The sequence below is a fragment of the Trichosurus vulpecula genome, chromosome 5 (assembly GCF_011100635.1).
Source record: "Trichosurus vulpecula isolate mTriVul1 chromosome 5, mTriVul1.pri, whole genome shotgun sequence".
NCBI classification, from domain to species: Eukaryota; Metazoa; Chordata; class Mammalia; order Diprotodontia; family Phalangeridae; genus Trichosurus; species Trichosurus vulpecula.
In genome coordinates this window covers 272,146,676-272,210,282 of record NC_050577.1, presented here as the reverse complement: position 1 = coordinate 272,210,282, position 63,607 = coordinate 272,146,676, and the positions used below count along the sequence as shown (strand labels likewise).

Here is a 63,607-nt window from a genome sequence, read left to right as displayed (position 1 = left end):
CTTTGAGTTTAATTGTCTTGATTGTTGGTGTGATTTTTACCCCTGAGCTGGTCCTCCAATTCTGAGCCCGAGTCAAAGTCACCACGAAGGCCTTCTCTTCCCCTTTTGCCATATCCTTCTCTCCAACTAGAGCTGGCCATGGCTGTTGGAAAAGAATGAAATTGTCTCATTTCTTTTCCACCTCCATTTTCTTACTCAGAGCAGTCTGGAACCTCAGCCTGACCCCATCTCACCTTGGCTCAGAAATCCACAGGCGTTTCCTCTTCCCTCCTAAATACACACTACCTAGAATGGACTTCAAGAAGCCCACTTGTCAAAAAAAAAAAAAAAGAAGCCCACTTGTCACTTCCTCTTCTTTCTCACTTCCTTCTCATCCAATGACTCCCTAGCCCTGAATTCCCAAGTGAATCTTTTCCCAAGTCCATCATTTTTCTCCTGCCCTGAGCTCCTCCCTTTCACACAAGCTTCTCTCCTCCTTTCTCCTAGCCTATTGGGGTTATCTAGAAAATCCCCCTCCCAACCCTAGCACTACTTCCTGAATTCCATCCTCCACCCCATGCCTCACTCTCTTCTATAGCTAAAACTTTCCCATAAGCTGCCAACCTTACTAACAGGAAAAGATCCCCCTGCCTCTCCCCTCCTTCCCAACTGTTCCATAAGAGCAAAAAATACTTGCTCCAGGAAATCCTCCTTGACTAAGCTCCCTGGTTCTGTATCCTGAAGCCCTTCCCATTGTCCCCTACCCAGATGTCTAGAACTCTGTCCAACCACTCCTGGTTCTGATCCTGTCTCTGGGTCTGGGCCTCTGTCCTGAATGTGTATCCTCTCTTCTCTGCCAAATTAGTAGCTCAGTACAGGTGGGATCTACAGCTCATCTCTCTGAATCTTTTTCCACACCCACTTTAATCACCCCACCCCCATTGCCCAGAGCAGGGTTCCGAGAAGAAAATGGATGGTGCGTAGCAGAGCCTAGACTGAAACCTAGATCCTCTGGGACAACCATATTTCAGTAGGTTGGGTAAATTTCCAGAATGCCAGGATCCTGGCTAGAGTTTGAAAATGAAGGGGCGGGGTGTGGTGATGAGAACTTGAGAATTGTTGAGAGATGGTTCCATAGTTCTTGCCCACTAGACTGTAAGCATCAGGAGGGCAGGGTTTTGTTTTGAGTTTGTTGTGTTGGGTTTTTGTTGCTGTTCTTTCCTAAACTTAACATCTCCCTCAGCACCTAACGCAGTGTTCTGAACATAGTAAGTGCTTAATAAATGTTTGTTTAGGGAGCTTCATAGGGTTAAAATTGGAGGAACCTTAAAGGTCATCTAGTCCAGCTCCTTCATTTTACAGATAAGGAAATTAAGACCCAAAAGGTTTAAGTGACTTGTCCAGAGTCACACAGAAAGGAACTGAATTGAATTGAACTGGTAACATCTAAATAGGGGCTATTTGCTGCACTATTTGAACTAAAGGTTCTCTGTATGAGGTCAAGGAATTTTAAAATGAAGAGATTTAATCAGTCCCACCCCACTCCCTTTTCATTTCCCACAAATGCCAAATGTGGGACCACATGATAACTCAAAGTCAGCGCAGAGAAGAAGAAAAGAGAAAACCCATGCACAAGACTTATGTTATAGAAGATGTATTAGAGGATATTTTCAATAGCCAGCTGACATAGAAGGAGGGATACTGCAGTCATCCAGATCTGCATCCACATTAGAGCTGTGGTGTAGTAGTTTCCAAGGGTTCTTTTTGTCCCATTTTCTGCTGTGTATTAGAAGTGCTCCCTCCTTTTCAGGGATTCCAGGAGGGTGATTAGTGAGGAAACAGGTGTTATCTATTACCTCTAATCCTCTATCTATGTCTTTAAATCTTTGATTGAAGTAATTGATTGAGGGGTATAAGAATATGATATGAGTGTTTCTACATTTGCCCAAGGTTGTCTGACAAGGGAGTCATGCAGGATCTTCTCAGTGATCCCAAGAGCTATCTGGACCCAGATGGACACTTATTTATGAAGTTATACTTAGGGAAACAGGAGGAGAATACAACAGAATTTTTAAAAAGAAAACAAGTAATGATTATCTTGCCAGTGCCACAAAAGGATGACTTCAAGTTGTTTTCAGAGCATGAGGATCAAAAGTGCTGATAATTTTCCCCATTGGGATTTGACTGGTAATCAGATGGGGGTGGTTGGAGCCAGGGGAAAGAGGATGGAATGCCTCAATATACAAACATTCTAAGGAGGGTAGGTCTCAATTATTAATATAGCCATATATGTATGTATTTTCTAGGAAACAGTAGCAATCCCTTTACATTCCCCAGAGAAAGGGTAGCTCTTTCAGTTACAAAATTCAAATATCTCCTTAATACACAGAACAAGAAGGTCATCAGGAACCACAAAGCACACTGTGAAATTGAAATGAATCACAGAAGTCACCAGTTACATCTTATGTGAGGTCACTGGAGAGGATGGAGCTTAGTCTTCAGAAACTGCTGCCTTCCCCCCACCCCAGTAAAGGGAGAAGGCTTCTACAGAAGCCAGACAAATTCCCAAATGCCCTCTGCATTATAAGAATTGTGGGAGGCTATGCCACCCAAACAGGAGATGATTCCATTTCACTGATATCCATCCCCTGGCTTCTCTTTTGGCCCACTGCCTGATCTTCTTCAGCCCTCCTTTGCTAGACTAGACTCGGTAAGCTCTGGCAGAATCCACCCAGTGAAAGCATTCTTACATTTTGGAGCTCAGCCTTATCAGGCCAGGAGCAGTCCCCTCAGTGGCCCTCCCTGTGACTAAGGTGCCTAACAGGTGTGGAGGCCTACCCTGCCTTGACCTCCAGCAGCTCCCTATGGGTGGTGACCTCAATGCCCAAGGCCACCTCGAAGCTCAGAGGGTGCTCGTCTTTATTTTTACCTCTCTAAGCCTTGGTTTTCTCACCTGAAAAAAAAATGAAAGGACCGAACCAGAGGTTCTCTAAAGGTTCGTTCCAGCTCTAAAATCCTATGATCCCATGGAGATGCCAGGAAGCCTTTTCTAAACGATTCCTCCACACCCTTCTGTAAGTTTGCTCCCTCCCCTCCACACTTCCTCATTTTCCTCCCCATCCTCCTTCCACCTTCCCCCCCAAAAAATGCCCAGTGTCCTGTCCAGCTGTTCTGTGTCTGTGTTGGACTGTGGGCCCTATCTTCCCATTAGACTGGGAACTCCCTGAGGCCAGAGACCCGGTCTTCCTTCTCTTCTCTGTGTCTCCCACACCCACGCTCACCCACACCATTGCCCAGGGCAGGGCATTGAACATGGGAAAGAAGTGCTGGGTGTGGGTGGTATGTAGCAACAACAATAACAACCCCAACCTCTATATATTTTCAAGGTGTTGGAAGCACTTTCCACACAACACCTTGTAAGGGAAGTTGTGCAGATACGTGGTCTAGGTTCAGAGAAGGGAGGAGGGAAAGAATAAGCATTTATTAAGCATCTGCTGCATGCCGGTCACCATGCTAAGCACTTTTCTCATTTCATCTTCACAACAATTTTAAAAGATAGAGGCTATTATTATCCCCATTTTACAGTTTAGGAAACTGAGGCAAACATCAGTGAATTGACTTGCTCAGGGTCACGCTAGAAAGTGTTTCGGGCTGGATTTGAACTCATGTTTTCCTGATGCCAGGCTCCACTGTCTGTGCTCTATGGCACCTCCTAGCTGCCAAGAAGGAAAATGACCTACTAAGTCACACAGCTAGGAAGTATCAGAGCCAGGATTCAAACCCATGTCTTTTGACTCCATGTCCAATACTCTCTAACTTATTATTTGTCTTTCATTCTTGAAGAGGACCAATGACATCATGATGTTTTTCACTATTGGTCCCATTATAGTTCGCATATTCAGACACATCTTCCTTTCTGGGAGAAAGAAGAAATGCTATGATAAAGTGTGAAAACCCAATGAGATAATTCATAGAATGTATTACTGGAAAGGATTTTTAGAGATCATTGAATTCAGCCTCTTCCCCCATTTTACAGATGAGGAAGCTGAGACCCAGAGAAATTAAATGATTTGCCTAGAATCACACAGGTCATAAAAAGCAGATACAACACTGGAATCCAGGACTTTGGGCTCAAAATCTATTCATTGTTAAGTTGTAGAGTACTTTGAAGCCATTTTGTGAAGGTGAGGGAGCAGCGAGCCAGAGCTGGAGCTCCAGGACATCATGATGTTGGGGTCAAAGTATAATGTGTTTGATTGTGGCTAATCAGTCCAATATGAGATCAGAAGGCTCTGTGACAGGTCAAGCACAATGACCTTGAAAAGTCCCTGTGATGCTACAGCCTCCCCTGGGAAAACTACAATAGAGGAGAAGGAAGCTGGAAGGACATCATGAAAACTAGAACTGAAATGTCTTAAACAATGCAGTTTATTGAGGAGGAATAACAGCACGTTTCCCCTAGGCCAGTATCATTCAACAGGAAATCAAAGCATCCGGATAAAGTAGAGACCAAAGGATCCCCCAAGAGTTAGAGTCACTAGGTTGAGGTTCTTCCATAGGACACAGGGCCTTCTGGGACAGGCCCTAGACATTTCCCAAGGGCCTCATATCCCAGGCATAGGCCCAACTGATACTTTCCAACACATTGCAAATCTTCTAACTTCCATGGCTGTGGTCTCAACAGCTGAAGGATGCCAGGGCGAGGGGTAGAAGCAAGAAAAGGACTGGAAGCTATGTAGGGGTGAGGATAGCATAATGCAGAGTTTGGTTAGCCTGAGCTTGTAAGGGGCACAGATAAGCAGAATTGGGCTTTTGATGGTTTATTCATGTGTAGTTTAAAATTTGTTGTTGGACCTCTGGCTCCGGGTAGAGCTCTGTGAGACTTGGATAGAGCTGCTACCACCCCCACTGAGAACCCCAGAGCCTCCAGATTGGCTAGAGTACCCACCTCCAACACTACAGCTCCCGCCAGAGCTCAAGCCTCCACTGGAACTGCCACCATGGCCCCCACTGCCCATTCCCTTGTTGCCTATCCCCCCACTACCATAACTGCCCCCGCTGCCCATCCCCTTGTTGCCCGTCCCCCCACGGCCATAACTGCCCCCACTGGTGCTACTTCGGCCACGTCCATCAGCTCCTCCTCCCATGGAGACGCCACTACTGCTGCTGCTGCTATGGACCATTTCTAAAGGAAAAATACACATACATACAAGATCAGGAACCTGGTCATGGCTTTCCACTAACCTCCTCAATCACTCATCTACACACACACACACACACACACACACACACACACACACACACACACACCAGAGCTATAACTAGAAATCTTGGTGCTGAGAGCAAGCAGCCCTTAAATCAATTTTACAATTTATGGTGTGAAAATAATCCAAGTAACTTAAGATAAATTCAATTGAGTGGAAGAGGACTTAGTCATGTTACTGCCTTTTACCTGCTGAAGACATTCATGTATTAAATTTCCACACTCCCCAAATGTAGATGCCCTGGGTCAAAGTCCTGATCACCTTGTCCTAGTTATGGATCTGCCCTAAAACAATCCCTCTAGTTTCAAATTCACTATGTGATCTTGGGAGGTTAATTCTATTTCTTTATACCTCATGTATAAAATGAGGACTTGGACTAGAAGGTTTCTAACTCTAACACTGCAAGAGTCATCAATACCCACATTTCATCTTGTAGGCACTACACCAATAGATGCCCTGGAAACTTCTATGACAGATAGTTGAATGTCATGTTAGACACGGTATCAAAATTTCTAATCAGACATGGGTTGGAGTAGGTGGCTTCCAAATCGGAGACTCTAGGATTATATAGTGGAAAGCACACCAGACTTGGAGGCAACAGACCTGGGTTCAAATCCTGGCTTTGTTACTAACTAGTTAAATGACCTTGAGCAAATAATTTGTATCTCTGGATCTCAGTTTCCTTATCTGTAAAATGAAGCAGTTGGAATGGGGGTGGATGGGGTGGGAGGGAGGGAGGGAGGGAATTTGGAACTCAAAGTTTTAAAAACAAATGTTAAAATTGTTTTTACATGCAACTGGGAAATGAGACATACGGGCAATGGGGTAGAGAAATCTATCTTGCCCTACAAGAAAATAGAGGGGAGCAGGGATAAGAGAAGGGGGGTAATAGAAGGGAGGGCATATTGTGGAAAGGAGTAATCAGAATACATGCCATCTTGGGTGGGGGGAAGGGAGAGATAGGGAGAAAATTTGGAACTCAAAATCTTATGAAAGTGAGTGTTGAAAACTAAAAATAAATTAATTAATAGAAAAAGTGAAGCAGTTGGACTAAATGATCTATAATATCCTGCAGCTCTGGGACCATATGTTTTTTTGGGAAAGAAAAAATACAGATTCCAGGAAATGTATTGGAGGGCACTTGTATCTGTAGTCTACACAGTGACTGCTGAGCCCTGATCTCTCAGGGAAGAGAGTGGGCAGCCATGTCAAGCCCAGGAAAAGGGAGGAGGCCAACCATTCCTGTTGCCGTAGCTTGTGGGTCACTGCCAACACCAAATCTGGCTTGGCTCTCCATAGTTCTGACCACAGTCTCTTTTGTCTTCTTGTCCTTCCCAAGTTATAGTTTAAGAATCAACATCCTAACACTTTCCCTTTCCCAAAGGAACTCCCCAAAGAAGTTGGGGAATTCCCCAAAGTAACAAACCAATACTTACCAATGCTCACAGTGTTCGGGCACTCTCCAGACATCCTGTCAAAGAAAAACCTCCAGCTGTACATTACTGATCCCAAGCTTGGATTTTTCCTTATGTCTCCCCTGGGCCATCTTTGGTTCAATGAAGACCTTTCCCTAAATGTCACCTTCCTTCTGGCTGAATTAGTTAAGGCCTAAATTCTCTACCTTCCCATGACTCCCTTCTTTCTTAGGAAGAAGGAATTCTACATAGACTAGAAGAACCCTTCTGTAGGCAGAATTAGATCTCCCTTTCCATAAATGTTCTCAGAGCAGCACAGAGCAACCTCTCTTGGGACTATGCTTGGTGCTTCTGAGTCCTTAAAAATAGAATGTTCTTTCTGGTCTTCTAGCCTAATTCTTCCCCCTGGAGTTTTTGAGTTGTTTAGCCTCAAGAGGAGGAAACAAGAAAAACAGCCTTCAGATATTAGAAGGCCTGTGACATGGAAAAAGGATTAAATTTATACTACTTTACTCCCCAGAAGAATAAAGATCAGTGGAGGGAAATTGCACACAGAGGCTGATATGAAATTAATGACAATTGGAACTGTCAAAAAATTGGAATAGCTGACTCAAGGTGTAGCGAGTTTCCTGTCACTGGAGGTTAATAAGAGGAGGTAAGATGTCTTTTTGACAGGGATGTTGTTTAAGGGACTCGTGTCTTGGGTAGGAGGTTGGTCTAGATGGTACTCTAAATGCATGCCAAAATTCACCGTCTCCTCTACCCCCAATTCCCGCAAACTCAAGGACTTAAAAATCTCCTTCTGGCCCATCTCTCCTGGGACCAAGTCAGGCTCCACTTCTAACTGTGACCCCACCTGCATTCCTCTCCCTCCAGCAGCTTCCTGTAGGTGGCAATCTCCATGTCCAGGGCTAGTTTGACTGTCATGAGCTCCTGATAATCGCGAAGTAGTCGGGCCAGGTCATCCTTGGCCTGCTGCAGGGCAGCCTTTAGTTCCACCACCTTGGCATTGGCATCTTTGAGAGCCATCTCCCCACGCTGCTCAGCATCGGCAATAGCTGCTTGAAGGTTGGCGTTCTGATTGGGAAAGCACGGGAATGGCAGTGAGGGAGTAAAGGACAGAGAAGGAAAATAATGACGTCAGCAGCATCCCATTCTCAGATGGATACTTCTCACGTCTGGAAAAGGATGACTGGAGAGTGACCAGTTTATGTTTATATGTCCATTTATGGTTTACAAAGCACAGTCCTCATAGCAGCTCTGTGAAGTAAATAGTGAATATATATATATATACATATATATATATAGAAGTAAATGAGAAGTAAATCTTATTCTTCCTATTTTCCATCTATATTTTCCATATTACTAATTAACATCAGATCTATTGATCCTAGGGTATAATATTCTTTCTACCACTGAAAGGCTGTCTCTGTCAAGAAGCTTGCCTGGATTAATGAAAAAAATGACTGAAAGTTTCTTCCCAGCCTCCACCCACCTACCTAATCCAGTAGCTGTCCCCCCCAACACACATACGTGCATCTCGGCTTTGCTATCGAAATGTCTGTGTGATTGTTTATATGTTGGTGATGTTTCTGACATTAGCCCGCTTCAGGCTTCCATAGGGCAAGGCCTGAGTGTGGTCACTGTCCTGGTGAAGCTCCCAGGACAGGATCACACACAATTGGATGGGTGGTGGAGGGGCACTGATCAATAAATCAGTCAGTAAGCATTTATTGAATCCTTATGAACCAAGAGCTTCCCACACAGATAATTAGGCCTTGCATTTTCACTTTTGATAACCATGTTTTATGCTTTAAGCTTAAGCCATAATAATAACTATTACTATAAGAGTTGACACCGAAAGTTTACAAAGTTTTTTACATACATTAACTCATTTGGATCTTCCCATTTTAAAGATGAGGAAAACGAGGCTCAGAGAAGAGAAATAATTTGCTCAGAGTCACACAGTGTCAGAGGCTAGACTTGAACCTGAGTCTAGACCCCAAGTCTAGCCTCAATCGCCTCTCCCTCCACGGACCCACCTGCTTCTTGACATTCTCAATTTCAGCTCGAAGCCTCTGGATCATCCTGTTGAGCTCAGAGATCTCACTCTTGATGTTTTTCAGGTCATCCCCATGCCTGCCAGCTGTGTTTTCCAGCTCTCCCAGCTAATAGTCAGAAAATAAATGCATAGTCAGAGCACCAGAAGGAATCTTAGAGGTCTTCTAGTCTAATCCTCATTCCCATTCTACAGATACAGAAACTGAGGCCTAAAGAGGGGAGGTGACTTGCCAAAGTTCCATAGCACCCCTTGAAACCCATGCACCCTTGCTCTCACAACAATTTATCATTGCCACTTTTTGAAGGACAGCACCACAATCTGACGGTTCCAGAACCCAGAACCTGACTCAATTTCAGGTTGATGCAACCACCCAAGATGGGGGATTTCTGACTATTCTGGTGTGACCAACCGGGGAGAATCTATGTGGAGCTCTTTGGGCCAACAGAGAAGGTCTATGTTCACCCCATTTCCCCTGGCTGCATAATAGAGAGGGCATTTTGTATTCTGCACCAAGAGCAGACGCTAAGGGAAGTGTGCTTGGGATTCCATAAGGACTTGGGCTGGACCACTTTTTTGTGATGAACCTCTTTGGCAGTCTGGGGAAGCCCCCCCCCTTCTCAGACTAATTCTTTTAAGTGTATAAAATAAAATATAGAGGATTATGGAAACCAATTATAATGAAATAGTTTTTAAAACATGTTTAGAGAAAGAAGGAAGAGGGAAAAAGAAGGAGGAGGAGGAGGAGGAGGAGAGAGAGAGAGAGAGAGAGATTGATTCATGGACCTCAGATTAAGATCTCCTGGGTTAGAGAGAAGGTTTCTGTTTTCTACTTAGCAATGATCAGGAAAAGAATTCCATGATAGCTAGAGTAGGCAACTGAGAGGAATGGTAAAACCTTTCCCCCTAAGAGATTATGAAAAATAACTCCAACTCTCATTAATAAAACTTCAGGTTTGCAAATCACTTTCCTTGCCCTATAAGGAAGGTCACACAAGTATTAATCTCCCCATTTGGAAGATGGAGAATCGGCCTCAGAGAGATGGGGGCTATCCATGGTAACACAACTAGAAAGTGGCTAACCTGGAGTTCAAACCCAGGTTTTCTGACTCTCAGAAAGAATATATGAGCTCTAATATATGGTAAGCCTGGACTGTCAGAAGCAGGAGTCTGCTCTTAACAATTCCTTGCCCCAGCTCTAGTGTCCTAGGACCCAGTAAGTTTTCCCAAACTAATGAACCAGCATGACTTACTTTACTCTGGTACAGGGCCACAGTCTCAGCTTTGCTCCTCTGGGCGATCTCTTCATATTGTGCTTGGACTTCAGCAATGATGCTATCCAGGTCCAGGCATCGGTTGTTGTCCATGGACAGGACCACAGAGGTGTCGCTGGTGTCTGACTGCATCTGGGACAGCTCCTGCAAACCCACACAGATACACTCACTCTCAGGCATGGTCTATGGGCACTGAAAACCATCAGAGGAGGGGGAGGAGAAGAAGAAGGAGGAGGAGGAGGAGAACGAGGAGGAGGAGGGAAGAAAAGCTCACTAAGGTTGGTCATCGTTGGCTTAGGAGAACAGATTCGAGCAGGATTCTTGAGATGGAGTCTCTCTGAAAGAAGAAGCCAGAAGGCAAGTAGGTAACAAGGATAGGAAGGGAGGAGAGAACTCACTGCATCGTACAAGGCCTTTAGGAAGTTAATCTCATCCAGCAGGTTGTTGTCTCTGGCCTCCAGCTCCACTTTGTTCATGTAGGCAGCATCTACATCCTGTCAAAGAATTCAGTTGGTCTGAATTGTGCTCTGGGTGACCCACCACGTAGGGAATGAGAGGTTCAGAGAGAAGAGGATTGCAGATCCAGTGCCAGAAGGACCCCTAGAGTCCAAATCCAGCCCCAGACACTCACGAGCTGTTTGACTCTGGGCAAGTCACTTACCTCTGTTTGCCTAGTTTTCTCATCTGTAAAATAAGCTGGAAAAGGAAAAGGCAAACTACTCCAAACCCCTGTGCTAAGGAAACCCCGAATGGAATCACGAAGAGTCAGACGTGGCTAATTGACTAAACAACAACGAATCTCGAAGCCCTTTCCACACATCTCGCGTGATCTTCACAACAACCCCCACTCTACGGATGAGGAAACTGAGGCTCAGAGATTAAGTGGTTGCCCAGCTGTCCTTTATATCAAAATTAATCCCTCCTGACTCCGTATCTAGGCTCTGACTACATCATGCTGCTTCTCCAAGAATGGTACAGTGGCCTTTAAAGCCGAGTGAGGAATCACGTCCTGGGGAGTTTAAGATGAACTAAAAGCAATTTTAACTCTCCAAGGGAGGCTGTCCTTCAGACTGTTGCAGTCCTTTAAACTCACAGACCAAGACAAGAACATTGACAATCAGTAATAATACTGCTACTAATCTCTCCCATTTCTCTAGCACCCAAGATTTACAAAGTACTTTCCTTACTACGATCCAGTAGGAAAGGAAGTACAAGTAATGGTATTTTTTTAGATAAATAAACTGAGTTTCAGGTGAAGTAACATACTCATAGTTATACAGCTAGTAAACATCAGACTTTTTCTCTTCGCCCATTTTGCTGGCATAACTTAAAACCCAATCATATCTGAAAATTCAATAAAGCCACCAGGGAGGGATAACCCGGAGAGGAAGCTTGGTACTTCATTCGTTTTTCCCAAGGGATGGAGAGAGTAAAGAAATAGCTTTACCCTAAATACTGGACACTCTACCTTATGGTAGGGCCTTTTCAGGAGGACTCCTACCTGCCCAGGAAGCAAATATCTCCCCAGATCCTGATTCCTCACAAATGTTTCCCCAGCTCTCCAGATTCAAAGTGAGACGTGGAATGATGATAAGGTATAAAGCAGAGCTTCTTAACCTAGAGCCCACAAACTTTTTTTTAAATATTTGGATAATGTGTTGCAATAGAATTTGTTTTCCTTATATTCATACGCTTTTTTAAAAAAAATCCATGCATTTAAAAGAACTATTCTGAGGAGTCCATAGGATTCACCTCACTGGGGCCCATCACACATACACGCGCACGCGCACGCGCGCACACACACGCAAGCTAAGAACCCCCGGTATAGAGGAAAGAACCCCAGGGCGAAACCTGGAAGACTTGGTTTCTAGTATCCACTTTGCTAGTTATTAACCATGTGACCTTAGGTAAGTCACTTCATCTCTGGCCCTCAGTTACTTCATCGATAGGTTGAAGGGATTGGACTAGCTAGATGAATCCTGCATTCCCTTCCAGCTATAACATTGCAAGAGTCTGATATCTACTAATGTTTCTTCCTGTCTTTCCAATTCCAAAGTTCCTCTCCCTCCACCTCCCAGGCACACACACCACTGTGAGGTCCCCAGGGACAGGGAGTGGAAGTGGGGAACCTCACCTTCTTAAGAATCACAAAGTCATTCTCAGCAGCAGTGCGTTTGTTGATTTCATCTTCATACCTGTGGAGAAAAAAGACATTTCAAGTCGAACTTTCCTGGAACCCTGAGTTGGTCCTCATAATGATCAGGAAAACCAGGCTGACCCACAGCACCTGGTCTCTACTTACAAGAAATGGGGTTTGGGTTGGACTAAAGGAAAAATATCCAAATGGTGATGAATTAACTATTGCACACTCTCCTAAAGTCTTCCTCTCCAAAGAAATCTTTCCTGGATTGATCAGCAAAGAACTCTATGTCGCCTGGAATTAATATCACTTCCCTATCCTGTACTTCCCTTCTTTTTTTCCTCCCAAATTAGGTTTACCCTAATTTGCTTACCCTGAGCTCACCCTATGTGATATTAATACTTTCATGTCCAGTCTATGCCTGTTGTTTTTATTTTGTCATTCAGTTCAATTCCATCTTTCTAGCTGTCTTTTCCCCGAGAATAGAGACTACATAAGTGTATCCTCTCTATCTCTCCACATTTTGATAGGAAAGTTTTTTGAAAGGTTACATCCTTCTACCAGCTGCAGTGTAAATCATACTGACCAGGGACCCTACCTACTTATGTATCCAAGGCCAGAAAGAACCATGGGAGCATTAAACCAATACAGGCATCCAGTATTCTGATCATAGACCACTCAAGAGCTGTAGGCATGGGAGATGAGGATAAATACAAAATTTAGGGAAAGATGAGGCCTTGAGAGAACAAAATACACGCAAAGCCTAGGAAAGCCTCCTGGATTAGGAGTTATTTAAAAGATGAGGATTAGGAGTTATTCAAATGATGAGAAAGAAATTGCCTTATAGACAGGTGATGGGGGTGGAGGGAAGGATGGAAGGGGAGATTGGTTGGAGAAAACATTGGATAGAAAGTCAGAAGGGACTATTTAGGAGTCCGCTCACCTCAGTCTAGAGGAGAGAAAGCAGACTCAGAGAGGAGGATATCACAGAGCCAGGAATTAGCAAAACAGGACCAACCCCCAGGTCTTCCCTGAGTCTCAGTCCAGAGCTCTACCTGCTTTACCACAGTATCTTCACTTTAAATCCAAGGGAAGCCATTGTGGGAGGCAGGATGGTCATATTGGGATCCTTCCAAAGAGTATAGGACACAGGGCAGAGCACCTAAGACTCAGGCCAAAGCCAGGACTAGAACTCTGACCACCTGACCTTCAGTCTAGTATCTTTTCCTCCACACAAAGGGCAAGTCACTAATTTCTCAGGGCCTCAGTTTCTCTCATCTGTAAAATGAGGGAGTTGGATGACATACCCTCTAATGTCCCTTCTGGATCTAAATCTATGACCCACCCACCCAGATGTCTGCTAAGCTACAGCTGAGAATGAAACTCACTTCTTCTTGAAGTCCTCAACCAGCTCCTCCATGCTGCACAACTCCCCATTCAGCTTGTTTTTCTCATTAACCAGCCCATCCAGGTGGGACCTGAGGCTGCTGATGTAATTCTCAAAGAAGGGATCCAGGTTCTGGGTGTTGGAGCTAGAGGCGGAGCCGTGGTCCTGCAGCAGCTGCCACTTGGTCTCTAGGACTTGGTTCTGTTGTTCCAGGAACCGGACCTGTGGACCAAAAAGGAGAGACTGTCAGTATCCTCCTGGACTCTTTCAGCGCACTACTGGCCAAGATCCATCCCCCAGAAAACTCGGTGATTTGTTACTATAGTCCAAGGAGTCGGAAGACCTAGGGTCCAGTCCTGGCTTGACCAGGTACCTTATAAGTGTCTAACTTCAGTCATTTAATTACACTGAGCCTCAGTCTTCTCATCAGTAAAACGGGGATAATCATACTGGAACTAATGAATATGCCAACTATTGCAGAATCAAATGAGGAAACAAATATAAAAGTACTTTGTAACCAAAATACAACTCAATGACTATGAGAGGTGTATATTATATTATATTATATTATATTATATTATATTATATTATATTATATTATATTATATTATATTATATTATATTACATTACATTACATTGTATTGTATTGTATCGTATTGTATTGTATTATAGTATAGTATAGTATATTGCATTATGTTGTATTGCATTGCATTGGGTTATGTTATGTAATACTGTATCATATTATACTATACTCTACTATATTATATTACAGTATAGTATATTTATTATATTATGCTATACTATGTTATATTATGCTATACTATACTCTATCATATTATACTATGCTATATTCTATCATACTACGCTACTGTGCTATCTTATGTTATAACATTTTAATATTATATCATATTTATTATGTTGCATGCCATATGAAACACATCATATTAAGGAAATGGTAAACTGCTCCAGCATCTTTGCCGATAAAATCCCAACAAACCCTTAGCAGTCTCTTCCGCAAATGTGAACGATGCCTGCTCTTAACAGCTCCTCCCGCCCCCCCGCTCTAGGTTTAGATAAATATATGTGAATACACTGAAGAAGCATTTACGGTGTGCATTCTTCTGAGCAGAATAAGCTAGCCCGTGCCTTACGGAAGATCAAACACAGTGCCTCCCAGTACGATTGAAGGGATGCTGAGAAGACCCTACACCCTCAAATTGTTTCCCCGTTCCTATGTAAGGTCTTACCAATAGAGAGTGAAACCTTTGTCCTAAAGCAATCCTCTCCCTTCAGCTATCTTGTACACTAACATCAGGTTGTCCTCCCGGGAAGAGGGGAGTGGGAGGGAACAAGCATTTATGAAGCACCTACTATGTGCCAGGTAGAATGCTAAGCACTTTTTGAATATTATCTCACTTGATCCTCACAACAACCCTGGGAGGCGGGTGCGCTACTATTATCCCAATTTTACAGTCGAGAAAACTGAGGCAGACAGAGGTTAAGTGACTTGCCCAGGGTCGCACAGCCAGTAAGTATCTTGGGCTGGATTTGAACTCAGGTCTTCCTGATTTCAGGTCCAGCACTGTATCTACTATCCTACCTAGCTGTGCAAGAATGGGTTTTTCCAGGCAACCTGAGAAAGAGGTAACAAAAAAGACAGAAATATCTGAATATTAGAGCCAGAAAGCAATTTAGAGTCCAGCCAATCAGTCCATTTTATAGAGATGGAAAGTGACCATCCAGAAATTGGCCCAAGAACACAGATTTTATTAGTGCTAAATCTAGAATTCTCTCTACTCCTCCTTGAAGCAGAGATTGCCAAATGAGGTTTGGGATTTGGTTTGGGTGTTTTATGGGGAAGAAGAGGAGAGACGAGTAGGAAATGAGAACAAATTTCTACTTGACAGTCATGCCTGAGGCCAGCTCTACTAAATTGCATGTGCCCCCTAAAGGTTTTTCTATCCCTCTTTTTACTTTATCATCATAACAGTGATGGCTCACATTTCTATACATTTTGAAGTTCTATCTCATTTGATATACTCATAAAAAACCCTTATAAGGTAGGCAGTACAAGTATTATTCGTGCCCATTTTGCAGATGACAAACTGAGGCTCAGAGAGATAAAGTGACTTTCAGAAGGTCACAGGGCCAGTTGTCTGAGAGCCGGGTTTCAAACGGCATAATGCTACTTGGGGGCACTAGGCATTTCTCCCCAGCTGTATACTAATAAGCCCTCCTTCCTCAGCCCGAGGAATAAATGTGTGGCCAACACAGCTTCCAATAATTAGTAAATTTGTTATCTGCTTGATCATTTACCTCAAAATTACAGAAACAACCACATTTTTATCAGACTTCCCAAATCATTTCTCTTTGGCCTTGGAGATTTTTTTTTCCTCCTCAAATGTGCCAGGAATTTGGGTCACTATCAACCCTTCACAACAAATAGTGGTGTTGGCCAGTGAGAACTTGTCTTCGAAGGAATTCTACTGGAAAAAAAAAGTTTGCTCTTTGAGTCAAAAAAAATCTGGGTTTAAGTTCCACCCCTAATACCTCTTAGCCCAGAGACCCTGGGTAAGTCACTAAGTCTCTGAGCCTCAGTCTCCTCACCTGTAAAAGTTAAATAATCCTTTGCATTACCTTTTTTTGTACAAGACTTGTGAAGAAGCGCTTTGTAGATGGCAAAGGATTCTAGAAATAGGGGCCATTACTGTCTATCTATCTTTGCCATCGTGGTCCCAGCTCTACCTCTTTCTCTTCCCATAGCCTAGGGACAGAAAGCATCACCTCTCTGGCTGAGGCAAAGACCAGTTTTAACAGAGTTGTTCTTTCTCTTCCTAAGCTGACTAGATCACATCTACCTGAGCATAGACAGGAAAACTAAAGAGCTTTAGTCTCAAAGACCTTCTTCTCCCCAAGGAAACCTGCTGAGCTGAGCCGGTACTATGGACAAAGGATGTGAGCCGAGTGGCCGTGTTAATGAGGAAAACAAAATTTGCCACTGATGGGAGTTATGTGTTCACTGAGAAATTCCTGGAAGTTGCAGCTAAGCTAAGTTAGTTTGCTTTCTCAAGATAGCCATAGAATAATAAAATTTTCCAGTTGGATAGGACCTTAGCAATTTTCTAGGCAAATTACCACATTTTACACATGAAGTGACTGAGGCAAGCAAAAGTCAGGGATCTTTAGATCTGGGCCCTTTAGATCCAAATGGATCCTGATCCTTTCGATCTGGAAGGGACCTTAGAAGTCCTCGGGTCCAACAGTTTCATCTTACAGATGAGGAGTTGAAGCACAGAAGTGACTGACCTGACCACTACATAGATGGTAGATAACAGAGCCAACATTTGAACCTGCCTCCTGAGTCCAAGTCAAGCACATTTTACATCATAGAACACAATCTGCGCAGACGCTGTGGTACCAGGTTTCCTTGTTACCCCATTATTTCGGGTTGACTCACCTTGTCAATAAAGGCAGCAAATTTGTTGTTGAGGGTTTTGATTTGCTCCTTCTCCTGGGTCTTCACCTGCCCAATTTGGGGGTCAATCTCCACATTGAGGGGCTTTAGGAGACTCTGGTTGACAGTCACTTCATGGATGCCACCAGGGAAACCACCAGGACCACTGGAGCCACCAAAACCACCAGGGCCACCAAAGCCACCAGGGCCACCAAACCCACCAACTCCTCCTCCAAAGCCACCAGCTCCCCCTCTAAAACCACCAGCTCCCCCTCCAAAGCCACCAGCTCCCCCTCCAAAGCCACCAGCTCCCCCTCTAAAACCACCAGCTCCCCCTCCAAAGCTACCAGCTCCCCCTCCAAAGCCACCAGCTCCAAACCCACTCCCCCCAAAGCCGCAACTTCGGCCACCACCAAAGCCCCCAGCCTGGTAGCTACCCCCAGCTACACTATACGAGATCTTCTTGTTCCCCCCAAGGGAGTACAGGCTTCTGCTGCCAAAACCCAAGCCCCTCATGGCACAGGCTGAGGAGCCACCACTGCCACCACCTCCTCCACATCGGGAGGCGGATGTCGACTTGCCAGAGCTGATTCGGCTCTTGCTGGAGACCACAGCAGATCGGCCGCTGAATCCCTGGCGCTGCCCTCCGCTGGAAGTCCTACAAGATTGTTGGCTATAACTGACTTGGCGGCTCATGGTGATATACTCCAAAAGAAAGATGAACTTGGAGCACTGGGAGGAGGAAAGCTGGAGGATACTCAGAAACCTTCTGAAGCTCAGGGCCCAGGATGGCTGCTTATATGAGGCCAGGGAGCTTGGCTAGCTACTTCTGAGCCAGCGACCTAATTGAGGGAATTAACGGGTTGGGTTTGCCTGGCAGCAACATATGGAGTCCAAAACTAGCAACACACCTTGATAATCACTCAAAATTCCCAAATTGCTTTGTGTTACTGGGGTTACTCAATGAAAATAAGCTTGTGTTGGAAAGGGGGCCTTCCTGCAGGGGCTGACACAGCCCCAAATCCCCAAAGTACCTCACATTCAGGTTTTGAGGATTTAGAGGTCAGCATTTCTCCAGTCCCCCTAATCCTTCATGGTGATCCTACCTGTTCATCTCATTAATCACAGAACATACATGTAATGCATCCACTTTAGGAGATCATCTATGTAGGACCACAGAACTAGGGGCTCAGAAGACCTAGATTCTTAGTCTAAGATCTGCAAATCACCTCTCCTTTCTGGGCTTCCTCATCTGAAAAAAATAAAAGACTAGTTTCAGCCATTGACCTTAACTGTTTTCAAGGCACTAAAGGGGTAAGTGGAGGGTGGGAGAGCAGGAGAGAGGTGGGAGGTTTTGTGGAGCTATGTCCCATATCAAAAGGGATTGATTTTTTATTTTTTTAATTTCTCTTCTCTGTCAAATACCCTGCACACTTTCTTTTTTAATTTATTTTTTATTTTTAGTTTGCAACACTCAGTTCCACAAGTTTTTGAGTTCTAAATTTTCTCTACCTCCCTCTCCTCCTCCCCCCAAGATAGCATGTAATATACCTTCACATTAAACTTATTTACATAATAGTCAAGTTGTAAAAAAGAATTATAACCAATGGAATGAATCATGGGATTGATATTTTAAAGGAAATTAAATGCACAGTAAAAAATGGGGTATGATAGATGAAGTCCACATATTATCTGCCTGAGCAGACCAAGTGGGAAGTCCAACCTCCTAGGAAACTTAGTCTTCATGGACAGTCCAGTCATTCTCAGAACTTATTTTCCTCCCAATTGAATTCTTTCCTTGGTGCCTCCAAGAAATTGTCTCAGTTCTCTTCTTCCTTTTGCCTTGCCTACACCCCCACCTGCACCTCCACCCCACATCTAAAGACAGTTTTCTATTTGGCTCTAAGGACATACCCACACAAAGACATTGCCCCAACCCCTAAAAACCTTTTTTACTTCTGGCCAGGATTCATATTCTATGAGATCTCACTTTTTAAAAAAATTGTCCCTAGGGGCAGCTAAATGGTGCAGTGAGTAGAGTACTGGCCCTGGAGTCAGGAGGACCTCAGACACTTGACACATGGGCAAGTCACTTAACCCCTGCCCTTCCAAAAAAAGAAAAACAAAAACAAAAAAAAAACTGTCCCTAACTATTAAACACTTATACCTCGTGTCTTGCTACCCTCATCCCTTCATTCAGCAGGTTCCTCTGGTAAGCCCAGACTCACAAATGCCCCAGTACATGTACTATTAAGCTTTCACCTGGTGTAATCCATTTGATGACACTCTCTCCATAAAAGAGGGAATAAACATTTGTATAGTGCCTGTACGTGCCAGGCACTGTGCTAAGAGCTCTATAAATATGATCTCATTTGATCATGAGCGTCTCAAATTGAGAGACACCTGGTCCCCTCTCTTTCCTCCTCCCACCCCACACTCCCTAGCAGGCTTCTTCACTCTCACCACCTTAAACTGGTGGCTTACCCTCTCCCATAAGCTTTGGCCTCCCTGCTTAGAACGTCCTGCCTTCATCTCTCTGGGCCCCCACCATCCCCATCTCACTCACCTGCTGAAGTCAATCCAAAACCTTCACTCTGTCCGGAATCTTTCCCCATTTAACCTCACTTTTCCTCTGTCGGCTCTCAATTTGCACAGTCAGTAGTAATTCCAACATTGACGACGTTTCACAGTTTATAATTTTTTTCACAACAATCCTATGAGACGAGCACTTCAAGCATTAATGTCACTATTTACATATGCGAAAACTAAGAGTCGAGATTAATTGGCTTTCCTAGTCCCGTAGCTAGTACAAGTGTCTGAGCAGGGTCTCAAAGCCAAATCCTCAAAACTCCAAATCCAGCGTTCATTCCACAATTTGAGCTAACTTGGGGAAAAAACCTAGGAGTCTATAATTGCTTAAGAGTTTGCATTATAAAGAAATGTAGTCCTGTTACTTTCAAATAGTCAGACTAATTCGTAGTACAGTAGAGATTTCTAAAGTGCTGCCAACTTTCTTTCCCCGTGCTGTGCCCTCCCACCCTCACCCCCAACATACTCAGGCAGTCCTTCAAATGGATCATGGCCAAGACAGCATCCCTCTAGGGCTGCTTCCTCACACCCCATCAAAAATTACCAGTCCTAGGGCAGATAGGTGGCACAGTGAGTAGAGCACCGGCCCTGGAGTCAGGAGGATCTGAGTTCAAATCCAGCCGCATGCACCCAGAACATGCACCATGGCTCTGGCATGCTAGCAAAACTGGGTCTTATGATAACACTATATGGTTGCAAATCTCTTTCATTCCTCTCAACTAATTCCTCTCAACATTCCTCTCAACCCTGTGAAGGAAATGAGAAATGGAACGAGCATTTATTAAGCACCTACTATATGCCAGGTGTTGTGCTAAGTGCTTCATAAATATTATCTCATTTGATCTTTGTAACAACCGGGAGAGGTGGATGTGCTGTTATCCTCATTTTACGGGAGCCTGAGGCAGACAAAGGTTAAGTGGCTTGCCCAGAGTCACACAGCTGGTAAGTGTCTAAGGCTGGATTTGAACTCAGGTCCTCTTGACTCTATGCCCAGTGCTCTAACCACCTAGCAACCAGTTGCCTTCATGAAGTAGGTAATCACTCTATGTCCTTAAGCAAATCACGTCTTTTCTCTAGGCCTCCAAGGTTTTCTTATCTTTAAAATGAAAGAGCTGTACTAAATGACATCCCTTGTGGCTATAAGATGACAATGAAGAGTCCATTCAAGATCACAGCAGGGAATCTGGGAACTGACACTAAGTGGCTGTGTGACTTTGGATAAGACTCTTTCCCTCTCTAGACCTCAAAACTTTTGTTCTATAAAATGAAGGGGCTGGTCGAGATAATCTTTAAGATCCATCCATCGCTCTAAAGACTTAAATTCCAACAGACAACCAAATTCAACTGGAGAAATCTGTCTCTCTTGGAAGAGTCAAGAATGTGATTAGTTAGAAGGATTGCTTTTTGGTGCCTTTTAAAAGTCATACCACATCGACCATTGGCCATTCTGACTTTAAGCGAGACCCATCTTTTCAGTTAAATCTGCAGGTTCTTTGGGTCCCAAGAAGGACTCTTCGCAGCTTGACAGTTATCCATTGAAATATAGAAACAAAGTGGTATGATTTGGGCAAATTCATTCATGGCAGATGACTTGTAGAGGACAGCACTTCCATCCATCCCACGAGGATTGCCAGGGACCTCACCCTGCTTGAGTTGGCCAAGAAGGAAGTCTTTATTTTAATCATCAAGAATGAATTTCAAAGAGTTTGGGGTGGAAGTTTGGGACTATAATGAGGGCCCTTCCCAAATCCCTGCTTCTTGCCAAGGTTAGCAGCTAATCTCCTCCAGGGGCAGAGAATAAAAGCTTGATGCTTCCCCCTTTCCCAGCCATTTCTACAAACCAGCAAAGACATAAACGTGAAAAGAGAAAGACAGTGCCACCGAACCACTAAGCTAATGACCTGGAACAGAGAATGGCATCCTGGGTTGGTCTATTCCAGATGGCAATTGACTGGAGATCTCATGGGATAACCTGCATCTTCTGCCCATTTCTAGGGGATGATGAAGAATTTAATGAAACATTCATTGACCCCTAACTATGTGCAGAGCACTGCACTAGGCAACTGGGACACATACAAAATGAATAAGACTTGGCCCATCCTCACATGGAATTTTCTATCTATGCAGCTGCCTTATCACCTGGCAAAATGGAGATGTGCCCATTGTGACTTGGAGAAGCCATACCACTCTCACTAAAGGCATGAGAGCCGATGTCACGTATCCCATGGGGAACAGAGCCCTGTCCTTGGTATCTAGGAGAACCAAAGAAGGAAGGAGCTATGGTTTCTGTCTCCCAAGAGTTATCATCCTGAGGACACAGATGCCAACTGGGACACAAAGAACCCAAGACAGAACTAGCATCAGCCGAACAGTGGAGGAGGAAAAAGATCAGGCAATAAAAAGGGATTGGAGAGAATGAGACAACCAAAAGAGAGAGCATTAGTCTAGGAAGCTCTTCTGCATGAGAAAAAGTATGGGACAGTGATGGAAAGTCAGGGAAGGCCAAGTGGAGCAGCTGATTCCATGGTCCATAGCAGGAAAAGATACTGGCCTTTCTGAAGAAACCTGTCCTCCAGCTCCAGGGTAAGCTCAGAGAACCAGTCTGGACCTGACAGGGTACCAGGGAGCTAGAGGGAACAAAATAGACCCTGACATAGTAGGATGAGATCTTGAACAGATATCGTCCCTCTAAAATGAGGAGGCTTTGATTGAGGGGTATAACCCCATCAAAGGAATCCAGGTAGCCTAGTGCCCCAGTAACATCCCTGTATTAAGAGTAAAAAAATCCAAGGTTTATTCTTGTCTCTGCTTCTTATTGGTAGTGAGACCTTGGGCAATTCACCTAACTCTTCTGGCTCTCAATTTCTCCATCTGTAGAACGGAGAACATAATGCCTGTCCTGTGTAACTAAACAGGATTGTTGTGAAACTCAGATGAAAGCATTAAATCCAACAAACATTTGTTAGGAGAGCTGTCAAATGGAGAAGTTGGAAGGAGTATAACTCGGTATGTTTGAGAACTGTTTGAAAAATAAAACTGATTTTAAAGAATGATTTTAAATGTTCCTGTAATATACCAAAATCATGGGTTCCCTGAATGAAATTCAGTGTTGGAATTATAGGAATATATGTTCACCCAGTAGAGCAAACACCACAGGCTCTTCCATATGCAGAAAACTGCCCACGAGTACTCACTGACCCTCAGCTGGCCACCCATTTTGAGTCATTTTTCACACCATTGAGAAGTGTTTGTGCCCATCCTCTCTTCTCAGTTGCAACTCTGACTATAACCCACTTGTGACCAAAGATATGTGTTTGTAGGACAATTGGTCAGGGTTAGAGATACAGACTATAGCCATGGGACAGAGTGGGCTAACCAGCTCTCATGGACTTCTGCCCCATGACTTTGCCTCAGCCCCATACTCATCTAAGCAATTCCCCAATATGAACCCTCTGGTCCAGTCTAGCCCCTCCCCTCACTGTTTCCTATACTGGCCTTACTCCTTTCTACGTCCCTGATTTTGCTTATGTCATTTCCTTCAGAGCTTAAAATGCTCTTCTCCCTAGACCAGGAGTTCTTAACCTTTGGGGAGTTCTAGACCCCTTAGTCAACCTGGCAAAGTCTGTGAACCCCCTCTCAGAATCATGTTTCTAAATGCATAAAATAAAATGCACAGGATTACGAAGAAAACTAATTCTTTTGAAATAGTTATCAAAAAAAATTTTTTAAGTTTACGGATCCCAGGTTAAGAATCCCTACTTCAAAATCGTAGATTTTAAACCAAGAAATCATTTGGTTTATGGGATTATTTTCCTCACTTTACAGATGAAGCAATTGTGGCCTTTGAGAAATTAAGGATTTTGTCCCAATTCACATAGTTGCTGGTAAGTGGTATAAGGGGATTAGAACTCAGATCCTAGGCTTCTTCTAGGGTAGCATTCTTCCACTTGTTCTTGATGCCCATCTCTCGCTCTCAAGTCACCCAAATCCCAGCCATTCTTCAGAGTCAGCACCTTACACACAAAAATATGATGAATAGAAGTCCAGTCACCTCCATGAGGCCCTCCCTGGCTTCTCCAGCCTGTAACCTGCCTCGGGGCACTCTGCCATTCACCATCGATGCCGCTCATCTGATCACCATAATCTGTCACCAGTTGCAACTATCTCAATCTAGGGTGGTCTCAAGAGGGTGAATCGTATTTCCCCAACTAGACTCTAAGACCTCTTTCAGGGAGGAGACTGTGTCTTATCTGCCCCAGTGGTAGAGCATAATTAAGAGTTTTTGCACTTAGACCAATGACATAGCAAGGCCTGGCTTTGACCTCACCCTAGTCACAGTTCTTGCCTTGTATATATAAAATACTCTGTGAATTCTCCTTAAAATAAATTGAGTTGAACTGAGCATACCAGCTCCAGGCACACAAACATACATGCAAAAATATAAGAGGATCTTGCACGAAGATTCTGCTTTCCTTCTGATCTTGGCTACATTTGTTTTATTTAGGATTGACATTTTTCGAAGATCATTCGTGCATCCTAACTCATCCCCAACAATTCTCTCTGACTCTTTTCTCTACCTCCTTTAACAGTTTCATCTCCCTCTGCTCTAACCCTGCAATAGACCCCTATGACCTTCCAGGTGAAGTTCAAATTACTTATCCTGGCATTCAAAGCCCTCCCAAATCTGGCATCACTCTATCTTTCCAGCCTCATCTTATACTGTTGCTGTTGTTTAGTCATCAGTCATGTCTCTCCACGAGCCCGATTGGGTTTTCTTGGCAAAGATACTAGAGTGGTTTGCCATTTCCTTCTCCAGTGAATTAAGGCAAACAGAAGTTAAGTGACTTGCCCAGGGTCACACAGCTAGTATGTATCTGAGGCTGTATTTGAACTCAGGTCTTCCTGACTCCAAGCCCAGCATTCTATCCACTGAGCCACCTAAATCTTATATTAACCCCCTCCATATAGTCTACACAGAAACCAGAGTACTCACTGTCTCCTGTACATAACCCTCTGCTTTGCTCCCTGTGCCTGGAATGTCTGTCCTAACTTAAGCTGAATTCTTACCCATCCTTTAAAGGCAAGCTTGAATCAGCTCTTCCACAATCAGCCCTTCCTTGTATGCCTGATCTGGAATGCGCTCCTCAATCCCACATGTCCCAAAAATCTTAGTGCAGTTGTAAACCATAACAAGACTTTTGGAACACTCCACTCAATGATAAAGAATGGCTCTTACCAAACTCAAAGTTTTCCCCTAGGGACACTGCAAGGTGGAAATAATAATTATGGCTCCCATGACCGGGACTCTGTTCAAAGACGCCATACCTTGGAGGGCACCTATGGCGCTCCTGATCCTTTGGCAATGGAGAAACGAATGAGCAGAACACCTCGTTAATAAGAATAATTAATTAAAAGAATAAGATTCAGGAGCTTCTGTTCCCATGTCCATGCCCCAAGTCAGCTCCTCTCCATCTTACCCCACCTCCAACTCCTCTTGGTATGAGGTAGAATAATTTTGGCTATAGAATTTTGCAATAGAATAGAATAATATATAGAACACAGTACGATACGATATGATATGATACAATACAATATAGTATCATAATATAACATTATATTACATAATATAACATTACATAATATATTGTATAATACATGTAATATATAATACAATATACAGCTTATTAGCATTACATATAGACTAGAAAATGGTATATTGCTGTAGAATAATTGCTATTGTTTATGCTCAATAATTCCGTATTCCATTGAGGAAGGTCTTCCCTGAGCAGATGTAGCCTCCAGCCTTCTCCCCACCACACTAGATGACATCGGGAGTCGATGTGCGTGTTTTTTTAATCTTCCCCTGGAGGCCAACCGTCTGGCGATGAGCCTCTCTGAATTTAGTCCTTCCTCAGACAACAGACGATCCAGCCCATCACTGGGACCATATTCAAAAACCTTTCCTGTTTTCACTCTGTTGGCGTGAGAACCCAACACAGCAGGTGGTCAAAGAGAACATTAGTGGATGATTATTCAGAAGACAGACTCTACAGAGGACTTCAGAAATGCAATGTTAGTAATCACCTGGCATTTTTAAGTTTACCTGAAATCTGGTCTCTTTAGTCAGAGGTGAGAACTTTGGGAGTTTCAGATGGAAAAAGAGATTGAAAAGTGCACTTTGAGAAGAGGAGCCACAGGCACGAGGAAAGGGATGTGTCAGGCTTGGGATTTCTGAGGCAAGAAGGATAGATCAGGGTCTGTCTTTCATATCTGTCTTTGTATCTCCAAAACCCAGCACAGGGTCTCGCAGACAGCAGGCTGCTTCACAGATTCTTGCTGAGTAAGTGAATAAAGGAATGAATGAGTCATCACAAATTTCCACACCAAAGGAACACGAAGACAGCACCCGACACTCACTCCTTCCACAAATTCTCAAACCCTATTCTATATGCCCAGCACTCTGCAAGTCTTTTGGAGTTGTCTTAGATCCTTGCATTGCTGAGAACAGCTAAGTCTATAATATAATACAGTAACAGTGATAGCTGGAATTTATTGAAGACTTTACCTACATTCTTTCCTTTCATATTCCCAACAACCCCATAAGGAATCAGTGTCATACTCACTTAACACCTGAGCAAAGTGAGACTCAGAGAGATTGTGACTTGTCCACGATCATACAGCTAATAAGTAGAAAAGCCAAGATTTGACCCTGGGTCTCCTTGACTCCTAATCCAGTGTTATTTCTAGTCTCCTTGTCCAAGAAGACACATAAGTTTCACAGAAGACATGTAAGACCTCAGTCTTGCCCTCCAGGTGGTAATAATAGATTTATAGCTTTGCAGCCTTCCCCTACCTTTTTTTACGAAGAAGGAAACTCACACTCAAAGCCTATTTAGGGAGATGACATAGAGAGATGAAAAGTTAGGTAGCAGTGAAGTGGGATGGCATGCAAAGGAGATATGGAACGATTGGGGCCAGATCACTGGAGAAGACCTGGTCTTCCAGGAGGCGGGGATTGAATTTGACTTTGAAGGATGGGAAGGCTCTGGGTGAGCTAAGGCCTAAAGCAGAGGGTCAGCTCTCCCCGTCTCCACTGATAATACTATTGTTGTTCAGCCATTCTTTCAGTCATGTCTTTCTCTTCATGACCCCACAGACCATACTGTCCATGGAGTTTTCTTGGCAAAAAATACTGGAATGGTTTGCCATTTGCTTCTACAGCAGATTAAAGCAAACAGAAGTTAAGTGACTTGCCCAGGGTCACACAGGGAGTATCTGATATCAAATTTGAACTCAGGTCTTCCTCACTCCAAGCTCAGTGCTCTATCCACTGACCCACCTAGCTATCTGCACTTACAATATTATCAGTAAAAAATTGAGCTATTTTCTTCAGGGCTCCCTTTAGTATCAGATGAGAATAAAATTAAAAGCTGACTATAATCCAGCTTAAAAATTGCTTCCCCTAATGGCTGAACAAGTTGTGGTGTATGAATGTAAGGGAATACTACTGTGCTATAAGAAATGATGAGCAGGAGGACTTCAGAAAAACCTAGAAAGACACATGAACTGATGCTGAGTGAAGTGAGCAGAACCGGGAGAACATTGTACACAGTCACAGCCACATTGTGTGATGACCGACTTTGACAGACTTAGCTCTTCCCAGCAATGCAAGGATCTAAGACAACTCCACAAGACTCATGATGGAAAATGCTGTCCACATCCAGAGAAAGAACTCTGGAGTCTGAATGCGGATGGAAGCAGACTATTTGCTCTCCTTTCCTTTTGTTGTTTTGTCTTGTTTCTTCTTCCTCGAGGTTCCTCCCTTTAGTTCTAATTCTTCTTTACATCATGGCCAGTGTGAAAATATGTTTAATATGAATGCATAAGCAGAGCCTATATCGGATTGCATGCCATCTTGGCGGGGGGGGGGAGGGAAGAGAGGGGGAGAAATTTTAAAACTCAAAATCTTATGGAAGTGAATGTTGAAAACTAAAATTAAATGAATTAATTTTAAAGAATTTGCTTCCCCTTACATTATTACCTTTAATCTTCATATTAACTATGGTTGTAGAAGCATTATCTCCCACTTTTATATAGTAATAGCTGCATTTATTTAGTGCTTTAAGATTTGCAAAGCGCTTAACAAATATCATCTCGTTCTGTCCTAGCGACAACCCTGGAAGGTCGTCGCTATCATCATTTCTGTTTTTCAGATGAAGAAACTGAATTAGGCAGAAGTGAAGTTACTTGCCCAGAACAGTAAGTGATTATTTATCTCGTTTAGGGCAGCTAGGTATAAAAGTGGATGGAGGGCCAGGCCTGCAGTCAGAAAGACCCAAGTTCAAATCCGGCCTCCAACACTAGCTGTGTGACCCTGGGCAAGTCACTTCACCCTGCTTGCCTCAGTTTCCTCATCTGTAAAATGAGTTGGAGAAGGAAATGGCAGAACCGCTCCAGTATTTTTGCCAAGAAAACTCCAGATGGGGTCACAAAGAGTCAGACATGACTGAAAAATGACTCAACGACAACAACCAATTTCCTAGCTTGCTCAGTAGGTAAGTGCCTGAGGTCTTCCTGACTCCAGATCCATTGCTCTGCTGTACGCTGCACCAACTGCAGGAAACGGAGGGCCAATCGAGTTAAACAATTTGCGCAAGGTCGCAAGGCCAGTGAAGCGTAACAGCCAAGGCTGACACCGGGCCTCCTGATTCCTCCCACTCTGCTACAACGGCTAAATAAAGGCCAAGGCAAAGCTGAGCCATTACTTGCGTCAGAAATAATGACTCATTTCTGCACAAGAGTTAACAATACGCTCATAGCCAAGAATCCATTGTAAGCTGGATTTATACCAGCGATGCGTGAAGAGTTCATCATTAGGAAAACAATTAATATAATTAATGATTTTCAAAACAAAAACACTGAAAAACCACATGGCTACATCAAAGATATAGAAAAAACCTTTGGCAAAGTATAACACTCATTTATGCTTTAAAAAAAAACCACAAAGCCTAGGTATGATTAAAAAAAATTTTAAGGTGTATGTCTAATACCAAAAGCTAGCAGCATTATATGCAAGCTAGGTAGTTCCATGCAGAAAGTGCCAGGCCTGGAGTCAGGAAGACCTGAGTCCAAATCACACTTCTAATACTTACAAGCCGTGCAACCTGGGAAAGTCTCTGAAACTGCTTTTATCTTAAGTTCCTCATCTCTAAATGGGGATAACATAACAGTATCTACCTCACAGGATCAAATATGATAACCCATGGCAAGCACTTTGCAAACCTAAAAGCTTTATATAAATAGGATTTTTTAATTATTAGTATTATCACTATGCAGTGAAAAAGACTGGAAACTTTTCCACAGCATACAGAATAAGCACCAACGCCTTCTTCCCCGGCTATTATTCGACATAGTTATTGAAACACTAGCAATAAGAATAATAAGGCAATAACAATAAGAAACTTAAAGCATAAAGTCAGAGGACACTCTACCCCTGCTCGAGGGAAAAGAAGGAAATACAAAATACTTACAGTGTTCCCGTTACCCATCAAAAATTAAAATAATTCACTCTGACCCACATATTACCACCAGAGTTCACAAAAACATTAGAGATATAAGAAACATCTTGTAGACATAGACATATTAAATATAGATGACTTTGATATAGATGATTTGCATATAGACTCAAATACGGGTATAGTGAGAAAGACGATAGATAGAAAGAGAAATAGAGAGAGAGAGAGAGATGATAGGTAGATAGACAGAGAAAGAGAGATGATAGAGAAGTAGAGATTATAGATAGATAAAGAGAGAGATTATAGATAGATAGAGATGATAGAGAAATAAAGAGAGATGATAGATAAAGAGATAGATTATAGATAAACAGAGAGAGCTGATAGATAGAGAAAGAGAGAGATTATTGATAGATAAACAGATACAGAGAGAGAGATTATAGATAGATACATAGAGACGGATAAAGAGATAGATTATAGATAAACAGATAGATCGATAGAGAAAGAGAGAGATGATAGATAGATAGAGAAATAAAGAGGGATTATGGATAGATAGATAGAGAGAGAGAGAGAGATAAAGATAGATTATAGATAGATAAACAGACAGAGAAAGAGAGATGATAGATACATAGAGAAATAGAGAGAGATTATGGATAGATACATAGAGAGATAAAGAGAGATAGATTATAGATAGACAGAGAAAGATGATAAAGATTATAGATAGATAAACAGATAGAGAGAGATTATAGATAGATACATAAAGAGAGACAGATAAAGAAAGAGAGAGATTATAGATAAACAGATAGATCGATAGAGAAAGAGAGAGATGATAGATAGATACATAGATACATGGATAGATAGAGATAGAGATAGATATGGACTGACTCCGTGGTGCAGTGGATAAAGAGCCAGGCCTGGAGTCAAGAGGACCTGAGTCCAAACCAACCACTCACTAGCTGTGTGATCCTGGGTAAGTCACTGCTGTCTATCTCAGTTTTCTCAACTGTAAGATGGGAATAATAATAGCACCCACCTCATAGGATTCTTATGAGGGTCAAATGAGATAAGAACTTACTTGACACAGTGCGTGACCCATGGTAAGCAATATGTGTGTTAGTTATTATTATTATATAAATAAAAATTGGGGATGGGGGGGGACCTTATAGACCTCCACTCCCAATACCAGAGGAATTGACCAGAGGTCATAGAAGTAAAGCAGCTTCAGTTCCCCCCCCCCCCCGACTCTCACCAAGCTTTCCTGAAGCACCACTTTGCTCACTCAGCCCAATCCCTGAGATAGGGCAACATTTTTATTCCTTTCTCCACTCCAATGGAACCCAGTCCAGCCAATAGCTACCTGAACCAACAAAGAGGGGGAGAATGTGGTTGTTGCCAAGGAGCCCCTTCCTCTGCCTAGCTAGGATGATGCCCTTTCTCCCCCTAAGAATCTCCTGCTCCCTTCAGCTCCCAGTCTATCCATCTTTGCATAACCTTGATGTCTAGGGCCATATGACTATGTCAACCAGGGGAAGGATATGGGGGGGGGGTTTCCATTATTAAATTTTATAAACAATAATAACAAAACAAGCATTTCTATAACAGTACAACAAAGAATGATTGCACATGAAACTGCAAATCTACTATGTACAATTTGCTATTCCTTTCAAACAAACAACAAAATTATCATGTAAACTTATTTTTTTCTTCCCTCCCCTCCTCTGCCTTAGAGATGGCTACCATTAGACAAAAATAGGACATATGTGTATGTGCATGTATACATGCAAAATTGTTCTATATATACATTTATCAGTTCTTTCTCTGGATGCAGATAGCATCTTTCTTCATATGTCCTTTGTAGTTAATTTGGGTAACTATATGTGTTTTTAAATAGAATAGGTGCTTTTAAATCTTAGCTCCTGGCCAGTTCTTAGCCAGTATAACTGAACTCCTCATAGCCAGGCAATCAGGGATATCGGAAGGGTTGGAGGAAACAGAGCCTGGGGAGAGACAGAGCAAGGAGTGAGAAAGGTGATGGAATTGCTCAGCTGGAATGTACCTCAGAGGTGAATTAGTCGTATCCCTACCTGAATTACAAATCCTAATCGCAACAGCCTGGATCGGACATTGTCTAATCCAACCTCCCACCCCATGCAGGACTCCTCTCTATAGCACCCCATCGGATTAACATCCGGCCCCTACCTGAATGCCTTCAATGAAGGGAATGAAAAATTTAGAGTGACATAAATTCTCTTCTTGAGGGATCCAGGATTCTTTTTATGACTTGAGAGAGTAACTTTGTCTCCTAGAATCCGGACTATGGTTTTATGGTTGGACATATAAAATCCTGTAAAGTTTCCATGTCAGGAGACTCTTTTTAATAAAAGTTACAGCTTAACTATAAACCCTAATGATCAAAGGTCATGGACCCCTAATCTTTTGCTGCAAGGGTAGACCTCCTACATTTATTCTTTGCAGTTTCCCACAAAATGACCTCCCATCTTAAATCAATAACTTTCCATAGTAGTTAAGTGTTCCAGACTTAGATTCCTGGCTTCCTTATCAATCCAGTACAAATATTTGCTATTTAATACCTCCATTTACATGACCTGGAAGTCAGTGTGCATAGTAGCCAAAGGGATCATGGGCTTGGAGCCAAAAAGACCTGAGTTCCATTCCTGTCTCTGACATAAATTATGTTACTCTGTCCAAGTTACTTAACATCCCATTGCCCTAGGAAACTTTGAGCTGTGAGTTACTTGTTTATAACACCCACCCAAAAAACACTTGAGATCATCAGTGGAGGGTATGGGGTGGGGTGGGTTGAACAATAAAAAGGGAGAAGGAAGGGAGGGAATATGCTGATAAGGAAAGATGTGAGCAGGAAAAGATTGACTGCTTGTGAGACTAGGGTAGAGAAGGATCAATCCTCCAGGTCTGTGATAAAGCTACCAATTTATCACAATTATTCATTTGGGAAACCCTGAAAAAGACTATTGAATCCAGGTAGGATTTATTCTAGGAATGCAAGGCTGGTTCAATATCAGGAAAACTATCAGCATAATTGATCATATCAACAACAAAACTAGCAGAAACCATACAAAAGGTGCAGAAAAAGCTTTTGACAAAATACAATACCCATTCCTATTAAAAATACTAGAAAACATAGGAATAAATGGAGTCTTCCTCAAAATCAAAAGTAGCATCTACCTAAAACCATCAGCAAGCATTATATGTAATAGTGATAAGCTAGATGCATTTCCAATAAGATGAGGGGTAAAATGAGGATGTCCATTATCACCCTTATTTTTCAATTTGGTACTAAAGACGTTAGCTTTAGCAATAAGAGAAGAAAAAGAAATTGAAGGAATTAGAATGTGCAAAGAAGAAACTAAGTTAACACTCTTTGCAGTAGATATGATGATTTACTTAGAGAATCAAGTAAAAAACTACTTGAAGTAATAAATAACTTTAGCAAAGTTGCAGGATATAAAATAAACCCACATAAATCCTTGGCATTCCTACATTACTAGCAAAACCCAAAAGCAAGAGATAGAAAGAGAAATTCCATTTAAAATTACTGTATACACTATAAAATACTTGGGAGTCCACTGGCCAAGACAAATCCAGGACCTATTTGAACACAATTACAAAAACACTTTTCACACGAATAAAGTCAGATCTAAATAAATGGAAAAACATCAGCTGCTTGTGGTTAGGCCAAGCTAATGTAATAAAAATGAGAATTTTACCTAAATCAATTTACTTATTCAGTGCCACACCAATTAAACTATCAAAAATTATTTTATAGAGCTGGATAAAATAATAACAAAATTGATCAGGAAGAACAAAAGATTCAGAATATCAAGGGAATTAATGAAAAGAAATGCTAGGGAAGGTGGCATAGCCATACCAGATATTAAACTGTATTATAAAGCAGCAGTCATCAAAACTACTTGATACTGGCTAAGAAATAGAGTGGTTAGGTACACAAGACAGTAGTCAATAACTATAGCAATCTACTCTTTGATAAACACGAAGAGTCCGGTTTCTGGGTTAAAAATTCACTATTTCACAAAAACTGCTGGGAAAACTAGAAAGTTGTTTGTCAGAAACTCTGGGCATAGACCAATATCTTACACCATATACCAAAATAAAGTCAAAATGGGTTCACGATTTAAGTATAAAGGCTGATACTGTAAGCAATTTGGAAGAGCAAGGAATAGTTTACCTGTCAGATTTGTGGAGAAGGGAAGAATTCATGATCAAACAAGAGATAGAGAATGTTACAAAATGCAAAATGGATAATTTTGATTATGTTAAACTGAAAAGGTTTTGTACAAACAAAGCCAATGCAACAAAGATTAGGAGGGAAGCAGAAAATTGGGAAGGAATTTTTACAACCAATGTCTCTGATAAAGGCCTTATCTCTAAAATATACAGGGAACTGAGTCAAATTTATAGGAATACAAGTCATTCCCCAACTGAGAAATGGTCAAAGGATATCAACAGGCAGTTTTCAGAGGAAGAAATTAAAGATATCTATAGTCATGTGAAAAAATGCTCTAAATCACTATTGATTAGAGAAATGCAAATCAAAACAACTCTTAAGTACCACATCTCTCTTGTCAGATTGGCTAACATGACAAAACAGGAAAATCATAAGTGCTAGAGAGGATGTGGGAAAATTGGAACATTGTCACATTGTTGGTGGAGTTGTGAATTGATCCAGCCATTCTGGAGAGCAATTTGGAACTATGCCCAAAGGGCTATAAAAATGTTCATACCCTTTGACCCAGCAATACCACTTCTAGGGCTGTATCCCAAAGAGATCACACAAGTGGGAAATGGACCCATATGTACAAAAATATTTATAGCAGCTTTTTATGTGGTGGCAAAGAATTGGAAATCAAGGGGATACCCATGGGGAATGGCTAAACAAATTGTAGTATATTAATGTAATGGAATACTATTGTGCTATAAGAAATGAGCACCAGACGGACTTCATTACAACCTGGAAAGACTTATATGAACTGATGCTGAATGAGGGGAGCAGAACCAGTATATCATTGTACATGATTAGAGACGCATCGTATCTGTAAGGACCAACTTTGATAGACTTGGCTCTTCTCATCAATGCAAGGTTCAAAGGCAGCTCCAAAAGACTCATGATGGAAAAAGCCATCCACATCCAGAGAAAGAAATATAGAGTCTGAATGCAGATTGAGGCAAACCATTTGCTCTCTTTTTTTGTTGTTTCCTTCTTTTTCGGTTTTGTTTCTTTTTTCTCATGATTCTTTCCATTCATTATAATTCTTTACAACTTGACTATTGTGTAAATAATGCGAAGGTATATGTAGAACCTATATTGGATTACATGCCGTCTTGGAGGGGAGGTGGAGGAGAGGAAGGGGGAGAAAATTTGGAACCCAAAAAGTTGTGGAACTGAGTGTTGTAAGCTCAAAATAATTTTTTAAAAAAGACTATTGAACCAATTTAGGGTTGTGATAAGCCTGACATTACAAGTTCACTATCCTGACTCATCATGCCACATTGAGAAGGAAGGATGCTGCTCACAGCCCATTCAGGAAAGTCATGAGGTTCCATTTAATCTTATATAGGCTCAGGTGCCTTCAGCACCTTCCCTATTTCCAACCCCTGTGCATATAGATCTAGTTTCAAGGTATCACTCTCCTGCTCAGAAAACTACCGAGGATCCCAGTTTTCTACAACATACACAAGACCAAGATGCAGTATATCATGCAGCAGTTTATTGAAGAACAGAAAGATAGAGAAGAAGGAGGGTAAAGGCTCATATTTAAACATAGGATTGTTCTGGGATTGGAACTGGAGACAGAATCCTAATGGAAAAACCCCAACTCATATCACAGAAATCTCAGATTTGGAGAGGACCTCAGAGGTCATCTAGTCCAATCAATACATGAAACAGAAATCTCTTCTGCAACTTCCCTGACAAGTGAACATGCAAATCAAACTGTCCCCCTGTGCCTTAGCCCACCAACATGCTGAGATGCATGATGGTTCCAAATCCAAAGAAGACTCATCTCTCAGACTCTACTCTTGATCCGGAGGGCAGGGAAGGGAGCAAGGAGCCAGGGCAGTGGGTAAGCCTTAATACTTGATTGTAGAGCGTTGGTTGCTGGTGGTGGTCTGGACTATCCTGGCTGAACGTGAACTGCCACTCTCTCCAGAACTCTGGCCAATGGTAACTCTCCTGCTTCCAGACTGGGAGCTCTGGCCAGCAATCACAGTCTGGTCTCCACGATTGCTAGAGCCAGAGCCTGAGATGCTGCTCCCTCCAGTGACCTGTCCACCTCTGCTGCCCCCTCTGGAATGGCCTCCAGAACTTGTGCTGGTAGTAGTGTTGCTGACCACAGCTGCAGAGAAGACAGATCAGTGGTCACCTATGACCTGAGCTGACAGCTGGCTGGAGAAGTAGCCCCATAGTTATCAGTACTAGAGTGCTCAATGGGACAGAGGTGTAGGAAACAGGAAAGAGACCTTTGAGGTCTGAGAAAGCTTGCAGAGACCCCCACACACACACATTTCCAGGATAAAAACAGAAATGAACTCAGTCAGACATGAATCTAGACATCAGGGTGGGGTGGGGGGAATAAGGGGAACAACAGTTACAAGGGACTAATCATCAAAAACATATTAAAAATGGGAAGTGAGAAAAGCACTTTCAAATCTCTCCCAACCGAGGATGGAGAATTCCAGGTGAATCTTAAAAGTATAATCTTCAGGAAGATCCTGGCTTTTCCCCAAATGACACCTTGCTGGGGTGACTTGGGAAGTCAGCCAGAAGGCTTTTGGACACCTCAGAGCTCCAAACACTCCCACCAAGGATGGAACTTAGCTGGCCAAAAAATTTAAATTGTTAATAAACATGTAATAACACCCCAAAAATTAAAACATTGAGGGAAGGATATGTGGATGAACAATCTGAATATAGCAAAGTTATGTGGTCTCGAGAAGAATGTCATTTCAATCAAATAAAAGGAAGGGAGTAAGATACTTACAAATACACACAGTGTTTTGGCACTCCCCAGACATTCTGTTTAGAAAAGCAAAGCAAATATCAGGAGAACAGAAAACTTAGCTGGGAATGAATTAAATATTGGCCAGACTTGGCTCCTAAAACTTACCAGAGAGAGGCAAAGCAGTTTATTGATGTATATTTTATAAATAATAATGACATACATGTCATAATATATTATTATACACTATATATTATGTATAATAATACATATTTATGTAAAAGCCATAGAAATGAAGATAGACAACCTGGGACCAAATCTCAACTCCTAGATTTACTAGCATCATTCACTTAGGCAACCTCTCTGAGACAGTTTTCCATAAAACTCCAATTTCTACTTCTTAGGGTTGCTGGGAGGAAACACATTGTAAAATACTTATAAAGTGAGCTCTTACTATTGTGATGACAACCCAGAAAGCAGATAATAGAGAGATGACTGATTGATTTCCACCCAGCATCCTTTGCTGATATCTCTCACCTGCACTCCTCACTTTCCAGGAGTTTCTTGTAGGTGGCAATCTCAATATCCAGGCCCAGTTTGATGTTCATCAGCTCCTGGTACTCCTGGAGCATGTGGGCCAAATCCTCCTTGGCTTGCTGCAAGGCTTCCCTGAGCTCAGCCAGCTTGGCCTGGGCATCCTTAAGGGCAAGTTCCCCACGTTGTTCAGCATCTGCGATGGCCGTCTGCAGGTTGGCGTTCTTTGGAGAGGGAGAAGGGACTGTGAGGTCCTTGCAGAAGCCCACCTGTTCCCTTGCCTCTGCCTTCTGAAGAATCTATCCCATGTAGCTGAACAGGACAATCTCCCTCCACCATCTTGGGACCAGCCTTGAAAGTCAATCATTCAAGGATAGCCTATTCCAGCTGTTGACAGCTGACCAGAGTATATATTTCAGGGACCACGTGAAAAGCTATCCTTGTACATCTTTTCAGGGAAAAGATGGGCTCAGTCCATAGAAATGCTATACTATCCTGGTAAAGCTATAAGAATATTGTCCCTTAGTGAAGGCAGGAGAGAAGGGAACAGTAATGACAGGGGACCCGAGCTCCCCTTCAACCCTACACCATACCCTGTCGCCCATTGTCTATCACACAGAATTTCCCCAAGCATGAGACTCCTCCCTCTGAAAGTTCTTCCCAAGGGCCGGGGAAATCTGTCCAGCTTGTTGTATCCAGGCTGTGGCCCCATGGTTGTCTGAGAGGGAACCCTATTTAAGCATGTGAATCTCAGACCTGAAAGGAGCTACTCCCTACCTGCTTCTTAGTGCTTTCTATCTGAGCCTGAAGCCTCTGGATCATCCTGCTGAGTTCAGCAATCTCACTCTTGGTATTCCTCAGGTCATCCCCATGCTTTCCAGCTGTGATCTCCAGCTCCCCAATCTGAAGCAGGGAGGGGAGAGAAAAGAAGAGTTAGCTTCAGGTACTCATATACAAGAGGAAAGAGAAGCAGAGAAGAAACTGATTAGATTAGGTCCAGGGATGTCCGCACTGGAAATTTAAAGTAGGAAGGTCACAAACACAGGCACATACTTGCCCCCTTAAGATGTAAAATAATGGATCTGGAGAGCCCTGATGGGAGACATTGCCCTCCTCTCTGCCAAGCTTGCCTCCCAATTCCCCAGTGAAGTTCACCAGTGGTGGGGAGTTGGGGGTAGACAGTTGGGAACTATTCTGTTCCTTCCAAGTTGATGTTATGAGATCATAAGCTCCTTGAAGATGGATTCTGTTGATTTTCAGCTTTGTATACAAAGGAACAGAACTAAGAGCAGTAGGCAGTTTAGTACATTGGAAATGGAATGGGATTCAGATTCAGAGGACCTGCTTTCAAATCCCAACTCTGTTACTTGAATGCCTGTATGACCTTAATTTCTTTGGACCTCAGTTTACTCATTTGTAAAAATGAAAGCATTGGACTCGATGACCTTCAAGGTCGCTATCTCTTACAAGAAGTAAATTTTGGTTCCATATAAGCTGGATACCATATCATTAGGGATTTTGTAGGGAGCATTCTTTTTTAGCATTCTTAAAGGTAGACCTCTGAGGTCCAACCTGTCCAACTCTGAGATTGCATGCTTCAGTGAAATGTTGAAGTGAGTTACTTGTGTTCTCTCACAAGAGGAGCCGGTGGAGCAGCCATATAAGTGATGGCCGAAGAGGAAATAGGATCTAGAAAAGGGAAGAATTGGCGGGGCTCGAGCAGGTTTGGGGAGCTTTCTCACCTTGGACTGGTACAGGGCCTCAGCATCAGCCTTGCTTTTTTGGGCCATCTCCTCAAACACAGCTTTGGCCTCGGCAATGATGCTGTCCGGATTCAGGTTTCGATTGTTGTCCATGGAGACGATCACAGAGGTGTCACTTGCTTCTGACAGCACGTTAGAGTACTCCTATTCATACAGAGGAAACAGTTCCCTTATCACACCCCAGTTCCCCAGGATGCTCTACACCATTCCCGGCAGGGAGGTGTGATCCTAAAGAAACCAAACAGCCAGCAGGGTTACTGACAATCTGGCTAAGAATTTAGGGGATGTGATCTGTGCTCAGCCTGGCCCCTGAGCACCTAAAGTTGAATTGACCTGGAATTCTACCTGGGGAGACCCTAAGGGTTTCGGTTATAGGTACTGTGACTGGAGGAGGGGAGAGCTCAGGAAACAGAGAGAGGAAAGACAAAGAATGGGCCAAAGAGGTAAATATCTCAGCCTTCCAAAAGCCCCTTAGGGCTTACAAAGCACTTTCTCCACTACCTTGGGAAGGGGAAAGCAGATCAGGAGACTGAGAATAGTAGGAGTAAGATTGACTTCAAGAGGAGAGATGAAGAATGGGGATAATTTTATCTCACCTTTCTAAAGCCCCTTAGGGCTTACAAAACACTTTCTCCACAACAATGGGAGGAGAGGAGTTGCCCACAGCTGCGCAATTAGTATCTAGTAGAACCTAAACTCATGTCTACTGGGCTCCATTACACCTCATTTTAAAGGGAAGAAGTTGGGGAAATGTGGGAGGAGCTTTAACAATTCTTTTCGTCATGGGATCTTTATAAGAGGCTTGTAAACCCTGGTTCTAGTTGAGAATGAGGGTGGTTCAGTATCTAATTTGTGGGGGAAAGCATTCCTCAACCCCTCTCCCACCCACCCACACAATGCCAGACAGGGTAGAAAGAGCATAGAGCCTTACAGCTTCATAGAGAGCCTTCAGGAAGTTGATCTCATCTGACAGGCTCTCTGCTTTGGCCTCCAAGTCCACTTTTGTCATGTAGGAAGAATCCACATCCTAGGGGGAATTATTGTAAAGCCACATTATTAGGACATCATACATGTTATTTGATTAGATCTCTTACTATGTCCATGCTAGTAGATATAGTGCATATATTTTTACACTGGTTTTGCTGATGAGGAAAAGGTTGCATAAGTGGTCAAGCTGAAGCTCTAAAGGGCATTAGGGATCATAAATTATAGATCTCAATGGGACTGCAGAGACCATCTAGTCCAGCCCTTCATTTTATAGTTGAAGAAACTAAGGTCCAGAGAGATTAAGCTACTTACTTGCCCGAAATCACACAAGTGGTATCTGAAGTGTCTTCCTTCATTCCTCCACCACCACCACCCACCCACCCACCCCAACCCCACAACAAACCCAGACCTGCTCAGCCTCATTGCCCAGTTTACCTTTTTCAGCACCACAAAATCATTCTCAGCTGTGGTTCGCTTATTAATCTCATCTTCATACCTGCAGGAGACAAGGAAAGAAGTGGGCAAATGAAAGGAGTGGAGAAGAAAGGATAAAGGAAGAGAGGAGAAAAGAAGAGAGGACACAGGAGAAGAGAAGACAAAGAGAGGAGAAAGATCAGGAAAAGAGAGGACAGGTCAGGAGAGGACAGGACAGGTCAAAAGAAGAGAGGATGCAGGAGGATACGACAGGACAAGAGAGGACAGGTTTAGAGGGAGAGGAGAGGAGAGAAGATACCTAGCTCAGTGTAGCTTTGCGTGAGTTGTAGCTACACTAGTCTAAGAAATGTACATCCTAGCATTTGCATCAATGTCCTGGGGCTGAGTTTTCAGATCTGTCTTTCAATCCCCTGGCATATCAAAAATTATATGGGATTATTATCCGGGTAATTCAGACAAAACCAGGCTTAGAAACAGATTCTTTGAATCACCAGACCCTTAAAAGTTCATTGAATACACAGTACAGACCTCTAATGCCTCTTACATCTTCTCTCCAAACACTTAGGCACAAGCTTGCCCATTCCCTAATGCCAGGATATTTCCCTTTACACATTAGCCTGTGTCCCTATCCAGGCTGGTTCTCCTTCTCTCTCTTTTCTTAAGTGCTCTCAACTGCCTCCCCATTATGCTTATGAGCTCTGGGAATGGAAACTTATATTAATATTCTCCTGCACCAAACAGAATTAAGAAAGAACTTAGTGTCCACATTGCTCCTCTCCTACCAATTCCCATTGTACCTGCCTCACCTTCTCACCCTGCCCACTATCCTCCACCCCAAACACTTCCAGATTAAACTCCTGCTACCAACTCAGCTTACCCAAGCTTACTCTATTTTTCTAACCCAGCTTACTCTATTTTAGAACTTTGTCCAGGTGCCCCAAAGTCAACCACTGTCACTCTCTTGTCTGTGTGTCTGCCATGGACATGTGCCTTTCTCCTCTGTCAGACTGAGAATCCTCTGACTAGAAGATTTCTGTCACACTCCTCTAATTCTGTTTCTTCCTGATGTAGCAGCCTCCTTATTTTCATGGATAGGGGACTGTTTGGGGTTTTGTTTGAGTTTTGGTGGGGAGAGTGGACCAGAGAACTGTGGTTTCAGATGCAGATCTCTAACTTTTCTCTAACTTACATTCTTAGAGAGTTATCTGGGGACACTTAGCAGTTAATAACTTACAAATGCCCCCCGCTCCACTCGTATGTGTCAGAGGTCTTCTTGACACCAAGGATGCCTTTCCATCCACTCACTGCGCATTGTTGACTTCCAAGGATGCCAATGTACATTGTCAGAGGTAAGATCGAAATTATGGCATCCTAGAGTTGGAAGGGCCCTCAGAAGTCACTGAGAACAACTAGTACCTGAAACATGAGCCTTCAACAACATCCCCCGCAGGCTGTCATCCATGCTACTTTCTAAAAATACGCCACTTCATCAGGGAGTAAAGCTTTGAAATTAAAACCTCCTTTGCTTCCATCCTGCATCCCACAGGGATCTTGGAAATAAGGATAGAATATGTCCCCTATTTTAGGGTCTCATCCACTATTGATGTGAGCCATGACCACCTCATTAATTACAGGGGCAGGTGACTGTTCCTTTGGCTGCCTCCATCACTCACTTTTTCTTGTATTCCTCTACCAGGTTCTGCACCGTACTCAGTTCTCCCTCCAGGCTGCTCCTCTCCCTGAGCAGCCCATCCAAGTGGGACTGGAGGCAGTTGATGTAGGACTCAAAAAATGGCTGCAAGTTATTGGAACTGGAGCTGGAGCTCTCTGTCTGCTGCTGCAGGAGGCACCACTTGGTCTCCAGAACCTTGTTCTGTTGCTCCAAGAACCGAACCTATAACCCAATAAGAAAAAAAGGAGGTTGGGTAACCCCAACTCAAGTCACTTCCTCCCAGGGATCACCAAACCTACGGTGTTAATTTTCAAGACAGTCTTGAGCCCAAGTCCAAGAGAAGTCTCAGTGGGCTCCATCATCCTCTACCTCCAAGCCAGTACATAGCCATGAACACTCACCTTGTCGATAAAACTGGCAAATTTGTTATTGAGGGTTTTAATCTGCTCCTTTTCTTGGGTCTTTACCACCCCAATCTGGGGGTCAAGCTTCACATTGAGAGGCTGCAGGAGACTCTGGTTGATGGTCACTTCTTGAATGCCAAGGGAAAAACCACCAGAACAACCAAAACCGCTGGATCCACCTCTGCTGAATCCTCCTCCAAAGCCACCAGTTTTACCTCCAAAGCTGTAGGATCCTCCTCCAAAACCACTGCCCATTCCTTTTCCACCAAAGCCACCACTCTGGCCACCACAAAAGCTGGGCCCAGCCACACTACAGGAGATCTTCTTGCTTCCTCCTAGGTTGTACATGCTTCTGCTGCCAAAGCCCCCACCTATCATGGCACAGGTAGTGGCCATGCTCATCCCTCCTGATCGGGAGGCTGATTTGGATCTCCTAGAGCTGGTTTGGCTCTGGCCAGAGATCGTGGCAGAGCATCCACTGAAACCCCTACTGGTCTGGGATGACCGAGTGGACTGATGACTCAGCATTTTCTTAGGATGGAGGAAGACAACAGAGTTGAGAAGGCAAAGGAAGAGCAAGAACCTACTAAGACAGTGGCCTGGAAAGGCCCTTTTTATAGGGCCCAGGAGAGTCAGTGAATTAATCTGGAGTCTCACTAGGCTTTGTTCTCCCGACAAAACAGATCAAGGGTTCAAATATGAAGCGCACCACTGCCCTAATCACCAACTCCCCAGCTGAGTGCCTTTTCCCCCCAATTAGTTTTGGTTTGTCTCCACCAAACTTGAAATTTGTAGACTCTCCTTTTGATGGGTAAACTTATTCCTTGCCAGGACCTGGCCCAACCCTAAAGCCTCAAGGCACCAGCTCCTTAGGAGGCAGATTCAATTAGGTGACTTGTGCCTTACTCCCTTCCTCAGAAACATGGTTGATCTATTCCCATCACTCAGTCCTTGACCCGATAGAGCAGGTTCACAAGAGAACTTGAGGTACTCTGGGAGGAAGAAAAAAGCAGAACCTTCTTTGCAGCTACTCCCCCAGGAAACACCATAAACCTATAGTACCTCAATGGTTGACAAAGCACTTTCCTATCAGCAACACTGTGAGGCACCGTATTTCCCCATGTATAAGACGTACCTTAATTTTGGGGCCCAAAATCAGAAAAAAAAAGTATTACATAAAGTTATTGAACTCGAGTTTTATTCATCTGCTCATAGCTTTCAGGTATCTTTTATGCAAGTCTGGTGCATGTACACACACTTAGTCCATTCCGTTTCATGAACCCAAAGCACCAATTGGGTCCTCCTTTGAAATCAGTAACTTCTTTTTCATCTGCAATTCCTCTTGCCTCATGATGAACCATCTTTGTGGACACAGGAATTCCAATTGCCCTTTGCTCTTCAATCCATATCTTCAATTCCCTCTCTAAATCAGGCCATTTTTCTGACTTGCCTCTCATGGCCTTCTTCTGCCATAGTGTTTTCAGTAGGGTTTCTTCTTCCCATAGCCAGTCTCGGATTGTTTTCTCAGATGGAGGAGGATGAAATTTATGTTCAGCAGCATGATTTCCCTCCACTTTTGCAAACTGGATCACTTTTAACTTGAATTCAGCAGTGTGCAAAAATCTTTTCTGAGCCATTTCTGGGCAGAACATGGCAAAACATAACCCAATATACCGGTAACAAATGCGAGACAATGAGCTCAAAGGCAAGTGCAAAAAAGCAGGAAATGCAAGTAAGAAAATCTACAACAATGAGTGCAAAGACAAGTGTGAAAAAGCGGGAAATGCAAGTAAAAAAAATCTACAACCACTGTATAAGATGCACACTGTTTTTAGACTCCAAACTTTTCGAGAAAGAGTGCATCTTATACATGGGGAAATACAGATACATAATGCAAGTTCTGTGATCACCACATTTACAGATGAGAAAACAGCAGCACTTGAGCAAGGGCACACAGCTGGTAAGGAGTAGAGTCAGGACTTGAACCCAGGTCCTCTGGTGCCAAATCCAATACTTCTTACTGTGCTGTTGCAACTTAGCCAAGATCATACAGTTAATAAATTTCAGGCCTGGAATGCAAATCTATATCTCCTGACTCCAAGTTTAGCTTTTATTCCACTCAGCTACACAGTTTCCATTCCATCCCCCAGAGAAAGAACTAGATAATATGTTCAAAAATGCACCAAATAACCCTTTTTTCACTTTTCCAAACAACGGAGAGAATAGCTATGGAATGGTAGATAGTAGTGCTCCAGGCCCTCCCCAAGTAGGCATTTCAGTGGATTCCCCATTGGAGTCTAGGGAGGAAGGAAGGAAGGAAGAGAGGGAGGGAGAGGGGGGAAGGAGGGAGGAAGGAAGGAAGGAAAGGAGGAAGGCAGGGAGGGAGGGAGGGAAAGAAGGTCTACATAATAGACATTAACACTTTCATATACAATCCTCTCCTGATTTAGAACATATATGAAAACATTCATTTTATGAGGTGTTTGCTAAATGTAGGGTTTTTTTTAAAGAAAAAAGTACTTTTTAGCGAAGTACCATGTATCTTAGAAGAGTATCTTAATTCTGAATGTAAAATCCAAATCTCAATATGGACAATGACTCCAGAAGTAATCACACGCCAGCTCTTAAACAGAGTGGATTATATGAATATATATGCAATAGGTTGCATAAAGTATAAAACTAGGTGGTACCGCAGATAGAACATGAGACTTAGAATCAGGAAGACTTGAGTTTGACTCTTGCCTCAAACACTCAATAGATGTGTGACCCTGAGCAAGTCACTCAACCTAACTGTGTCTCACTTTCCTCATGTGTAAAATGGAAATGATCATAGCACCTACCTCACAGGGTTGTTGGGGACCAAACAAGCTAACGCATGTAAAGCACTTTGCAAACTTTAAGGCATTGTTTAAATGCTAGTTTTGTTTTAGCTATTATAAGCAGAGAAGTTTCTTCAGTAAATTATTTTTGTTCTATGAATGATACTTTCAAAAGTTCGTATAAACTCAAAATCAACTTTAAAAGAAAAAAATACCTCTATGGACTTTTGTTTCATTACCTGTAAAATGAGAATGTTGGATTAATTGATTTCTAAGGTCCCATTCAATTCTAAATCTCCAATCCTATGAGTTCAATCTGACTTTTTCTGGCTTTGTTCTCATCTCTGCCTCAGTCCCCATGTCGTCTGTATGTTTTCTATCTTCCCAGTGGTCTAGATATTCTAGGAGTGAGGTGGGGGCCTCTTCTTGGTGAATCCCTATTTCTATTCAGGGATAAGACAGGGCTCCCTCCACACAGGAAGGTCAGGAAGGGCTGGTGACAACTGACTAATTGAAATTGCCAAAAATCTCCTAATTCAGAGTTTCTGTCATGTCTAATGTACCATCTCAGATGGATGAGCAACACAATCAGCTCTTGCTTATTCATGTTAATTGGAGGGAGCACCAGCATGAGTGATACCAAACAACCAGTCATCCAGAAACCATTTTGATTTGATTCAGACCCTCACCTGAACACATGTACATGCCCCAATCCCCTGCTGACTTGACTCTTCTGTCCACAGCCTGAAACTCATCAGGGTCATACAGAGGAGGCCATAGTAGATAAAAGAGAGCTGATCTCATTATGAATAGAATTTACATTAGAGGTAAGAGAGGGCTTAGGACTTATGATGTAACTTCCTTCTTTGAAAATTTGAAGAAAAAGGAGAGATATCAGGGAATGGTTAGAGTACATCAACCAAAAAGCACTTCAGTATTTACTATGTGCCAGGCACTACGCTAAGTACTGAGGATACAATGAAAAGTAAACCAGACCCTCTAGGGGTATGCATTCTAATAGGGGAGATAACATGTAAAAAACTAGATACATAAAATGTATACTGTATGAAAAGAAGGTAATACCAAAAGGAGGGCTCTACCATCTGGGAAGGGGCAGGAAAGGCTTTCTGAATTTGAACTGAATATTAAAGGAAGCCAGAGAAAGTGAGGCAGAGGTGAGGAGGGCAGAACATTCAGTCATGGAGGATAGCCAATGCAAAAACACAGTGGTACTTTCAAGGAACTGCAAGGCCAGTAGCATTGGTCAAGGGGCAGTGTGGGGAGGCAAGAAAAGGCTTAGAAGACTGGAAGCAGAGGTAAGGCCAAGTTATGAAGAGCTTTAATGTCAAACAGAAAAGATTATATTTTATTCTAAAGATAGTAAGGAGCCATTGGAACTCATTAGGCAAAGAGGTGACATAAGCAACCCTATGTATGAGGAAAAAATACCTTGGCAGCCCTTAGAGGATGGATTATTGTGGGGAGAAGTTGAAGGCATGGAGACCAATTAGAAGGTACTGCAATTGTCCCAGTGTGAGGTAACGAAGTCCTGAAGTAAGGTTTTGGCTGTGTGAGTAGAAAGAAGGGGCATACATTAGAGGTGTTATGAAGGCAGAAACAAGATTTTGCAATGCATTGGATGTGCAGGATAAATGGGATTGAGGAGTCACAAGGACACCAAGGTTGGGAACCTGAATTACTGGGAGGCAGATAGTGCTATGAACAGGGAAATTTGTGGGGGAAAGATAACGAATTCTGTTTTGGGCATGTTGGGTTTGAGATGACTATGGGACATTCATTTAAAATGATGAAAAGCCAGGTGAAAGTGAGAAAAAACACCTCAGCTCAAACCAAGAGTAAACAAAAATGACCAGAAAATGACCATCTCAATACACGGCACAGGACTCTCCTCTCACTTCACCAGGGGTGTGATCGATCGATCAATCAATAAACATATATCAAGCACCTACCACGAGCCAGGCTAAGTGCTGGAGATATAAAAAGGGATAAAAGACAGTCCCTGGCCTCAAGGAGCTTGCAATCTCTTACAGGGGAGACAACATGCAAACAAATATATACAAAGCAAGCTATATACAGGCTAAATAGGAAATGATTAGCAGAAAGAAAGCATTGGAATTAGGAGAGGTTAAGAAAGGTTTCCTGCAAATAGATGTTACAAAATTTAGATAGAAATCCTGTCCCTGTTCTCAAGGAGTTCATAGTCTAAGGTGGGGGGAGGGGAGCAGTGCAGCACACATATAAATATAATGAGCAAGGAAGTTCAGGCAGCTTGCTCAGCTTATACAATCTCTCTGCATGCCAGACACTGGAGAGATGGCTCTCAGGAGAAGTAGGATGATGTATAAGGAAAGTGACGTGGAGAGATCGTGGAACATGAGTAGAGTTGGTTCTGGTTGGCAAATCATGTGAAAGAGGCATTCAAAAAGCTCCAGCTACTTCCTCTTTCTTTCATTTACATCTGGGAGAGCTCAGTGACTGCTCCCCTCACAGAGACAGGTGAGAGGCCAGGTCATAAAAGGAAGGGCTTTAGGGACTTGCCCCACTCAGAGGTCACATGGCTGGCAAGAAAGTGGCTTCAGTCCTTGGCCTCTTCATTTAGTATTTTTCATTCTAGGTGAAAGGAGTGGCGCCTCCAACCTTGGCAGGAAGAACCAACTACTGGAATCTGGAAGTCGGAATCCAGGTTGGAATTTGCATCGAGCCTAGCATCATCAGTGCCCTGACAAGGAGTGGCCTTTGGGAGTCATCTTCAGGATCCCAGCCCAGGAGTCATACCACAGAGCTGTTACGGTCTCTCCCCAAGAAACCAAAGGGGTATAAAGGAGAGTATGACCCAGAGGTACTTGGGTGGGGGGCATGCTTAAACATTTTTTCTTGGGATATCTTTGAAGTAACTATCCCTTTGTAAAAGCTAACTGATGTTAAGTGGTTAAATGAAACTGGAGTCTTAGCAACAGACCCCTTTAACAACAGGAGAGAGGCACAGGGAAGGGGTGGACACACCCAGGAGGGGCTCAAGTTGATGGTGATAGAGGAGAAGTGTTTCACAAACCCTCAGGGTACCTTAGAACTCTGAGACACTAGTGTAATCGCTTAGCTCTGGAAGATAGAGCCAAAGCAAAGCATCGCGTAAATAACTATGTACATATGGGATATTTGGAGTAGGAGGAAGGTAATCTCAGTGAGAAATTACGAGCAGGACAATCCAGAAGGAGGAGACTCAGTCCCTTCTTTCAGGGAGTTCCCAGGCTAGTGCACTGAGCATCACAGGTGTTCTTAGAGGGTGTGTTGGATATAGCATCACATTTCTGCTGGGCTTATCACCATTGGTTTTTCTCCTTCCTCTCCAAGAGAAATAAGCCTCAAGCATCCCTAGCACATCTTCTAGGTAGGCCTAGAATGCCCAGGTATGGTCAGAGTGCAAACCCAGAGTGGAATTAGGAACAACCAAATATCTAGGTAATGTCACTTGGACTAGAGGGAATAGACCCAAATATAGCTATGGTAGGAGGTTAGCTTGGCAAAGCATTCTAGAAGCAGAGAGATTTAAAGAGGATTTGATTGGGAAGGGCAAGAAAGAAAATTCTAGGTGGAAAGCAAAGGTTTATCTGTGTAAAGACTGAAGGGAGGAAATAACCTTTTGTATCATGGACCCCTTTGGCAGTCTGTGAACCCCCCCCATACCCTTTCTTAGAATGATGTTTTTAAGTGCATAAAATAAAATATACAGGATTACAAAGAAAACCAATTATCTCAAAATATAGTTATAAAAATATTTTAAGAGCAAGTTTGAGATTTCCAGGTTAGTAATCCCTAACTTCTAGAAAAGAACCTTTTTGCAGCAAAAATTCCAACCTAACTCTGAGCCTTAATCATCAAAGGCTACTGAAACCAATTTACAAGTGCCTGTTCTACATGGGGAAGGAGGTATATGCTGGTCCAGACATAATGGGAATGCTAGCCCAGCCCACCATGACACACTGGGAAGGAATGATGCTGGTTACGGTAGCCTGAAACCCAGGAACACGTTGTGAAGTTCTGTTCGGTTCACTTGCTCTCAAAGTCTTACCAAAAAGCCTCTAAATCTCTCTACTCCCATCCCATTACACACATCTGAGAACATAATATTCCACAGACACTAACTTCAACATGTCATGCTCCTGCTTGGAGAATTCCAATATTTCCATGTTGTATGAAAAGCAAACTCCTCAACTTGACTTTCAAAGACCCTTCCCCTCCTTCCCCACATTCCTCACCATCTCACCAACTTCCATTCCAATCCAGTCATCCCCTGGCCTCAGAGGAACCTCGAATCAACTCAAGACCGCATGGTGTAGTAATGGACAAAGGACCTGATCCTAAGTCAGGAAGACTTAGGTTCAAATTCTGTCTCTAACACATAATAGCTATGTGACCATGGGCAAGTCATTAAACCTCTCAGTGATGCCACAAACTCTCTAAGACTAAGTCGCACAGGTGAAAGAGTTTCCACACTCTGCGAAACAAATATTCTCAAATGTTTAAAATATTTGTGATTTCATGGGTGTGGAAGTACCCTCCAACAATGCAGATCACAACTTGTCCATAACTATCCATCCAATACGAATCTTGTCCAAGCCCTCCCATTCATTTGCCACAGGGAATCCACTCAGAGCATTTCCTCTGCTTCCCCTGACATCACAGAGGCACTAGTGGAGTTCCCTCTGGCTATCTACCTATTATCCCTCACCCATGCCATGTAATCAAACAGCCTTCTCTTCCTATCACACAGGTCTTTGAAGATTTCAGTTACACATGCTTCAAGGTTCCTCATTGGTTAGATGTTGTAGCATTCTCACACCCACCCACTATGAACCTTTTCCATTTTCTTCTGTGATATTTGTTCATAATTATTTGAAGACTATTATATTCTATCCCTCATTACCATAGGGCAACATCAGTAGTACCTTAGAGAAGGGAGGCTAGCCAAAATTTCTCTGGCAAAAATGTGTCTTCAGTCAAATGTAATGAACTTCTTTCAAAAAATCTCATTTGGATACCTGAGTATTTTACAAAAAACTTTCTCTTTACCCTTTCCTAATGAAGGCATTGATTTACCATAAAATCACTGCTTTGGAGAGGCATTTACTAGCAAATGCATGGATTTGTATATTAGCGTAGGCAAGATTGATAACTCATTTTCGTAATGAAATACTATGAACTCAGAGAAATAGTATTAATATCATGCCCATAAAACCTATGTGTGTTAGGTTATACAAGTATTGCTACCCTTTTTTTACATATTAGGAAAGTAAGGTCACACCCCCGAGGTCACATAGTGAGTAAGCAGAAGAAATGAAAAATCAAATTCTCAAATTTTTTTGTGCAACATAGTCCCATAGAGAGACAGGGACAGACAGACAAAGAGAATATGCAAGAATGGCTAAGTATGTGGCACAGTAGGTGGAAAGAGAAACTTGGAGTCAGGAAAATTTGAGATCAAATGCAGCTTCAGACACTTACTAGCTGTGTAACCTGACCCCAGGCAAGTCACTTGACTTGTCTGTCTCAGTTTCCTCAACTATAAAATGAGGATGAGAATGGCACATACCTCCCAGGGTTATTGTAAGAATCAAGTAAGTTACCATATGTAATGTGCTTTGCAAACTTTAAAGTGCTACATAAATGCTGGCTGTTTTGATAAATTATTTTATTATGGCGTACTTAGACAACCCTAGAGAAGCAACTAACAATGAACAACTTCAGCAAAGTTGCAGGATATAAAATAAACCCACATAAATTATCAGCATTTGTAATTACCAGCAAAACCCAGCAGGAAGAGACAGAAAGAGAAATTCCACTTTAAATAACTGCAGAGAATATAAAATACTTAGGAATCTACCTGCCAAAACAAACCCAGGAACTATATGAACATAATTAGAAAATACTTTCACACAAATAATGACAGATCTAAACAATTGAAGAAATATTAATTGTTCATGAGTAGGCCAAACCAATATAATAAAAATGACAGCTGTAACTAAATTTACTTATTCAGTGCCATATCAGTTAAACTAACAAAGAATTATTTTAAAGAGCTAGAAAAAAATCACAAAATTTATCTGAAAGAACAAAACATCAAGAATATCAAGGGGATCAATTAATGTGAAAACAGCCTAGAAATACCAGATTTCAAACTATATCACAAAGAAGTAAATATAAAAGCAATCTGGTACTGGCTAAGATGTAGAGTGACAGATCAGTGGAATAGATTAAGTACACAATACACAGTAGCAAATGACCATAGTAGTGTTTGACAAACCCAAAGACCCAAGTGTTGAGTACAAGAACTCACTATTTGACAAAAATTGCTGGAAAAACTTGAAAACAGTATGGCAGAAACTAGGTATAGACCAACATCTTACACCATATACCCAGATAAGGTCAAAATGGGTACATGATTTAGACATAAAGGGTAATACCTTAAGCAAGTTAGGAGAACAAGGAATAATTAATCTGTCAGATCTATGCAGAAGAGAAGAATTTAGGAACAAACAAGACATAGAAAGCCATAAACAAATTTGGGGACCATGAAATAGTTTACCTATCAGATAAATGGAGAAGGGAAGAATTTATGATCAAACAAGAAATAGAGAGCATTAACACTATGAGATGTAAAAATGGATCATTTTGATTACATTAAATTAAAAGAGTTTTGCACAAATAGAACCAATGCAGTCAAGATTAGAAGGAAAGAAGAAAGCTGGGGGAAAATTTTTACAGCGAATGGCTCTGATGAAGGTTTCATTTCCCAAATATATAGAGAACTGAGTCAAATTTGTAATAATACAAGTCATTCCCAAATGCTAAATGATCAAAGGACATGAACCAGCAGTTTTCACAAGAAAAAATCAAAGCTATATACAGTCATATGAAAAATGCTCTAAATAACCATTGATTAGAGAAATACAAATTAAAACAACTCTGAGGTATCCCCTCATACCAATCAGATTGGCTAATATTACAGAAAAGGAAAATGCTAAATGGTGGAGGGAATGTAGGAAAATTGAGACACTAATGCACTGTTGGTGGAATTGTGAACTGATCCAACCATTCTGGAGAGCAATTTGAAATTATGCTCAAAGAGCTATAAAACTGTGCATATCCTTTGATCTAGCAATACTGCTACTAGATCTGTATCCCAAAGAGATTTTTTAAAGAAGGAAAGGACCTATTTGTACAAAAAAAATATTTATAGCAACTCTTTTTGTGGTGACAAAAAATTGGAAATTGAAGGGATGTCCATTAATTAGGGAATGGCTGAACAAATTGTGGTATATGATTGTAATGGAATACTATTGTGCTATAAGAAATGATGAGTAGAATGACTTCAGAAAAACCTGGAAAGACTTAGATGAACTGATGCAAAGTGAAGTGAGTAGAACCAAGGGAACATTGTACACATAACAACAATATTGCATCATGATCAAATGTGAATGACTTAGCTATTCTCAGCAATACAATGGTCTAAGACAACTCTAAAGACTCATGATGAAAAAGCTATCCTCATCCAGAGAAAGAGCTGATGGAATTTGAATGCAAATTGAAGCATACTATTTTTCATTCTATTTTTCTCATGGTGTTTTGGTTATGATTTTTTGCTTGTTTTTTTTTTGTTTTTGGTCTGTGTTTTCTTTCACCACATATGGAAATGTTTTCCATGATTGGACATGTATAACCTATATCAAATTACTTGCATTCTCAAGGAAGGGGAGGGAAGAAGAGGATTTGGAGCTCAAAATTTTAAAAAACAAATGTTAAAGATTGGTTTTATGTGTAATTGGGAAAAACAAAATAATATTCTTTTAAAAAGCCATAATCATCCAAACAATTTCATATTGGCTAATAAATAAAATGGTGGATCAGTGGAAGAGATAAGGTACATAATATACATAAGTAAATGACCATAGTAATCTAGTGTTTGATAAACCCAAAGATCCAAGCTTTGGGAGCAAAAACTTACTATTAGAGAAAATCTACTGGAAAACTGGAAAGTAATTTGGCAGAAAGTAGGCATAGAACAATATCTCACACCATATACCAAGATAGAGCCAAAATAGGTACATGATTTAGACACAAAGGGTGATATCTTAAGAAATTAGGGGAGCATAGAAAAATGTACCTATCAGATCTATGGATAACAGTCTAAGCAAAAGGTAGTGGGTATTTGACCTAGGATAGTATCAGTAGCAATGTAAACATGGGGATAGATATTTGTAAAGGTAGATAAATTGTGGAAATATATTGTAGAGGTAGATATGGTGTAAATATTTGAGATATATTGTAGAGATACAAAGGATTGTCCTGAGACTGCCTTGCACAGTTGAGATGACCTCTAAAGATAATGCATAATTCTTCAGTAACTAAACTCCATTAAATGAGAACCATAATGAACTCTAACAAATGCTACTCTCCCCTAATTAGGCTCATAGTTAAGCTCCAACGTACATTTCTTTTTACTTGTATTGTTCTGACTAGAAGCTGACCCTGAATATAGGCTATAGTCTAAAATGAAATCTCTTTGAAAGGAGAGATAGATAGATAGATAGATACATACATACATACATACATACATAGATGGATAGATAGATGGAGGGATGGATGGATAGATGGAATGGATGGATAGATGAGGTGGATGGATAGATAATATATATTCATATATGCATACCTAGAATATAGGTATGTCATTTTTAAAATGATACCAAGATACCATCTAAAAATTTGCTATTGAATGGATGAGTGAAAGAAATGTATTACGCTCTTACTATTGATCCAAGCATTGTGATAAAAATACAAAAGTAAAGCTAGTTCCTTCCCTTAAGAAGTTTATATTCTAATAGAGGAGACAACACAGATAGGACATTGGTAGCCAGGTAAAGATATTTCAGTCTGGAAAGTTACAAACCTTATAGTTACAAGTGAAATCATAAGGGAGAAGATGGAGACATCTTTTCCAAGATCAGTGACAAAGATGGTTTGATTAGGGCTCAAGGCCTGAAAAGGGGAGGAGGTGGTTGTAGGATAGAGAGTAAAGGCAGATAGCAAGAATTTGTCCAGAGAGTGAAATGAAGTACAGCTAGAGAAGAGAACTAGAGAAACTGAGGCAAATAGCCATCAAGAGAGAGGGAGCCCAAAGACAGGAGCTCCAGGCACCAAAGGGTTAAATCTTTAAGGTCTGGTTTCCGATGGCTGGTAATGGGAAGGCTAAGAGTCATGAACCCTCTCAAAGGATTTCTTTTACTTTTAAACATTTCCTGGGTTTGAATCCTGGCTCAGGCAGTTACTATTTGACTGTAGGCTAGTCGCTTTGTGCCACTAAGGCTCAGTTTCCTCACCTGTGAAATGAGAATGATAATATTTATGCTATACACTTCATGAGATTGCAATGTGAAAGGAACTTTATAAACCTTATGGAATATAGATGTCATGATTAGTTCTACGTATAATGGTCAACGCACCATCTCCTCTTCCAAAGCTGCCTACAAGTGGGAGTGCATAGAAAAAAGGCTTCTGTATTTCTGTGAGGGTGAATGTGGCCGGTTATACATTCTGTCAGCAGTCTGTGATGGGGCATACGGTGCAGAGTTAGAGCCAGGGTAGGAGGAGGCCAGTGTGATTAGCCATAAATGGGAAAGGGTCCAACTCTTCATCATAAGAGTTGAGTCATCACTTTAACTGGTTTTATTTTGTATGAGTGAGCAGGTGTTAATGTCTGCACCAGGGAAGAACAGTTACTAAATTTGTGAATCAAGGGTTCTCACTAAACTTCCTTTATAAAGGATTGCTACTGTTTAGTTTAAACCCCTGTGCCTAGGTTGTGGACTGTTCATTAAAAGTCTGACTCAGCCTGGCATCCAAATATGGAATATTCTTACTAGTGAGGAATAATAGCTTCAATAATGCAGAACATCTTCTTTAAAAGATTCAACTTAAGTGCAGGGAGGTGGCGCAGTGGATAGAGTGCCCAACCTGGAGTCAGGAGGACCTGAGTTCCCATCCAGCCTCAGACATTTACTAGCTGCGTGACCCTGAGCAACTCACTTAACCCAGATTGCCTCACCCCCCCGCCAAAAAAAGATTCAACTTATTAACCTTGATGGTTGAGTTAGAGTGGATATCTCTCCATCTAGCCCTGTTATTCCCCTACTTCCCCAAACTGTTTACCACTCCCTTCTCCTTAGAAGCCTTCCCTGATAATTCAGCATTAAATAAATCATAAACATGAACATATAGATAAGAACAACAATGGTCATTTCATATGGCTTAATCGTGCCACAATCTTATTAAATCAGCAAAAATATGCCCAACTCATCAGAAAACAGAAAGACATAATGCATTTGTTGTTTCAGTCATGTCCAACTCTTCATGACCCCATTTGGGGTTTTCTTGGCAAAGTGTTTTGCCTTGTCCTTCTCCAGTAATTTTACAGATGAGAAAACTTAGGCAAGCAGGGTTAATTGACTTCCCCAGGGTCACACAGCTAGTAATTGTCTGTAGCTGGATTTGAACTCAGGTCTTCCTAACTCCAGGCTTGGCACTCTATCCACCATGCCACTTAGTGGCTCTGCATACTGGACTGGAACTAGGAAGACCTGGGTCCTAGTCACAGTTCTGCCGCTCCTATACATATAGCCCCTATGAATCAAGTGGTTTGCAAGGTACTTTCCTCACAGCAAAGCTGTGAGATAGGCATTATGAATGTTATTAGCCCCATTTAACAGATTCGGAAAATGAGGCTCAGAGAGGCTAACTTTCTTACCCAAGGTCACACAGCTAGCAAGTAACAGTGTCAAAATTCAAACCCAAGTCCTTTGACTCCAAGGCTAGTACTCCCTCTACAATATTACACCAGACCTATGATTCTGGGCAAATCAGGGGATCATAGAATCATAGACTTAGAGCCTGAGGGAAACTTAAAAGTCACAAAATAGTTAAGTGACTTATCCATGGTCACACAACTAGTAAGCATCAGAGCCAGGATTTGAACACGTCTTTTCCATTTCAGAACTCTAACACTATACCACGCTTCTTCTTAATTCAACTCTCTTTGTCTCAGTTTCTTATTCTGTAAAATGAGGAGGTTGATCTAGATTGATGCTGGAAATCTCCACCTGGATGTTCCGTTGGACCTCAAACCCAACAAATTCAACTGAACTCCCCTGCAAACCTGCCATATCCCTAATTCTGTTGATTACATTAACATTCTTCCAACCAATCAGTCTTTAAATCTGTCATCTATGATTCTTCTTCTTCATCAGTTGCCAACCCTATATCAATCATTTTTATTCAACCTTGTGAATCTTTTTTCTACAATATTTTTTGTCAATCTTTTTTCTACAATATCACTCCTATCTGTCCTTTCCTCTCTAAAGGAAGCTAGATGGCTCAGTAGATAGAGTAAAATTCATTTATGGGCAGGTAGGTAAGGCAGTAGAGCAGCTAGGTGGCTCAGTGCATAGAGTGCCAGCTTAGGAGTCAGCAAGACCTGAGTTCAAATACAGTTCAGACATTTACGGTATGAACCTGAGCAAGTCACTTGAGCCCTGACTGCCTCAGTTTTCTCAATTGTAAAATAGTAACACCAGCCTCTCACACTTGGTAAATGTTTGTTTCCTTCCTTTGCAACATCCCTCGTTCAGATTCTCATCTCTTTTTCCTAGACTATTGCAACAGCCTCCTTGATGATCAACACAAATGCTAACAACCCTAAACACTGCTAGATTTTCAGTAGCTTCTGTTTTACAGTCTAGTGATACATTGTACAGTTTGTTCTATTTCCTTACATAAGGAAATACTTATGCAGGTATTATATATTTGCTTACATGCTACTTATATCATTAAATTATATACTTATGTATATTATATATAAATTATATACAACTTATATCATTAAATTCGAACTACTTAAGGATAACCCTTCTATAATTTCTGGCAAAAACGGCCTGATCCTGAATTGACTTCATAAATCCCTTCATCCCGACAAATGAAATTCGTAAGATTCAGTAATTTTTTTACACCACTGCCAGCACAGATGTTCTGTTTTTGGATTGTAGCCACTTCAGAGACTCCATCTGGAGGTGAGCCACTTTCAGTTACATTTGACAAATTCACTGGTGTTTACCTGTTATCAACTTTTCCTGTTGCTTCAAGAAGTGATAACTGCATGTTCCAAAAACTTTTCTGTAAGCTTGCAACTGGTTTATCATGTGCTTTAAAATTATGTCTATCAATCTTTTTCCTCTTTTTTGGCAAAGAAGTATTACTTTTTCTATAGCTGCCTTGGGGTGACAAGCCTTGAATTTCTTCAACAATGAGAGGGCTGTTGTCAGGATGTTTTCCAAATCTGTTATGATCCATTTGATAGTTCTGGAAGTGTCCATTAAAAATCTTACTGTTTAAGAGTGAATTGCTTTAAACATGCCTTTCCCGTTTAGCTTTGATTTCAGGATGATAATAATTCTCTGAAAGTATTCAGCCATAGTAATTTGCTTGATAATTTTCTTCTCGAATTTCTCCCCTGGAAAACACCATGGTATTTGTAAGTTTCATTTTCATCCACTGGTTCAATGTGATTTCTGAATTTAAGCCCATTCTCCAACTGATAAATGATCAAAGGGTATAAATAGGCAATTTTCAGAAGAAATTTTCAAGCTTTCTATAGTCATATAAAATGCTCTAAATCACTATTGATTAAAGAAATACAAATTAAAACAACTCTGAGGTACCAGAAATGACAAATGCTAGAGCGGATGAGGGAAAAATAGGTACACTCATGAACTGTTGGTGGAGTTGTGAACTGATCCAACCATTCTGGAGAACAATTTGGAACTAGGCCAAAGAGCTATAAAACTGTACATACTCTTTGATCCAGTCATATCACTACTAGGTCTATGCTCCAAAAAGATCAAAGGAAAAGAAAAAGGACCTACATGTGCAAAAAATATTTACAGCAGCTTTTTTGTGGTGGCAAAGAATTAGAAATTGAAGGAATACTCATCAATAGGGGAGTAGCTGAACAAGTTATGGCATATGACTGTGATGGAGTACTATTGTGCTATGAGAAATGATAAGCAGAATGATTTCAGAAAAACATGGCAAGACCTATATGAACTGATGCAAAGTGAAGTGAGAAGAACCAGGAGATCATTATGCACATTAACAGCAAAGTTGTAATGATGATCCAAGATAATTCCAAAGAACACATGATGAAAAATGCTATCTACCACCAGAGAGAGAACTGATGAATGCTGAGTGTATATTAAAGATTAATTTTCTCACTTTATTTTTCTTACTTTTTTTGAAATATTGCTAATATGGAAATAAGTTTTGCATGATTTCACGTGTATAATTGATAACATATTGCTTGCCTTCTCAATGGATGGGGAAAAGGCTATGAGGGAGGAAAAGCATTTGGAACTCAAAATTTGAAAAGAAAAGATTTAAAAAACAAGTAATTTTTTTAATTAATTGTATGCTTGATAGAAATAGATCCAACAAAGCAATAATACACTGGGAATTATAGATGACACAAAAACAAAAGATACTAAGAATTTTATACTCAAAATGAGATTTTTTATATCATTGAAGAAAGATTCTACATGATGAAAGACATGCTTAATATGTTTCTCACTGAAAACCTATGCTTGTTGACATCTCTCTACATCAAACAATTAATAAGATATTTTGGTTTCCCTCCCATTTAACATGGAAGTATGTTTGGTGCTATTTAAGAAATAGTAATGTTAAGCTTTTGAGCTTAACAAAACTTGAATGAGTTTAGGCTATCTTCCTGAAAAAAAAATGCCATGTTTTATATCAGTTGTCCTTGCCATTATTCTGTTGGTAACATATTTTAAACAGAAAAAAAAGTTTTTTCCATATGGACATCTTAATACTCTTAATTCTTCGCATTAACACAATACTCTTAACACTCTCACTTTATTTAGGTCTATCATATATGTTTGCAGTATATTAATAAACCAGCTATATGGTACAATGAATGGATAGTACTCCAGGCCCAGAGTCAGGAAGACTCAAGTCAAAGTCAAATCCAGCTTGAGATACTTACCAGCTGCGTGACCCTGGGAAAGTCACTTAACCTCTGTTTAACTCAGTTTCCTCATCTGTAAAACTGAGATAATAGTAACACCTACCTCCCAAGGTTGTTGTGAACATCTAGTGAGATAATATTTGTAAAGCATTTAGCACAGTGCCTGGCATATAGTAAGTGCTGTATAAATATTAGCTATCATTGTTTTTATTATTAACATTCTCACTCTATTAGGTGTATAATTCATATTTGCAGTATTTGAACAAGCCAGCTAGGCACTTAGGTGGTACAGCAGATAGACCTCTGGGCCTGCAGTCAGGAAGGCACGAGTTCAAATCCAACCTCAGATACTTTATCGTGTGACCTTCAGCAAGTCACTTAACTTCTGTCTGCCTCAGTTTCTTCATCGACAAAAATATCAGTAACAGTGTATATTATTGTATCATATTATATTACCATAAAATATTAATGATAGCACCTATCTTCCAGGGTTCTTGTGAGGATAAGAATGACATCATAATTGTAAAGAACGTAGCACAGTATCTGGCACATAGTAGGTCCTATATAAATTTTAGCTATTATTAGTTTTTAGACCATGAGTGTGGACCTGAGCTAAAGGCTTCGCAATAGGCAGCATAAATGTTATTGTGCTGTCAAGCAGCTTGTTCAATAATTGCTGAGCCAATAATTAGTTGTTCTTTGGACCCCTGAAACTTTGGGGCACACTCTTTTTTCTCTCCAATGGATATATTATTTGCTTTTACATGGTCACAGCTTGTTTTTCAGTAATGTAAGCTGTGAATGCTTTGTAGAGAGTATGTAAACATATAATTGTCCTACAGTCAGAGAAGTCATTGGTGTCTTCATCTTTGGTAACATAATAGATATGTGATGCTTTCTATTAAGAAAGGAGCAGTTAGGATTACATCTGAGAGGAAACTTACAAGTGCCTTACTAGTGATTTGTGCCCCACTGTGAAGCATTTGAGTCAATAATAATAGATATTATCAGCTTTCTGGTTTTGCAGAGAATCTTAAATTTTAATTATCTTCCTTGACCTAGCTATTCTTTTATTGACTGAGAGTGGGATGCAGCAGAGAAAGCACTGGATTTGTTGCTCCTCATTTATAGAATGAGAGGGCTGGACTGGGTAAAGTCTCCATGAAAGTCCCATCCAGCTATGAATCTGTGATCATTTTATTAATGATATTCAAGCTTTCTATTCCTTATTTGATCCAACTTACATTTTCTTTGCATTGGATTTCTCAAAACCATCAATTTTCCAAATCTATCTCCTTCCCCTTTAAAGGTCTGTTTTCCTGTTTTCTTTTCTTCTCAAGCCTTTGTAGTAAAGTCTTGATTGATGTTGGGCTCTGCTGCCACCCTCAAAAGGTTAGAAGAAAGTAAAGAAAATATTCAACCCTTTGGTTCAACCCCTTGTGGCAAACTTGTGGGAGAGCATGGCCAAGACTTTTAGAGAATGCACAGGGAAGGAGTTACACACCCTAAAAGAAATGCACAAATAATGAGATGCTAAATCCAGTTTTGAGGGGTTTTTTTTTACTTTTGTTTTGTTTTTGTATTGTTTTTCTAAAAGGAATAAAGTTACATTTTTCAAACCCTAGACGAGCTCAAATTCAGTTCCTGGTAAAAACTCATAAACATATCACTAAGTCATAGATCACAGAGCTAGAGCCAAAAAGAATCTCAAAAGGCATCTAATCCAACCCCTTCATTTTACAGATGAGGAAACCGAGACCCAGAGAATTAAAGTGATTTTTTCCCCAAAGTCACATAGCTTGTTAGTGACAGAGCCAAAATGCAACCCCAGGTCCTCCAAATCCAAATCAAGTTCTCCTTCTGATGTACTATAATTTTAGTTTATGAGCAATTAGAAGGGGAAGTGGTGAAAATAAAATCCCACATTTATACAGTGCTTTAAAGTTTTATGCACTGATTTTTTTTAATAACATCATTGTAAGATAGATAATATATTATTATCCTCATTCTATGAGATGACAAAATTGAGACTTAGGAAGCTTGTTAAATGTTACACATCTACTATAGGTTAAAGCTGGGACTTGAACCCAGGAATTCTGATTCTAACTCTATAGGTTTGTTGTTTCCTCCAGCATGCATTCATTAACAATAAGAAATGTCAAGCTATCAACTGGGATTAGCAAGTTGTACATAATAAATTTGAAGTCTCATGTGCAATCATCATTTTTTGTAATACTATGTTATGGAAAGTACCTGTTTTATTCCATAAATTAAAAATAAAATAAATTTTAAAAATTTTAAAGTGAACCAAAGCAGCATTTTATAATCACTATAGCCAAGACTCGATAATATGCATTTGCCAGCAATAAATTAATAAGAACTTTCAAAAAAAAGTAATATCAAACTAAGATCTTTTTTTTGGCCAGAGTTACTTGACTGCACACATGGTCAGTGCTGGCCACTGGTCACATGCTGGTCTGACAGATTTTTTTATACCTAGATTTCATTATGACAAGATCTCTTACATTCTTGTCCTTGTGGATAAGATGGAGAGATGTAACAGCACAGTCAGGCAGGTTTAGAACTGGGTGAAGAGAAGTGATTGCTGAATCAATGTCAATGTGGCAAGAGAGGACTGCAGTGCAAAGATGTCAAACACATGGCCAGCCGGCCACGTGGTAACAATACTCCCATGCCCAGTCTTAACCAGGTTAAAATGTAAGCAGGAAATATTTAACAAAATAAATAAAATGCAATACAATATAAATAATATTGCTTTCCTCATGTTGGGTTTAATGGCCTCCATTTCTTTCTGAATTTGACACTGCTGCTCTAGCAGAATGTCCCTTGAGCTGTTCTGTTCAATATTTTTATAAATTATCTAGGCATCATTAATATGTTTATGAAGTTTCTGAATGATTTATATATGGATGGAATAGACAATATGTTAGTGGCGTCAGTATCTAAAAAGATGGACAAAAATAGTTGGACAGATCTAATAAGAAGAAATTCAATATAGATAAGTGGCATTGTGTATATGCATGTGTGTATATATATATATATATATATATATACATGTACATATATATACTTATTTAATATGTAAATATAGGGATTCAAAAACTGAAGTGCTGATTGTAAGAGACCATGGGAAAAAATATCTAGAGGAGGTTTGGTGATCTTCAAGCTGAATAAGTCAATGATAGGAAGTAGTGGTTTGAAAAGCTTGTTCAAATTTAGGTTGCATAAAAAAAATTAGTGTTGGTATTCAGAATGAGGGAGATGATAGACTGGTCTTATAGTCCAGGTTCAATACTGGAAAAAAATGATATATCCATAAAACTGTTAACATTAATAGATGTTTATTTAGCCAGAGAAAGGAAAGGATATTCCATACGGGTTCATCATTGATGTATTCAGATGTAGTTTCCCTCTTTATTGGATATGCTGATTCGTCAGGTAGAAGCTGCTGACACTTCAATCAGAGATGCTGCTGGCACCTCATTACTGGCTTCTTGTATTTTGGCCACCAGGAAGCAATGTCAACAGCCCAGGCCTTAGTCCCCTGAAACAATTAATTCTCAAAGACAGTTTCAATACCAAGTTAAGGCAAAACTAGCCTAGCCCACATGGTAGTTATGATTCCTGTCATACTCCACCCCTTAGTGGCATGGCCTTAAAGGTTTTCTATAGGAACTTCTGCCACTTAAATTACTTTGGGACTATTACTGGATAACCCTTATCTCCAACATATGAAGAGCCTAGAATAGGCAATGGTAGAGGGAGAAAATAAAATTAAAACATTTAGCAAAAAACCCTAAGAGTAACCAAAAGATTTGTCAAGTGTGTAGCCCCAGCCAACGGAAGAATTGTTCAAGTGGGAAAGGAAAAGCAAGCCCATGATCTGGAACCTTTAAGATGTGGGAATATATTTCTTCTGAGCTCTCAATTATTCACATTTTCAAGTGACCCAGAACCCTAGACAGGCAATGAAGATGAGGTAGGGGAGAGCAAGAAAAAATAGAAGTGTTTCTCAAAGCTTAAGAAAGTCCATGATTAGCTCAAGAAGAATGAAGGACAGTCCAGAAAGTATCCTTCAGGGCCCTGGGCAATTCCCTGTGAGTTTTTACAGCCATAGGTTGATTTGTCTGGGAGACAGATAGGTTTGCAGCTACTTCCCTATAGCTGCTTCCCCGATAAAATTATCTTGCATTTGCTTTATATGTATTTTGCATTGTTACATCTGTGTACCCATTGTTTTTAACCAGTAGAACTGAAAGCCAAGAAAGTTTTCATTTTTGTCTTTATCCCTAGCACTTAGCAAGATATCTGGCACACAGTAGGTGCTTAATAAATGATTGTTGACTTGGATTCTTTCTGATCCTCTTCAGATTCCAGAGTTGCAGACCAAGTTTAAGACCAGGTTTGGGATTATGGGGTGAGGGGAGGAGAAAAGGGCGGACAAGAGGGATCAAGCGCCTCCAACCTGACTCTTCTATCTACCCACACCTTCTCTCACATATGATTTCACTGCGCCAGACTCAACAGCCTCTTCTGCTCTCCTTTCCTGGGCCTGCCTTGCTCTGGGGCTTTCTGCAGAAAGGAAGGAGTAATGGGTTTGTGTAAAGAGGATTTTCTGCTTTCTTCTCTCTCACAGGAGCAAGAGCAAGGAAGTGACAGAAAAAAACAGAATCATGCTGTTCTCCATCTTTGCCACTTAGCAGGGAGAAGGTTGCTAGCCATCAAGGCCATGATCAATCAACAGGCACAATCCATGTGTCTCCAGCCCCCTCATCATTCTACTGTCTTCT

General features: G+C 41.4%; 2 protein-coding genes across 2 annotated transcripts; both read right to left on the bottom strand.

Moving 5' to 3' along the window:
- Positions 1–4,814: 4,814 nt before the first annotated feature.
- On the bottom strand, positions 4,815–17,669 carry LOC118851323 (keratin, type II cytoskeletal 3-like). Its single transcript, XM_036760776.1, has 9 exons — positions 16,977–17,669; positions 13,520–13,740; positions 12,126–12,186; positions 10,390–10,485; positions 9,971–10,135; positions 8,701–8,826; positions 7,515–7,735; positions 6,680–6,714; positions 4,815–5,164 (listed from the first exon to the last, which is right to left on the bottom strand). Exons 1-9 carry the CDS (start codon positions 17,667–17,669, stop codon positions 4,815–4,817), a joined length of 1,968 nt encoding a protein of 655 aa, XP_036616671.1.
- A 17,534-nt stretch (positions 17,670–35,203) lies between these two features.
- LOC118850473 (keratin, type II cytoskeletal 2 oral-like) lies at positions 35,204–42,395 on the bottom strand. The gene is made up of 9 exons (XM_036759893.1): positions 41,865–42,395; positions 41,465–41,685; positions 39,792–39,852; positions 39,301–39,396; positions 38,349–38,513; positions 37,384–37,509; positions 36,610–36,830; positions 36,115–36,149; positions 35,204–35,469 (listed from the first exon to the last, which is right to left on the bottom strand). Exons 1-9 carry the CDS (start codon positions 42,393–42,395, stop codon positions 35,204–35,206), a joined length of 1,722 nt encoding a protein of 573 aa, XP_036615788.1.
- Between the last annotated feature and the right edge of the window lie 21,212 nt (positions 42,396–63,607).

What these genes read in the sequence shown, in the direction of transcription:
- LOC118851323 (XM_036760776.1), bottom strand. Translation starts at nt 17,669, where the DNA reads ATGAGCCGCCAAGTCAGTTATAGCCAACAATCTTGTAGGACTTCCAGC. An exon ending in TGGCCCTGTACCAGAGTAAA is followed by an intron (nt 8,827 to 9,970) that starts GTAAGTCATGCT and finishes TCTGACTATTAG; the next exon opens with CTGGGAGAGCTGGAAAACAC. An exon ending in CCCGAACACTGTGAGCATTG is followed by an intron (nt 5,165 to 6,679) that starts GTAAGTATTGGT and finishes TTTTTCCTTTAG; the next exon opens with AAATGGTCCATAGCAGCAGC.
- LOC118850473 (XM_036759893.1), bottom strand. Translation starts at nt 42,395, where the DNA reads ATGCTGAGTCATCAGTCCACTCGGTCATCCCAGACCAGTAGGGGTTTC. An exon ending in CTGGAAAGTGAGGAGTGCAG is followed by an intron (nt 36,150 to 36,609) that starts GTGAGAGATATC and finishes TTTTCTAAACAG; the next exon opens with AATGTCTGGGGAGTGCCAAA. An exon ending in CCAAAACACTGTGTGTATTT is followed by an intron (nt 35,470 to 36,114) that starts GTAAGTATCTTA and finishes TCTTCTCTGCAG; the next exon opens with CTGTGGTCAGCAACACTACT.